The sequence below is a fragment of the Salvia splendens genome, chromosome 4, assembly GCF_004379255.2.
Source record: "Salvia splendens isolate huo1 chromosome 4, SspV2, whole genome shotgun sequence".
In the NCBI taxonomy this organism is placed as follows: Eukaryota; Viridiplantae; Streptophyta; class Magnoliopsida; order Lamiales; family Lamiaceae; genus Salvia; species Salvia splendens.
This window is the reverse complement of record NC_056035.1, coordinates 20,102,689-20,174,777: the sequence shown is the minus strand read 5'-3', so window position 1 is coordinate 20,174,777 and position 72,089 is coordinate 20,102,689. Positions and strand designations below refer to the sequence as shown.

At 38.2% G+C, this 72,089-nt stretch overlaps 2 protein-coding genes across 2 annotated transcripts; both read left to right on the top strand.

Moving 5' to 3' along the window:
• The first annotated feature begins 37,208 nt into the window (after window positions 1-37,208).
• Window positions 37,209-38,906, top strand: LOC121801423 (probable DNA double-strand break repair Rad50 ATPase). The gene is made up of 4 exons (XM_042200905.1): window positions 37,209-37,611; window positions 38,203-38,313; window positions 38,413-38,493; window positions 38,584-38,906. The coding sequence occupies exons 1-4, from the start codon at window positions 37,369-37,371 to the stop codon at window positions 38,662-38,664; spliced, it is 516 nt and encodes a 171-aa protein (XP_042056839.1). The 5' UTR covers window positions 37,209-37,368; the 3' UTR covers window positions 38,665-38,906.
• A 10,772-nt stretch (window positions 38,907-49,678) lies between these two features.
• Window positions 49,679-52,930, top strand: LOC121801641. The gene is made up of 3 exons (XM_042201175.1): window positions 49,679-50,487; window positions 51,560-51,734; window positions 52,358-52,930. The coding sequence occupies exons 1-3, from the start codon at window positions 50,098-50,100 to the stop codon at window positions 52,780-52,782; spliced, it is 990 nt and encodes a 329-aa protein (XP_042057109.1). The 5' UTR covers window positions 49,679-50,097; the 3' UTR covers window positions 52,783-52,930.
• The last annotated feature ends 19,159 nt before the right edge of the window (window positions 52,931-72,089 follow it).

The window sequence follows — 72,089 nt, the reverse complement described above, 5'->3', positions numbered from 1 at the left end:
TTAGATCCTACCGAGATCTAATGGATGCTTTCCACAAGAGGTTCTTTCAGAAAGCGGAAGCCCGGATCACTTCGGCTCAGCTGCTTTCTATACGTCAAGGTCGCGACGAAAAAATCAGCGACTTCATGACGAGATTCCACAAGGAATGCCTACAAGTAGATGATCTCAACGATCTACTTGTCATTTCGGCATTCCAAAATGGAATCCTGCCCGGAGCTCTCTACAGAAAGCTCGTGGAATGCAGTCCGCAAACAGCTCAAGAGATGTGGGACATTGCGGACCAGTTCTCCCGTGCCGATGAGGCAGACCGTCGCAAACGGTCTTTAGACAGCTCATCCCGAGGAGACAGGAGGGAGCCCGATCATAGCGATCAGGGACATCCTCGCCGAACTCCTTTTGGCGATCAGGGACATCCTCGCCGAACTCCTTTTGAAAGGATTCAAAGGGCACCGGTACAAGGCAGATTGGGGCCACGTCTCAATCCTGAGAAGCCGCCCGCTCAGTTCGTACCATTAAACAAGTCAAGAGCGGAAATTTTTGAACTACATTCCGATATGTTCGAAAAACCAAAGCGGATGACGAAATCAGCCGCGCGGCGACCTCAGGATCAATATTGCTCCTTCCATCAAGACTACGGTCACGATACCGAGGAGTGCCGACATTTGGCTGCAGGCATTGATGCCCTTGTAAAAGCAGGGACGTTAAAAAAATACCAAAGCAAGCAGCCGAAAAAGAACAAAAAGCAGGGAGGTGCGAACTGCGCTCCTCAGGATCCGAAAAGGCAACAGGATCCCGAAGACGATAACGAGCCGCAATATGATGGAGTAATCCTAACTATTGACGCTCTCCCTGCCGGGAAGACCAAATCGTCTCTGAAGTCATAGAGCAGAGGTTAAAAAGCTCGGTCTCCCACCCTCTCCAACAGATGCCGAAGTGATTTTCTTATACTTAGCGGCATCCGATCAAACCATTAGCGCGGTGCTTGTACGAGAAGAAGGCCTAAAGCAGTTTCCCATCTACTTTACAAGCCGAGCATTAAGAGGTCCAGAAACAAGGTATCAACCTCTGGAAAAAATTGCTCTGGCGTTAGTAAATGCAGCAAGGAGACTGCGGCCATACTTCTATGCTCACAAGGTATGCGTCTTAACCGATCTGCCTCTTCGGCAAGTTTTGACCAAGCCAGAAGCATCAGGCAGAATCGCCAAATGGGCCATAGAGCTGGGAGAACACTCAATCGAGTATCTACCTCGGAAAGCCATCAAGGGACAAGCCTTGGCAGATTTTCTTGCAGAAGCAAAGTTCGATCAAGCAATTCCTGTTATTGCCGAACAGAAGAATTCTGCCAATGCCGAACTAGCACAGCCCTTGGAATCCGAAGTAGAGCCGCCGGACTGCTGGAGCGAATTCGTAGATGGAGCTTCAAACAAGATGGGAAGTGGAGCTGGTATTTTACTTGTCGCTCCCGACGGACACGAGGTAACCTACTCACTTCGGTTCCTATTCCCCACTACTAATAATGAAGCCGAGTACGAAGCCCTCCTGGTCGGACTCCAGTTAGCGCAAAGTCTGCTCGTCAAATCTCTCAAAGTCCATTGTGATTCACAAATCATAGTAAATCACATGTTGGGTACAAGTGAAGCTCGTGACGAGAGAATGAAGAAGTATTTGGACAAAGCGCAAAGCATCAGCCGAAGTTTCTCCTATTTTCGGATAATCCGCATTCCCAGAGCGGAAAATAGCCGAGCAGATACCTTAAGTAAGTTGGCCTCAGATCCGAGCTCAAAGGCGGAAGAATTAATGCATCGAAGCATTGATGAAGCCGAGGTACATTCAGTATCCAGCTCGCCGAACTGGATGACGCCGATCTTGCAGTATCTGGATCAAGGACAATTGCCCGAGGATAAGAGAGAAGCTCGGAAGATCACGTGCCGAGCACTTCGGTACGAACTTCATGAAGGAGTCCTCTTTAGAAAGTCTTACCTCCAGCCGTTATTGCGGTGCGTAGGACCAGAAGAGACGGACTACATCCTCAGAGAAGTTCATGAAGGATCGTGCGGTAGCCACATCGGAGCCAGAGCTTTAGCTAAAAAAGTTCTGAGATGGGGATATTATTGGCCAACCATGGTACAAGAGGCAGTGCAGCTCGTCAAGACATGCCCGAAGTGCCAAATCCATGCAAATATCCCAAGGATGCCGCAGACCGATCTATCCACTATGCAAAGCCCTTGGCCTTTCATGCAATGGGGCATAGACATAGTGGGACCACTTCCTCAAGCTCCTCGGCAAATGAAATTCCTTATCGTTGCCGTGGACTACTTCACGAAGTGGGTGGAGGCTGAACCATTAGCTGCGATAACGAGCTCAAAGGCATTGGACTTCGTCTGGAAGAACATAGTGTGCCGATTTGGCATACCCCACATCCTCATCTCGGATAACGGGACTCAGTTCACCGACAAGACGTTCAAGAATTGGTGCCAAGAGCTGAATATTCAACAGCGGTTCACTTCGGTCTCTCATCCACAAGCAAACGGACAAACGGAGGTAACAAATCGTATCCTGGTGAAAGGGCTAAAAGCTCGGTTAGAACAAGCCAAAGGACAATGGGTAGAAAATCTCCCTCAAGTCCTATGGTCCTACCGAACTACACCCACAACCTCCAGCGGTGAAACTCCGTACAGTCTTGTGTACGGCACTGAAGCCGTGATTCCGGTGGAGATCGGCATACCCAGTCCCCGAACTCTAAACTTCTCAGCAGAAATGAATGACGACGGACTGAGAGCCGAGCTAGATCTTGCCGAAGAAAGAAGAGAATTGGCATGCATAAAAGCAGCCAAGTACAAGGAGCAAGTAGCCCGGTATTACAACCAAAGGGTGAAGAAGCTGCAATTTCAAGTGGGAGATCTCGTCTTGAGAAACAACGAAGTAAGCCGAGCAGAAAAGCTGGGCAAGCTCGAACCCACATGGGAAGGTCCGTATCGGGTGTCAGAAGTCCTCGGCAAAGGGTCTTACAAATTGGCTCACATGTCAGGAGAACAGGTACCCCGAACATGGCACATTTCCAACCTCAAGAAGTTCCATTTGTAAGAGACAGTCCGGTCAGTCAGTCTTGAGTCCTGTTCGGTCAATGTGCTTTCTTTGGTTTGCTTGGTCTTCGTTTGTCTCTGTGCGTTTTTGTCTCTAAGTGCTTTTTATTTGTCTAGGTGTGTTTTGTCTGTCTATGTGCGTGTCGTCTCTTACAAATGTTACTGAGGTATCTTGTTCTTCGAAGGCTGATCCCCTTCTTAGAACATATACAAGCCAACGATTGTGAGTCAAAGCTTCTAAAGAGGATACAAGACCACAATTCGGCTTAAAAATCAAGCACTTCGTCTGAAACGAACTGCAATAAGCCAACGATTGTGAGTCAAAGCTTCTAAAGAGGATACAAGACCACAATTCAGCTTAAACAAGCAGTTCGTCTAAAACGAGCTGCAATGAGCCAACGATTGTGAAGTCCAAGCTTCTAAAGAGGATACAAGACCACAATTCGGCTTAAAAATCAAGCACTTCGTCTGAAACGAACTGCAACAAAAGTCCGATTCACGCGATAAAACTTGCCTGAATTAGGACAAGGGAAAGTCCGATCCACGCGATAAAACTCGCCGAATTAGGACAAGGGAAAGTCCGATCCCCAAATTAGGACAACGGAAAGTCCGATCCGAGCGATAAAACTCGCCAAATTAGGACACAAACCAAGTCCGGTCAAAGAAGAGTTCACTTCATCAGACCGAGGACAAACATCAACTTACCCCGTACCTTTATCCAGAATGCCGAAGTGATTCACTTCGCTTTTCGGGGGGGGTAGTGATGGAGTACGTACTAAACAAGCCCAACAGCAGTAAAGCCCATCAGCCTAAAGCCCAAGAATGAGTATCAGTTCGGCATGACTAAAGAGTATCAGAGTTCAGTTCGGCACGACCAAAGAGTTCGGCCCCAGCCTACAGCTCGGTAAAAGCCAACCAATCAAACTCTGCTCTCAGGTCGGCATCAAGCTCTACTCTCAGATCGGCAAAAGCTGCTCGGCAATAATTCAGCAGTTCGGTCTCAGTATTCGACCGAACTAGGAGATAGTGGACTCATGCAGGATTTCCACCTCCACTACACCCACGATCTATTTAGTGGTGTCAAGCAGTCTTTAACTCATGCAGGATAGTGGACCCATGCAAGATCTCCACGATCTCCACGACATCCACTGCCTAGTAAATAGTGCTGCATGCCACGATCTTGGTTCAATGTATAAATAGAACCTAGATCAGATAGATAGGGTTAAGGTTCTAAGAAGCTCTCTAGAGATAAAAGATCAAATAGCAAGTCTGTATTGTAAGCTGTAAGAAAACAGATCAAGCAATACAACTCTGCCCTCTTTTCTTCCCGTGGACGTAGATTTACCTCAGTAAATCGAACCACGTAAAATCTCTGAGTCGTGATCTGCATTTTCCTGCATTCACAAACATCAAAAATTCGCGGATTCATCAAACTGCATATGATGCGAATCAAATATATGATCTTTACTACCTTGGCTTAGAGTAACTTTATAGATTACATTTTTGGGCTTAATAGAATGTAAAATGGGACGTAAAATAGAGTTAGGATGGAAATCAGGTCGGAATTGGTAGCTCGCAACCTAAGGGTTGTGGGCCCTAAGTTGTTCTGGATCCCAAATCCCCTTGCATAATCATTTTAAGACTTTATTATTCTAGTTTGAAATTAGATATTGTATATTCTCTCTATTCCTGAAAATTTGTCACATATTTTGATTTTAGTATGTCCATCAAAATTTGTCACATTTTAATTTTTACCATTTTTTATAGTGGGTGTGACATTCAACTAACTCTTTTCTCACTCACATTTTATTATAAATTAAATTTAAAAGTAAGATTTATAATTTTTTCAACCCATTTTCTATGACAGTAATTTGACAAAATTTAAGAGTAATTAGGTGTATCCCAATACATTCTCATATGAAACATAAGCGTATTTAATAGCTCACCAAAGTATAACGCGGAAATTCACAAATATAAGAATGTTTTTTAGTTTTTACTCCCTCCGTCCCACTTAACATGTCCACATTCTTGAGTTTCACAAGATTTTAGGAAGAGTTGTTAGATGTAGTAAAGAGAAAAAAATATGGTTCAATAAAAGAGAAAGAGATTTATTTCCAAATATAAAAAATGGACATCTTGAGTGAGACAAACTAAAAGTAAAAGGTAAACATATTAAATGAGACGGACAGAGTATATTTTTTTGCTTAAACTTGTGAAACAATATCTATTTGTTTTCAACTAACACTAATATAGCTAAAATTTGCACTAGTACGTTTCTTCTCCCTGTTTTTTGTTTTGCTTTGTTTTGTTTTATTTCTACTCACATGACTTATTTGTCTGTTTGTTTAAACACGAAAAATAAGGAGTCCAAAAAAATGGAGGAACATGTGTCTGTCGGAAAATATTTATGTTATAAATTAATAATAGCGTAGAAATGGAATCATAATTGTCGGATAATGCGTCGACTGCTGAATCTCTTGACTTGCTTTTCTACATAAATTAATTAAACAAAACTATTAAAAGTCGCTATCTTCCCGATAATTCCAAACGCATATTGATAAAAACTTTATTGTCAAGTTAAGGTCGTTTTATATAATCTCTTGATAAATATCTTGAGTAAGGATTACTCCATCTAACAAGGACTTTTTTTTCTTTTCTTTTATCAAAGTCGAATAAACTATAAAGACGTTAAATTAGCATTATTGGTCAATGTCGATTTTGTAGAAATTGTAAATTTGTGTAGAAAAACATTTAAATACGAAAGAGTGGATAACCCGATCTATTTGTCTAGGTACTATTCTTCCCTTTCACGTCAAAATCGAAATTTGAGATCGAATTGAATAAAAAAATACGATACCATATTAATCTATAAGTAAACTTTATAATTAGTCATTCGAAAATAAAGTTCACACACTTTTTAGGGAACTGGACTTGGAATATAAGCGTACGTAGTAAATAAGGGAATAAAAGGAAAATTTAACGCAATAACAATCATCGTATATGCGAAAAGGAAATAATTAATGCCATCCACAACGCTGTCTCTATACCGTCTCTTAAACCGTCTCTTAACTACTATTTGAGCACTATTTGAGGGCCCCACTGTCCTTTTTTCCTCCATCTCTTAACTAAGAGACGGAACCTGCAACGCTCCGTCTCTTAACCGTCTCTATACCGTCTCTTAATTACTATTCATTCAATTTAATTTATAATTTTTTTTAAAACCCAATTCAATTTAAACAAACACACTTTATTAAAATTAAAACAATATTACAACTTAACATTAAAAAAAACGAAGACATAATTAAAATTCTAAAAAAATAAAAATGACATAATTTAATCTTCTCCGCCAAAGTTTTCCCAAATGTGCTCAATTAGATCCTCTTGGAGTTGGGTGTGGGCGCTAGAGTCGCGTGTCCTTGCCCGAATAGCCAACCGTTCTTGTATAGATGGATGCGCTCCACTTCGCGGCGGACTACTTGCGGTTGAGCTTCCGGGGGATTCGGGGTCGAACCAATTTCCGGCATCGGGTCCTTCATCTCGGACAATCATGTTGTGCAAGATTATGCACGTATACATGATGTCGACCATGCTCTCCATGAACCACGAACGAGCCGGGGCTTTGATGATGTTGAAGCGCGCTTGGAGAACCCCGAACGCCCTCTCCACATCCTTGCGCGCAGCCTCCTGCTTCTGCGCAAAAAGAGTCTGCTTTGGGTTCGCTGGCCTGTCGCACGTCTTCACGAAGGTCGGCCACTTCGGGTAGATGCCGTCGGCGAGATAGTACCCCATTTTATACCGCCGGTTGTTGGCGACGAAGTTGATGGCCGGCGCTTTACCATCCAAAACTTCGGTAAAGAGGTCGGACTGTTGGAGCACGTTTACGTCGTTGTTCGAGCCAGGGACCCCGAAGTACGCGTGCCAGATCCAAAGTCGGTAGTCGGCAACGGCCTCGAGTACAACGGTTGGGTGGGTGCCTTTGTGGCCGCTCGTGTAGGAACCCCTCCAAGCCACCGGGCAATTCTTCCATTGCCAGTGCATGCAATCGACACTGCCAAGCATCCCGGGGAATCCGTGCACTTGTTCGTGCAGGTTGAGGAGGAACTGACAATCCTCCGTGGTTGGCCTCCGGAGAAATTCGTCACTGAAGGCTGCCCGGACGCCTCTGCAGAAGTTGAGCAAGCACAAGCGCCCAGTGCTGTCTCCGATGTGCAGGTATTCGTCGAATATGTCGGCCGTTTGTCCAGTCGCAAGCTGCCGGATGGCTGCAGTATATTTCTGCAGCGTCGTGTGGCTGGGACGACCGACCGCGTCGAACCCTTCTCGGAAGAACTCCTCCCTGGCCGCCAAAGTATTCGCTATGTGGAGAAATAGCGGTTTCCGCATGCGGAAACGGCGACGGAAATAGGTATCTCCCCAAATCGGGTTATCGCAGAAGTAGTCGCGTACTAACCGTGCGGCGGCTTCCTCCCGGTTCCGATTGATGTACTTCCGGGAGCGTCGTGGGGGTGGTGCGGCTTCCTCCGCCTCTCGTCGTCGATCTTCTTCGAGTGATTGTTCCATTAATTGGCGCATTTGCTCAAAAGGATCCATTTGTTTGAGTTGATTGAAGATGGAAATTGGAGTGATAGAGAGGATTTGAGAGGAATAGATGTGTGTTTGTGTTTGAAATGAGTATGGAATAGAATTATTTATAGAGTAAAAAAATTAAAATTTAAAAAATGAAAATAAATATTTAACGGTAATATTACCGTTTGAAAAAAAATTTTTTTTTTTATTAAAAATCGATTTTTTTAAAAAAAAATGAATTATTGCGTCATCAGTGACGACGCCCACTCGCGGGCCAGCGAGTGGGCGTCACGCACGCATGGGGACGTGCCACGTGTCCCTGGCGCGTGGCGAGACATCTCGTCTCGTGTCTCGCCGAGACGAGCTACGCGACGAGACGGGCGCGAGCTGGAGACGAGATGGGCGCTGCAATGCGTCTCGCGGGGGTCTCGTCTCTCCGAGACGAGACGCGAGCCCGGCGCGAGACGCGTTGTGGATGGTCTAAGGCTCTATTTGATATCATGAAATTGAATAGGCAAAATTAGAATTGGAATTAGAATTAGAATTGAAGTTTTTAATTTCAAATTTAATGTTTAACATCACAAAATATTTGGATTTAAAATGGAATTACAATTCCAATTTCTCCAAATTTCACAATTTGAATTTCATATCAAAAGTATATAATTAGATTTCCAAATATTTATAAAATTAGACATCTATACACACACTACACACTACGCACTACACACTACACACTACAAACACCATAGACACACACACACACACACACACATTTTACGCATCCACACTACACGCAAACCTACACACACTTCACACTCACTGCACACACGTACACACACTACACACAACGCACACCCACTACGCACATTCCACACACACTCCATACCAATTATATTAACTTTACCGAATAAAGAATTTGAAATTGAATTATAATACAATTGCGTTGAATTCATGTTTCAATTTTGTGTAACTAACGGATAGTTAAAAGATAGAGTGAACTGCCTCAAAAGTCCCTAACTCTTTGGGTTGTGACACCACAGACCTCTAATAAAAAAATAGCGCCGGAAGACCGTAATATTAAATATAATCACGAATGAAGTTATTTTAGCCACTTTTCGGACGCAAATGCCCAAATAGCTTGAAGGTCATTTTTAGCAATCCCTAAATTCGCTGACATATGAATTCTGGTACATTTCTGTCAGCAACTTCTTATGTGATATCCTAATAAGTTATGGTATTTCATACGTGATTAAAGTTTTGTCAATATTTGTATTGTTAAAAATTCTTATATCCCTCTATTTCTAGTTATATCATGTAGGAAATTCATTGAAAAAAAAAGAAAAGTGAATTTATTTATGCAATAAAATTCGAATCAATAATACACAGAATAAAAAAAATATTTTAGATTTAATTAAATGATACAGTAATTATTTTATTGAAAACAGTAACATTTAAAATACTATTTCGTTATATATCATCGAACTAATTTGTTACTCTAAGCCTAACTTTTAGACGATTTTTATGAATGATATTTTATTGAGAATTTTAATTTAGCTCAAATTGAATTTTTTAACATTGTATGAACATCCAATCTTTAGTTATAAATTTGCATAGTTTCTTGTCATTCATGATAAAATTGAAACATGAGTAATATTTTAAAAAATAAAGATACGGAAAAATACCAGAAAATGATTTTTTAAGGAACAAAGGGTCTCATTTTATTATTTTTTATATTAATTAATGCAGATAATGATAAATATATATACTATAACAAAAAGTTAGAAAGGGTAAATAATGACGGAATTTTAATTACGTTTGAAATACTAGAACTTATTAGAAAATCATATTAGAAGTTGCTAACAGAAATGTGACAGAAATCACATGTCAGCAATATAATGGAGTGACAAAAATGTCCTTTTAGGGCATGAGGGTGTTTTGATCCAAAAAACATGATTCGTGATTATATTTAACGTTAGAGTCTTCTCGTCCTATTTTTTAAATTCAAAATCTGCGATATCACAATCCAAAAAGTTAGGGACTTTTGAGGTAGTTAACTCTAAAAGATATAATTCAATTAGAATCGTAAGACCATCCACAACGCGTCTCGCGCCGGGCTCGCGTCTCGTCTCGGAGAGACGAGACCCCCGCGAGACGCATTGCAGCGCCCATCTCGTCTCTATCGCGCGTCCGTCTCGTCGCGTAGCTCGTCTCGGCGAGACACGAGACGAGATGGCTCGTCACGCGCCAGGGACACGTGGCACGTCCCCATGCGTGCGTGACGCCCACTCGCTGGCCCGCGAGTGGGCGTCGTCACTGACGCAATAATTCGTTTTTTTAAAAAAAATCGATTTTTAATTAAATTTTTTTTTTCAAACGGTAATATTACCGTTAAATTTTTATTTTCATTTTTTAAATTTTTTAATTTTTTTACTCTATAAATAATTCTATTTCATACTCATTTCAAACACAAACACACATCTATTCCTCTCAAATCCTCTCTATCACTCCAATTTTCATCTTCAATCAACTCAAACAAATGGATCCTTTTGAGCAAATGCGTCAATTAATGGAACAATCACTCGAAGAAGATCGACGACGAGAGGCGGAGGAAGCCGCACCACCCCCACGACGCTCCCGGAAGTAAATTATGTCATTTTTATTTTTTTAGAATTTTAATTATGTCTTCGTTTTTTTAATGTTAAGTTGTAATGTTGTTTTAATTTTAATAAAGTGTGTTTGTTTAAATTGAATTGGGTTTTAAAAAAAATTATAAATTAAATTGAATGAATAGTAATTAAGAGACGGTATAGAGACGGTTAAGAGACGGAGCGTTGCAGGTTCCGTGTCTTAGTTAAGAGATGGAGGAAAAAAGGACAGTGGGGCCCTCAAATAGTGCTCAAATAGTAGTTAAGAGACGGTTTAAGAGACGTTATAGAGACAGCGTTGTGGATGGACTAATACTCCTGGCCGTGAAGTGATGTGAGAGGCACAAAATGACTTTTATGCCCTTCAATTTTTTTTTGGGATTCCAATTTTTTTATCCTGATTTCCCCAATTCAAGTACCTAAAAAATACAGATCTATTTCCGAAGGACTAAGCTACTTGATCTATCAATTCACCTTTTCTCTTTGAATTTGATATTGTCGACTATTTATTATAAAATCGTAAAACCATCCTTATTTTTTTGCGTGTATTGTTGGCATTTTTTTCAAAATATGGAAAACACAATCTCCATCGCTATTTTTTTCCAACTGTGCTCCAACGAAAGCAGTAACAAAATACTACTACTATAATCTTATGATTTCAGATTTTATCGAACATACAATTCTATAAAATATTTTCATTGTCTAAAACGCTTGATCAACGTGCTAGAGATGAAATGGATCATTATTAGATAAAAGCACGAAAAATAGTTGGCCTAACTACCTCCAGGTTAATATATTCGACTGGGACTTAAAAAAATGCTTTGTCATGAATAAACTATTCTTACAACAATATACAAAATGATCAAAGTAATTTAAAAACATACTAATATGATTTTTATTTTTGAAATTAGAATATATATATATATATATATATATATATATATATATATATATATATATATATATATATATATATATATATATATATATATATATATATAGGGTTTTGATCTATGCAAAACTGGATTTAAATACAGAAACGCAGAACAATATCATAATTAGGGCACTTTTAGATCATAATTAGGTAATTTGTAGGTCATGCTAACAAAGCATGACCTAAAACGATCTTAGTATGACATTAAATCCAAATATTATAATATGACCTAAAATTGCTTAATTATGACCTTCCGTGTTTTTGGTTAATTATTGACCATTAGATCATCTAATCCTAGGGCTGAGATTTGGTCTGCATTTCTGGATTTAAACACATACTTATTTTGATCATCTCCCTATATATATATATATATATATATATATATATATATAGGGTCTTCATCTATCAAAAAACGCCCTTCAGTATAAAAATACAGACCAAATCTGGAACGGACGATCTGATTATGAATGGCCACGATTTAATCTTGTCAACCATTTTGTTAGGTCATAATAATGACGAATTGAGGAATAAAAGGGTAATTTGGGTACTAAAAATAATTTAAACTGACGTTCTGTTTTTAAACGCGGAAATCATGGGATCATTACTCTACACTCCATTAACCTGATTGTTCGGTTCCCGCTCATTGAATTCATCTCTCCCCCAACATATCTACTCCACCCCAAAAAACCCTAGTCCATAAATCAGCAACTACTTCTGGGCCAGAAAGCTCCAACCACTTCTCGTTTCGACCGAAGATTAATCGGATACTTCACATAAAGCGGCCGCCCACAAGAAGCGTTCCAGCCCAGAAAATCAATCCCGATTCCAGCAAGCGACGAACAAGAAGAGCCAACAGTCAACTACAACAATGGTTAATACTCGAGCATCTGGATCTTCAACTAATGACGGAAAAGGTTAGATGTTTGTAGTATCCCATGACCTACATCCCACAAACTAATTCAAAACTATAATGTCGTTTATTTTGTTCACCTAGTGTATCATAGGACAAACACTAAAAACAAGCCACCGCGGATCCCTAAAGCTCAGACGGGTAAATTGCTTTCTCCTTCTAGTTTTTTTTAAGGAGGTACTACTGTTTCGATTTTGGAAGCTAGTATGTAATTGTGAATTTTTTTTTATAAGCAAAAGGCCATTCTGCATCCAAACCAACAACTGAAGCAAGTGATGCTATGCATGACATAAATTCCACATGCGTCAGATGAAAAGGCAGCTGGAAACGATGACCCAAAACAAGGTTAATGTGTTATTTTTTAGGTTATTATTATGTAGTACTAGTTTATTATGGTTTTCTACACTGAAACAATGAATTTTGTCTACAAATTGAGTTCAACTTTGGATCACATACTCGGACTGTTGTAGTGGATGTTTCATAGGCTGTTAAAGGTTATTGTGCTAAGCTACACAAATAATGAATGAGGTCATGGCTTTGACTGTTTTGTGTCATAGTTCAGAAACATTGATTGTTGCAATTTTGTTTTTTAAAAATTGGAATGAACAGAGCTTAGTGTTATGGATTGTTTGAGGTTATTCCACAACATTTTACTTTTTTAAGTCATTGTTAGTTTATGTTTACATAATTTTAGGGTATGCTTAATATCATAACATAAAAAAACATATTAAGAATGACCTTTGTGTTGTCGAAACAGGCTGTATGTAATTTAAAAGTCTGGATTTGAAAAATACGGATGTCATATTAGATCATTTTAGGTCATGCTTTCTATTATGCCCTAAAAAGAATAAGAATGACTTCATTTATCTATACAGGTACTGTGGTAGAGAATGTTGATGCAGCTGAATTACAAGGACTCGAAGGTCGAGATTGAAAAAATGATAGCAAACTACATATCTTAAGCAATTGTTATGTCATAAATCAAAAGACTGAAACATTGTTTCATTTTTTATAGTTTACCACTGTTTTAAATTAAGGATGTTTGAACAGTTCAGCTTTATATATTTGGATGGTGTTTTAGAAATGGCATTTAATGTTATTGTTTCTTCAATTTATATATGAATACGGGTCATTTTTTTAGTGTCAAACAAGCTCCTTTTTATGTCATACTCCATGCGTGTTATGGTCATGTTAGTAAAAAAAAAGAGAAACGTAAAAATAGTCAAACATGCCATATTTGTGTGAATTACTCCATAATGTCATACTGTTGCCAGTTTGTGTCATACTAATTAAATTTTCGAGTCATTACAGAATACATAGGTATACCAGGAAAACGGTATTTGAATCTGTCAATATGAGTACCCCCAGAATCAATTTAAGTCATAGAAAACACAGCTTAGGGTCATCATGAGAATAACAAGACATTAAATATTAAAACAAATACCTAATCCGTACATGAAAATAGTAGCATAGAAAATGAGCTGAGGTGAGTTAAACTTGAAAAGACATAATATTTAGACTTTGTGTCATACTAAATATATATTTGGGTCATTTCAAAATATGCATGTTCATGTCATAATATATGCATGTAAGAGTCATTATGAGCATAATCAGGCAAAAAATTAATAGTATCTGAGAATTCATACATTGGGTCATAGTAAATGAATATTTGGGTCATAGCATTGTATGGTTAATTTGTGTCATAATAAACCAACATTTGGGTCATTATATAACGCTAAGGAGTACCAGAATGCGTCATACAAATCTGATCGGAATGTTCGTATCAAATAAACTGAAGTAAAATACACGATTATTCTCATGTTTTTGACATATTAAAAAAAACCCAATATTAATACGGCCAAAGAATACACAAACAATAACCCAAGCATCAACCATTCTTTGGGTCATACTAAACGAATATTTAGGTCATGTCAACTTATGGGTAAATTGGGTCATAATAATCCAATATTCGAGTCATTACATAAAACTACCGAGTACCAAGATGCCTCATACAAATCTGAACGAACTGAGTAATTTCAAACAACCTGGCGCAATTCCTTGAATCGCGGTGACCCCACTCCTGACATTTCTTGCATTGACGCAAGGGCTTGCTCTTAAGCTTCAAAGCCTTCTCCACTCTTGTGGGAACTCTACCCCACTCCTGACATTTCTTGCAACCATATACTGAGTGTAGAATGAAAATATGTCATAATAGGCTTATATCGTGGCACACATCTAATACAATTATCATATATGAAAATGTGTCATACTATACTCAAATCAAAGCATATTGGGAAAAACAGAAGAGTAATATATTTGAGAAAATTCACACAAACGAAGACGACAACATAAACATATCAAAAAATATGAATAAAAAATATGACCATAACTTGTATTCCCAAAAACGTCACCGGAATATGATTGATAATAACAAAAAATACCATATACTGGGTGTAGGATGATAATAATTCATAATAGGCTTACATAGTGGCATACAACTAACAAAATTATCATATATGAAAATGTGTCATACTATACACAAACATAAGCATAGCGGACAAAACGCTCAAATAATATATTTGCAAATATACACGCAAACGACGATGGAGAAATAAACAGATTGAAAATGGGAATCGAAGCATAGCAAACAAATGAAAATAAAAACAATGACCATAACCTGTATTCCCAATAACGTCATCGGAGTATGATTGATTAGCTACATGCGAAGTAGGAAGAGTTTCGGATTCCATTTTTAAAGTTTGGAAACTGCAAACTATGATTATATATAATCGAAAATTGAAAAGATTAAACTGCACCGCAGATGGAGTTGTGATCTTCAAAAGATGATGATATATATTTGACACGTGAAAATAATAATCTGGAAGAATTAGACTGCAAATCTTGGGTAACAATGGCTACAAAAGATGAATCACGAAGAAGATGCAGTTGATAAAGGTAAAACCACAATTGACGCGTATGCTTTGATAGAGATAAATTAAATTGCTAGATTATAGGAGATCAATTAACCAACAACAAATAGATAATTACTTCATTAACCTTTCCGTATTTTAAATGATTCAAATAATAATAAAAATCTAATTACATAAACCGTAAGATCTTATTAAATTAAGATGATCTCAGACAATCCAATGGCTGAAAAACGGCCTGCATTTCTTTGTTTAAGGCCATACTTGTTTTGATCAAAAGCCTATATATATATATATATATATATATATGAGAGCGTTATTCTCCTTTTCACATCTTAGATCCTTTTTCCTTCTTAATATTACGCGTTAGATCTAAGGCATCAACGGATCAGATTGATTCTATAAAACTGGTTCCGTGTTGCATTATAGAAGGTGGTTGTATGCATTACAGGGTTATTATTGACATTTGACGAAAAAGTAACTGCCACATGGTCACGAGTAATGCATATAATTGACTATATAATGCACAATATGTGAACTGCAATGCATACGAATAAGATGTACCATGTTATGATGTTTGGACACGCGTTTCTTGTTTCCCCTAAGGGTTTAATAAGCTTAGGGGCTAGGGTATAGTACGTAGACACGTATGTAATCTTCACATGGTAACGAGTAATGGATATAATTGACTATATAATGCACAATTTGTGAACTGCAATGCATACGAACAAGATGTGCTGTGTTATGATGTTTGACACACGTTTCTTGTTTCCCCTAAGGGTTTAATAAGCTTAGGGGCTAGGGTATAGTACGTACGCATTAATAACAAATTATAAAACGATACGAATAATTCACCAAATTGTCACGAGTAATGGATGTTATTAACTATATAATGCACAATATGTGAACTGAAATGCATATGAATAAGATGTACCATATTATGATGTTTGACACACGTTTCTTGTTTCCCTAAGGGTTTAATAAGCTTAGGGGCTAGGGTATAGTACGTAGACATTACTAACAAATTGTTGTTATTGGAATATACGTATGTGCATTATTTAGTTTAGGTAGTGCATTATGTAGCTGTTAATTGTCATTATCTCAGTATATTATGCATTATTAGAGGTATTGTGTATATGGGTTAATCAACGGATTGAAGATTACATACGTGCATTTAGTAATGTCTACGTACTATACCCTAGCCCCTAAGCTTATTAAACCCTTAGGGGAAACAAGAAACGTGTGTCAAACATCATAACATGGTACATCTTATTCGTATGCATTGCAGTTCACATATTGTGCATTATATAGTTAATAACATCCATTACTCGTGACAATTTTGTGAATTATTCGTATCGTTTTATAATTTGTTATTAATGCGTACGTACTATACCCTAGCCCCTAAGCTTATTAAACCCTTAGGGGAAACAAGAAACGTGTGTCAAACATAATAACACAGCACATCTTGTTCGTATGCATTGCAGTTCACAAATTGTGCATTATATAGTCAATTATATGCATTACTCGTTACCATGTGAAGATTACATACATGTCTACGTACTATACCCTAGCCCCTAAGCTTATTAAACCCTTAGGGGAAACAAGAAACGTGTGTCAAACATCATAACACAACACATCTTGTTCGTATGCATTGCAGTTCACATATTGTGCATTATATAGACAATTATATGCATTACTCGTGACCATGTGGTGCATTATTCGTAGCGGTTTCCAGCCATTATTAGATTACTATTGTACCATCATAATGCACAAAATAGGACAAATAATGCAACACGGGATTAATTACCCAATGTTGATCTGGACCGTCCATTTCTCTAATCTAATGGCTGATATTAAGAAGGAAAAATGAGGAAATATAGGAAAAGGAAATGAATACATCCCTATATATATATATATATATACAAAATTACAATTTTTTTTCAGTTGTCCAATAATGATCAAATTCAAAACTAATATGACAAAATCAATATGATATGACAAAAAATGGTATTGTTTTATATATATCAACATATCTTGACTAACACTCAAAATATAATGTCGCTGTTTTGTAAAAAACCAACGTCATTTGTTATTGTCATATGTTTAATTGTTATTGTCATATGTTTAATTTTGTCAATTTAGACTATTATACGAGATAATTTAGAAATTAAAAAATTAGAATTTTATATTTCAATTTTAATGGGATTGATTAGAAATTAAGTAAAATTATAATTTCAATGACAATCCATGCACTTAAGTTTATGTATACTACTTTGTAATTATAATTCAGTTAGGTGAGAACCAGCAACTTCCATAAAGTCAAATAAAAAACTATTCATAATGTATCACAGTTCACAACATATATACTATAGTATATAGATAATTAGATAATATATTCCACGGATTAAGCAGCACGCTAATTGACGTGTTATGCGTGCAATTCCTAGGTCAACCACCATTTTTGGACCCTTTATGTTCTCTATTATTTGAGACTTCTATACTTTATTTATAGACTATTTGATAGCCTAGATCAACTGCCAATAGAATATTTTAATCGTATTGCTTTTGCTTTATTTTGGTTTTATTCCAAGATTTAAATTATATATATCTTTGAATTTGAAACTTTTTTACATGTGGTTCAACTATTAATTTATTAATCTCCTAACTAATTTACCCTACAACTAAATCGGCAGCTAAAACAAGATTGGATACACTTTTACCATTATATGCAAAGCAAAAATCTCCACTAATATCAATCTTGTAAAATGATTGCATTACTGAAATTTAACTGAAAAAATGTGACCCCCCACAGTCAACATACTTACTGTATTTAATAAATTTTGTAAAATGTAGTTACAACAAATTACATTTTGGGTAGCTAAATTTATCGTAGTATCAAAAGGTTATTTTGAAAAAAAAAACTAAAATACGGGTTCAAGGATATTCTGGAGCAAAATATAGTCTTAAAAAGTGCAAAATTCCTTTAAGTGATAAAACATCAAGGTCCAAAGATGTGTGGAAATATTTTTGGGTAATGCAAGTCACGTTTGATACTATGACAAAGTTTAGATACTACTAAAAATGTATTTCACTCAATATTTTTATATGTATATACATATTCAATTATAAAAAAATAGTATCAATCAAGTTATATCTACATTTTTCCTGCATCCATCCTACTCAATAAAATGCATATACTTCTTCCTAAATACTCTCTTCGTCCATGGTTTAAAGTCTCACTTTGATTCAGTGCAGGTTTTAAGAATTGAAAAGGATAGTAGGTGGAAAAAGCTAGTAAAATTTGGTTCACACTTTTATTTATTACTACCCTCGTCCATGAAAAATAGTTTTAGACTTTATACTCCATGCAACGCCAACATTCTCATGATGCGCCTTCTCGATCAGTTTGGTGACTTTTCTGCATTTTAATATCCCTCTTCCTCAATCTGCCCCGCTCATGACAAAGTGACTTTCCTGCACAATAAACTGACTTGTTTGTGCATTATCTCCCCACAAAAAGATGAAATATAACTCAAAAAAAATGTACGAAACATGTCTTATCAACATATATTATCATGCACAACATCATAATTGAAGACGAATGACCAACACAACAATTGGTTTAACAAAGAGACTGCCAACATCTTGACCTCAAATAGTCCCACACATCAGGTGAGTTGGCACCATTTCGCGAGTACTTACGATGTCGGGAGTCAACTCCCGATTTCGTCACCCACACCCCACTCAAGGAAGATTTAATCGAACACATCTTGTGATATTTGGCAGCCATTAGCTTGTTCCACCGATTTTATGATTATGGAACAATTTTTTTGGTCAGTGAACTTTGTTAAAGGTATTAATTTTAGTCTGTAACATTTGAAAATATCTTCTGAGGTCCATGAACTTCGATTTTAGCTACTTTTTTAACTGTTTCAAACTTTTTTTGAGGAAAAATACCTCATTGTCATAAATGGTAGTTCTGTCCATTATTCTCTTCTTCATTAAATTATTAATAGAACATTTTTTTTGTTCATGAACATCGCTAAAATACCTTTTTGATATGAGCTTTAATTCCTTCTCTAGTGCGATCACAGTGAGCCTTTCTCTCTCATCATCTCTCGCTCCTCAACACACAATAATCTATTTCCTCTCTCCCTAATTCTTGGAGATCTGTTGCCAAGCTTAAACCCTGAACTCTTGAGCACAATTAAATCTCTGGAAAATTCTCCAATACATTAAAACGATTGGTTTTTTCGAGGAGTTGAATTTAAGACACAACAAATTTGAAGGAAGTATTGATGAAACTAACAATTTGTTGTCTTTAAGGAGGATGAATTTTGAGAAGAACAATCTTGATGGTTTGATTCTTGATTCAACTAGAAAATTTCTAAATCTCTCTATTTAAACCTAAACAATAATAGATTTTGCGGTGGAATCCCACAGATCATCGAAAACATCAACTCGTTAAGCTCCATTGATCTCTCCGAGAACAATCTCACCGAATAAATCCCACTTTTTCAAGGAATTAAAGTACAAACCAAAAATGATATTTTGGTAAAGTTAGTGGACCAAAAAAGATGTTTTCTCAATATTTTTATAAAGAAGAGAGAGTAAATAGACTGAAATACCCTTCATGGGCTTGAGGGTATTTTTGCCCAAAAAAAGTTTGAAACATCGAAAAAGGAACTCAAATGATTTTAAATCGAAGTTCATGGATCTAAGAAGATATTTTCAAATGCTACGGACCAAAATTGATACGTTGATAAAGTCCGCGGACCCAAAAAATGTTCCCTCTTTATTTTATCGCTGTAGTTTTAGAATTTCAATTATGTAAATTTCAATTTTTAATAAAATATCATTTTTAGGATTTTAATAGCATGTTTAATTTAAACTAAATTAATTGGAAAAAAGAGTGACAAAAAATTAATTATTGAGACGTATGGATAGTTAAGGAAATGGATGATGGATTGTAAGTGTTTTCTCTTGAGAAACAGATATGATAAAAAGTTTATGAATAACCTATCTTTGTAATGAAACGTAAATTTAATAGTGTAATATATTAAAAAACACTTATCCAGAGTAACAGATACGATAAAAACTTTATGAATAACCTAACTCTATAATGAAATGTAAATTTAATAGTTTAATATATACATAAAACACTTATCCAAATTAAAAGTACAGTAAATAAATGAGACTTTAAATGTAAAACTATGAAAAGGATAAAAATACTATATCGTATTTGAAAATATAAACATTTGAAACAACACAGGCTTAATGAACAACGGGTAAAATAAGAGAGGAGAATTGATAAAGTAAGAGAGATAAAGAGAAAAATGAGTAAAAATGAGAGAGAGGAATAGAAAAGGCACTGGGAATAGAATTAGTGGACTATGGAATCCAATTCCTAAAGTAGAAAGTTTAAAAAGTTTCTACTTTTAAGAGAAGACCCAAAATGAGAATAGTTTCTAATTTTAAAATTATACTAGTATTATTTCAATAAATGAAGTATATTCCCCGGTCCTATAGAAATATACTCCCTCCATTTTTTAAAAATAACAACTATTTCTATTTTGGGTTGTTTCTTAAAAATAGAAACTTTAGAATCTTTCTATTTTAGGACATTGATCCTACAATTCACTAACTCTACTTCCACTACTTTTTCTCTTCATCTCTCTTACTTTACTCATTTTTCTTTTCCTCTATTTTACTTTACCAATTTTTCTTACTTATTTTACCAATTGTGTATTAAAACTCGTGCCGTTTCAAATGTTTCCATTTTTCGAATACGGGGAGTATCACATTTTATTTAAAGTAATTCATATTTTATTTATAATAAATTAATCTTCCGTCTCATTCAAGATGACCACCTTTCCTTTTTATTTTTCCCAATCAAGATAAATACTTTCCAATTTTGAAAATAACCCTTTCTATCCTCTCCCCTCATTAAAATATTCAACTACATTTTTCCTCTCTACTTTATTCCACCTAACAACACTTCCTAAAATCTCGTGCCACTAAAAAATGTGGTCATCTTGAATGGGACGGAGGAAGTATTTTCTTTTATTTTCTTTTATTATTTATAAATCTGTTATTCTGATACGTTTATTATTCCACATATCTTGCATTATTATTTAATTACATTATTTAGTTAGATATTTAGGGATTGCATATCTTTTTTATATCTTTTGTCTTGCTCATAAAGTTAGTATCCCTATTATAAATAGGGCTATTATTATTCTCATTAATCAATCAATGAAATAATCATTTATCGCCTTTCTTGTTTTCTTTATCGTTTTTCTGTCTTTCTTGTTTTCTTTATCGTTTTTCTGCAAACCCTAGTTGTCGACGGGATTTCGCCTCCCGGGACTTCTAATCTATCTTCCGACATCGCGTTAAGGAGATTATCCTTAACAAATTGGTGCTTTCATCGTGATCTCTTCCTCCGAATCGCTGTCAACATGTCGTACACCTACACCGGATACCGACTCCGGTAGGCGGATTACCACCCATGGCAGCCCGTATATCAACCCCCACACCATCCGATCAGAGCGTTAGATCAACAACCACCACATCCACAGGATGGGAGACTCCACCAACAACACCATCCATACCAAGCCCGTCAGCACACTTCCTGGGACCCGCCATGGCTGCACTGGGAAACTGTGTATCAGCAACCATCGTCCTACGAGCCAGATCTGTACTCGCCACCACCGCCCTCGTGTTGGGACCCGCCGTGGTTGTGCACACAGCAGGGATACTCACCGTATGATCAGCCACTGCCCCTTGACCCTAATTCACGTTGGAATCAGCTCTGCATGACACGTGAAACAGCGGCGCAGCCGCACACCTTTGAGAGTGGGTATTCCACTACACAGCCCACCTCTTGGCAGCCTTGTCCAGCCACCACCACGGTAAATCCGATTCTCACACAGCTTCAACAATTATTGGAAGCGTGCTACAGGATGGAGTCTTGCCTTGATGGAGCCGACCGACGCATCGACAACATGCTTCCTCCCGAGCAGCCTAAACCTGCGCAGCCCAACGGCTCCCAAACTTTCGGGTCTGGGGAACTCGTTCAGCACCTTCCTCCATCTGGAAATAGCAAGGCTTCGCTGGGGCCGTCGGGTTTGGTCTCCTACGACTCATTGGCTCCGCTGCAGCAGTCGAGTACAACACCACTACCCTTTGCGCTGCTTCCCGATACCGCCCTCGAGTTGCCGCCGCCGCCGTACGCTACGTCGCAAAATACGCGATCATAACTTCTTCCTTGGCAAGTGGAATATCGCTCGTCGGCTTATGCTTTGACCAAGACATCAGATGGAGATGTTTTGGAGTGTAATAAGAAAGAGATTTTGATTCTTAACTGTGATCGAGTCGAGGAAGGATTTGATGATTCTTCGGAGAAGATTCTACATTCTTCTTCTCGCTTTGTGGTGTTGAAAAGGTTGATATTGATGGGAATTTGGAAGCACATGAAGATGATGTTGCGAGAGAATTGAACTCTGTAGAGGAAAAGAAGTCAACTTTTATTATAAAAGATAAATTTGTGCATATGTGTGTTGAAGAAGATGAAGCTACACCTGATCATGGAGTTTTGACTCCCCTGAAGAATTGGCTCAAGCTACTACCTGATGTGAGTTTGCCATGCATTAACGTCTGTGCTGCTATTCTGAGGATTTTCTTTGATCTTCCAATTAGTTTGGATCAGTTTGGTCAAAGAGAACAATTGAAGAAAAATGACCTTGGAAAGGACATTATGTTTTTGTCTAAGCCGGATGAGATGACCAGAAGCAACCAGAAAATTGCTCAAGATTTAGTTTTCAACAAGAGTCCTCCCTCGGTGTATTTTTATGGGAATAATGAAGGGAGACCTTCAACCATTCGGTATGCGTTTGATCCCGGAGGAGATAGCTTGCCAAAGTTTTGTTCACAACTTGTGCCATGGTTCCCACCTTGAGGACAAGGTGGATTTTAACCGCGGGGGCGTTGATACGTTTATTATTCCACATATCTTGCATTATTATTTAATTGCATTATTTAGTTAGATATTTAGGGATTGCATATCTTTTTCATATCTTTTGTCTTGCTCATTAAGTTAGTATCCCTATTATAAATAGAGCTATTATTATTCTCATTAATCAATCAATTAAATAATCGTTTATCGTCTTTCTTGTTTTCTTTATCGTTTTTCTGCCTTTCTTGTTTTCTTTATCATTTTTTTGCAAACCCTAGTTGTCGACGGGATTTCGCCTCCCGGGACTTCTAATCTATCTTCCGGCATCGCGTTAAGGAGATTATCCTTAACATATTCACTATATAATTTTAATTATTTTTTATTTTAATTTATTAATTATGCCGTATCAATTTTAAATGTTATCTTTTTATAGTATAGAGGGAGTTGTAATTGAAATTGCACGTCCACGCCTTCTTTAACTCTAGTCTCTAGGAGCTGTCTTTGTAGTTGCACGACAAACGAAGTTGAAGGATTCCAATCCCGATGCTGACCATTTCAGATTAACGTTGCAGCGTTATAAAAATATTTTCCTTTTTCTAAATATTTTATTTTTTGGCAGTTGACATTCATATTTTACTACTTCCGATTCCAATATACACTTTGAATTCGACCTAAATTTGATGCAAAATTTATAAAGTAAAAGAGGGGTAAAGAGAAAATGTAATTAAATTATTATTAGTGAAGAATTGGTGCCATCATATTAGAGAGAAACAAGTTTACAAAATTAAAAAATATATATTTTTGTGAGATGGATTAAAAGAAAATAATGCATATTTTTATGGAATAGATGGAGTAATACTGAAACTAATCGTAAGCGAAATTGGACGTGTGGCGTTTGAATGTTGACAGAGTCAAGTGATAGGACTGATTCTCCCCAAGAAAATCAAACACAACAAAAATGGTTTCTCATTGAAAATTTGTAACGGTTAATTATTATCCACACCTATTTTATCCTGCAATCGGAACTTACGTATCACCCCCTCTAAATTGATAATAAGGGAATGTGGGATTTTGACTATGGAACTAATTCCCCTCTAAATTGATAATAAGGGAATGTGGGATTTTGACTATGGAACTAATTCGGTTGATTAACTTCTTAGTAATATATTTAATAAATGAGATTACATTATAACATGCTCCGCAATTACTTACCAGCCAAATTAACACTACAACTAAATCTCACTAGTATTTATTAAAATAAATACTACCCTGTCAAAAAAAAAATAGACAAAGTTAGAAACGACACGAGTTTTAATACGCAATTGGTAAAATAAGAAAAATGAGAGAAAAATGTGGTGATAGTAGTGTTAGTGGATTGTTGGGTCTATATTTAAAATGACATGTATGGTTAATAGGCGGGCGCGCCTCTTGCTCCCTACTCGTTGTCTGAAGTTTTCTCAAGTACACTTGGGTCTTACTTAGCTTCCTGTTGTTTGCCTTCTCTTTGTTAGATCATGGTGTGTCATGCTTTCTGTCACGACCGCGCCTTGCCAAGGATAGCAATGCTCGGGGGAACGTGACTAGGGGAGGGGAATAAGAAGAGGGGATAGAAAGGGGATAAGGATAATGGAGCATCAAACACTTCTTGATAAGACAGAAAAGGTTCTAAGACAATATGAAGGATTATACAATCCAAAAGAGAGTTTGCGGAGCGTCATCTCAAACAAAGTATTGTCCTTGTGACCTATTTAGTACAAATTATTACAACGAGGCACAACGGAAGAAGTTGCAAAACACGGCGATATGTGTGAAGACATATGTCACAGAAAATCCTACAAAAGATGTGAGACAACCACCAACTCCACTCAGCCACCATTTCATCATCAGCTCAACCTGCACATTTATAAATACATACAGGGCTGAGTACGGGGTACTCAGTGAACACATTGCCGAAAGTTACACATATAATAAAAAGTCATTGTCATCATGCCATAGCAGTAACACACGGGGTTTTTCTTAAAGGCCCGAGCTTACTAAGTTCATTTTCATAAAGTTCGTCTGATCAGACTAAGTTCATTCTTGTAATCCGCCATATCTGATAATTCATAGTGTGTCGGGAAGGTGGCCACCTTCCACGATCACATTGACCGGCCAACCCTTACGATGACACACGGTCCATTCCTTTGTGTACACTAACTCGAATAGGATCTTGGTCCTATTGGAGTCCGAATTCGATTTGTTCATTCATTTGGCATAGCCAAATAGATAGGCGTAATAAAACAAATCATTTATGGCACGATAACATTTGAAAAGAAGTAAGTGCGATTTTATCAAACAAAAATCATTTCATATATTTGATAATTTTACCCACACTTAATGTGTTGGATATAAAGCCCACCTCGATGCTTCCAAAAATACCCTTCTCAAGCTCGGTTTCGAAAATCAACTCCTTGAACACGCCCTTGTGGAGAGGAGAAGAAGGATAGTGAGTAGGAAATTGAACTCCTCTTCTTCAAACACTTATATGCATCCTCATTTTTGATAAAAAATTTGGTTAGAGAGTTTTGTGAAGGAACAAAAGTAGAGGATGATATGGCGTGGTATTTATAGGGAAGAAAGGTGCATGGTTTACATGGTTAAAATTTGATTCATGTGGAGGTCTAATGTCCAAAAGTTATGGACTTTTTTTGAATTTTTTTTTTACTAAAAACAAAAATTCACGTTTTTTCATTTTGATTTGACGGCTAATTAATGCGGTTCACGTCATTGGAAAACGTGTCTGATGTGACGCGGTTCTTATCTAACTTTTCGTCTTGATCCGTTGTCGAAAGTGTATTTGATACGTGATCTATCCTTTCGTGTAGGTATCGGGAGTGCAAAAGTGGTGATCGAGCAAGACCCGGAGGACGGAAGACGGCTGTTCCGGGGCTGCCCGGTTACTCGGCACGGCTATCCGACGCGAGTCCCTCCCGGCACGACTCTTGTGATGTCCGAAATTGTTTTTCTTATTCTATTCTAGCGTCGAACTCGTTGTAAAAACGCTTTTGGACTTCTATTTGTAAATTGAACCTCTCAAACTAGCTATTAGTTCTTCAATGCTAAAAGAACTTCATTCATTTGATGACATGAAGCTTACTTTAAACATAACACTCGATCACAACGCGAGGTAAAAAAAAAAAATTTAGATACGAGTAAAAAACACTAAGGATTCGATTTCCCACAAGTTAGGACCATTAGAGAGAAAAAAAAAAAAGCGGGTGTTACATTCTATCCCCCTTAAAAGAAATTTCGTCCCGAAATTTGTGATGGTCTATTCAAACAGTTCCGGGTATTTTTCTTTTATCTTGTCCTCCAATTCCCACGTGGCCTCCTCGTATCCATGGTGCCTCCACAATACCTTCACGGAAGTGATAGATTTGTTCCTTAGTTGTTGGACTTTTCGGTCTAAGATTGCTTCGGGATTTTCTTCGTAACTCAAGTCCGGATTTAACATCACTTCTTCATGGTGGATCACGTGCTTCGGGTCGAACACGTACTTCCGTAGCTGTGAAACGTGGAAAACATTGTGCACTGTTCCAAAACTTGGTGGCAGCGCCAAACGATACGCCACTGGTCCAACTTCTTCTAGGATTTCGTAGGGTCCAATGAAACGGGGACTAAGCTTTCCTTTGACACCAAAACGCATGATCCCCTTAGAAGGAGATACCTTCAAGAAGACCTTGTCTCCTATGCTGAACTGCAGGTCGGTCCGACGAGCATCTGCGTACGACTTCTGCCGATCTTGTGCTTCCTTGATCCTTTCTTTGATTTGTCGCACGATTTCGACCATTTCATTGACAACTTCGGGGCCCAACATCTTTCTTTCACCGACTTCGTCCCAGTACAATGGCGATCTGCACTTTCTCCCGTATAATGCTTCGTAAGGTGCCATACCTATGGTCGCCTGATAGCTGTTGTTGTAGGCAAATTCTATTAGGGGTAGTATTGCCTCCCAACTTCCTCCTCGGTCGAGCACGACTGCTCGGAGCATATCTTCAAGAGTTTGTATTGTTCGTTCCGACTGTCCATCAGACTGTGGATGAAAAGCGGTGCTGAAGTTTAGTTTCGTGCCTAATTCTGCTTGTAAGCTCCTCCAAAATTTTGAAGTGAATTTAGCATCGCGATCGGACGTGATTGAGGCCGAAGTACCATGTAGACGTACAATTTCCCGTACATAAAGTTGCGATAACTTCTCGGATCCAAGAGTGATTGAAATCGGCAGGAAATGGGCACTCTTCGTAAGGCGGTCCACGATCACCCAGATGGCGGTGTTCCCTCGCTTAGTCTTTGGCAGACCTGTCACAAAATCCATAGTTATGTGCTCCCATTTCCATTCGGGAATGTCTAAGGGTTGTAGCTTCCCATACGGTCGCTGATGCAGTGCTTTAACTTGTTGACAAACCAAACATCTCTCCACAAATGATGCTATACATCTTTTCATGCCGTCCCACCAGAACTTTCGTTTCAGGTCTTGATACATCTTGGTACTCCCAGGGTGTGCGGTGTAAGGCGTGTCATGTGCCTCACTCATGATCTCATTCCTCAGCTTCTCATCCTTGGGCACACACAGTCTTCCTCCAAAAGTGAGGGCGTTGTCTGCCTCCTCGTGGTAGTTCTCATGTCCGTCGGTTCTCACCTTTGCTCGTATCCTTTCCAGGTTCTCGTCTTGCCTCTGTGCTGTGATGATGCGCTCTCTTAAATCTGGTTCCACCACTAGAGTGGCTATCCTTGCTTCTACCGTTTCTGGGGCACTCACCATCTCCATGTTAAGTTTGCTGAATTCCTGCAGAAGTTTCTCTTCGTGGGTGAAGATGGCTGCAAAGTTATGCGTCTTTCGGCTTAGGGCATCAGCCACCACGTTGGCCTTGCCGGGATGGTAGTTGATGCCACAATCGTAGTCCTTCACTAATTCCAACCATCTCCTCTGTCTCATGTTTAAGTCCTTCTGCTCGAAGAAATACTTGAGGCTTTTGTGGTCCGTGAAAATTTCACACCGAATTCCGTAAAGGTAGTGCCTCCAAATCTTTAGGGCGTGTACTACCGCGGCTAACTCCAAATCGTGGGTGGGATACTTTAGTTCGTGCGGTCTGAGCTGTCGTGATGCATATGCTATCACTTTCCCATTCTGCATGAGGACGCAACCAAGTCCATTTCTTGACGCATCGGTGTAAACTACATAACCTATCCCCGGCTCTGGGATAGCTAGAACTGGCGCGGTGGTCAACTTTTTCTTCAGTAACTTAAAGCTTTCTTCACATTCGGGGGTCCACGAAATTTTGATGCCCTTCTTGAGTTGTTGTGTCATCGGTCTTGCAATCTTAGAGAAACCCTCAATGAATCTTCTATAGTAACCTGCCAGTCCCAAGAAGCTTCGTATTTCGTTGGGTGTGGTAGGAGGTTTCCAATTCTGCACCGCCTCTACTTTTGCTGGATCCACCCGGATTCCTTCAGCCGTCACCACATGACCGAGAAAGTTCACCTCATTGAGCCAAAACTCACACTTGCTGAATTTGGCATACAACCTCTCAGCCCTCAGTGTTTCCAAGGTGGTCCGCAAGTGTTCTTCGTGTTCCTTCTTGTTCTTTGAGTAGATGAGCACGTCGTCTATAAAGACTAATACAAACTTGTCAAGGTAGGGGTGGAATACCCTGTTCATGAGATCCATGAATACTGCAGGTGCATTGGTCAAGCCGAAGGGCATCACCACAAACTCGTAGTGGCCATACCGTGTTCGGAAAGCCGTCTTTGGTATGTCATCTTCTCGAATCTTCAGTTGGTGGTAGCCGGATTTTAAATCCATCTTTGAAAATACACTCGCCCCTTGAAGTTGGTCGAACAAGTCATCAATTCTTGGCAACGGATATTTGTTCTTGAGGGTCAACTTGTTCAACTCTCGATAATCGATGCACATTCTCAGCGTCCCATCTTTCTTTTTCACAAAAAGTACTGGTGCTCCCCACGGCGAGACACTAGGTCTGATGAAACCTAGGTCCATAAGTTCTTGAAGTTGGAGCTTGAGTTCTTCTAATTCTTTTGGAGCCATTCGATACGGGGCTTTTGACACTGGAGCGGATCCGGGTTCAAGATCAATGGTGAATTCCAGTTGCCTATTTGGGGGTAAGCCAGGTAGATTGTCGGGAAACACATCTGGAAACTCACGCGCCACTGCTACATCTTCAATTTTCTTTTCTACTTTCTTTTCCTCGTTCAGGTAAACAAGGTAGGCTGGGTAGCCTTTTCGTACAAGCGTTGCAGCTTGTAGTGCAGAGATTATGGATTTCCGCTTACCCATTGTGATCCCGTGAAAGTTTGTGGGTTCATTCCCTGGAGGGTGGAAAGAAATTTGTCGTTGTTTGCATAGGATGGTGGCGAAATTCTCAGCTAGCCAATCCATTCCAAGGATTATGTCGATGTCCCACATCGACATAATGTTCAAGTTGTTGGCTAACAACTTATGTCCTCCAAAAAAAATCTCTATGTTTGAGCAAAAACGGTCAATTTCGACCATTCCCCCGACTGGCGAAGACACCCTAATTTTATGTTCAGTTTGTTCCGTGGGGAGGCCTAAGGAATCTACGCAGAGTGCTGATATGAAGGAGTGCGACGCACCAGTATCAAATAAGAGAATAATAGGCACATCGAGGAGCATGGCCATACCTGCTAGATTTCCTTGGTCCCTTTCTGGCTTCTTCTGTCTCAGAGCATAGGCGCGGGCCTGTGAGGGGAGTCCCGGTCGTAAAGCTTGTTGTTGCTGCGGTGGAGGAGGTAGCTGCAGGGGCTGCCAAGGTTGCATTTGTATTGCTCGCAGCTGTGGGCGCTGTGCTGATTGATTCGACCTTGCCCCTATTCCGGGAAATTTGTTAGGGCAGTTTCTAGCAAAGTGACCACTCTTGCCACACACGAAGCAAATGTCTGTCCCTGCTCTGCAGATCCCCGTGTGTACTTTGTTGCATTTGAAACACGGTCTTAGATTTGACTGATATCCTCCTGTTGGGGCATTTGGTCTTCCAAAGTCCTGGGGGCGAGATTGTGGTTGCCATGGCCGTTTCTGTTCCTGAGGGCCTCGGTTACCATCCCATTTACGCTTTTCTTTGAATCTTTGGGGATGTAACTGCGGGGGTCCCTGGGCTGCAGTCTGGGTGTTCCTCTCATTGGGCATTGCTGCCTCTATGTCCAAAGCTCTGCTGAGGGATTCTGAGTAGGACAATCCCCCGTGGCTAGCTAGCGTCATCCTAATCTCATGTCTTAAACCGGCACAAAATTTCTCCGCCATCTTCTCATCAGTATCGACTTGTTCCGGGGCATATCGAGACATGTCGCAGAAAACTCTATCATACTCAGTAACTGACATCCTTGCTTGTTTAAGGTGATAAAATTCCATTTCTTTCTTCTTTCTGTAACTCTTGGGAATATATTTATCGTATATTCCTGCCTTGAACTGTTCCCAGGTCAAATCCGCCAGTTGGTCCGAGGTCATGGTCTTCCTACGTGCCTCCCACCAGAAGTCGGCCGATCCGGCCAACTGGAAAGACACGCATGTCATGCGCTCTGTGTCTGTGCAGTGCAGGAAGTTGAATATGCGTTCTATAGCGCGAATCCAGGTCTCAGCCTCGACCGGGCCGCCCAATCCGTTAAAGACTGATGGGTTCTGCCGGAGAAAAACTTCTTCAATCCTTCGCTCAGGTATCTGAACCTGTACCAGTGGTGGCGGAGGTGGGGGTGGTGGTGAAGGTGGAGGTGGTGTGATGTCGCGCCACTCCTCTTGATTTCCTTCGTCAATTGGGAGCACTCTTTCCCCGCGCCCCCTCCCTCGTCCTCTAGGACGTCCAGCCCTTCTAGGTGGCATTCTTCTTGGAAAAGAACGAAAAAGAAAAAAATAAAAATAAAAATAAAAATAAGGTACTTGTATTCGAAAAACTCATACAATCAAGACCACACTGTGGGTTCCCAGATATGATTATATTTGAGGATGAACAATAAGGGAGCATAAGGAAACTTCACAAGTAAACATAACTTGTAAGCATAAAGCATTATAGATAGATATATACATATATATACACATCAAACCAAAATTGCCTCTAGGGAGGTCTTTCCGTACAGAGCTGACTCCTTATGCAACCAAAAGTCCCAAATTCTACACGGTCAAAAGATGAAAAGATCGTGAAACTGAAGAGTGAAACAGTTTTCACGTCACCATAAGGGGACTGCAAGAAAAGGAAAAAGGAAGCAAGAAAAAACTAGCATCAGGACTGTCTCATAAAGGGTCAGTTGCTGATGACACACAAACTATCACTACTCTACAGATCTTCATCGGAATCTAGTGAGCTCAACCCAGAGCTTCCCTCAAAATCATCTTCGTGATCCGAGTCACTACTGATCTCGACCGGTTGATCCTCGGCCGCTCCTGGCAACTGTTCGGGTACAGGAGGAGGCATCGCCACATCAGGGACAACAAAATCCTCCAGCTCTGCCCTGAGGGCGTTGAGACGGACTCGTAGCTCTGCTGACATCTGATATATGTCGTCACGAATCTCCTCAGCAAGAGGTAGAAGGGGTACTCGATCAGGCACCTCCGGAAACTGTCGGTACTCGTAGGAGCTCCTCATCTGGGGTGTTGCCTCGTCATCAGCAGGATACTCTGTCGGATCCTCATCGTCGTCCGGGGCGGCTGCCATGGGGGCCTTGCCTCGCCATGTGGGGTCATGCTCTTGGCCAGGGAACTGACGTACTTCTTGGGGTCGATCAAAACCTGGGGGCAGGTCCACCTCTTGTCTGTGTGAAGGTCCAGCCTCATGCTGATACTGGCCATAAGACTCGACAGTGAAGTGAGCAGGAGTGTCCCATTGGGGTGGGTGTGACGCCTGAATGTCGGGGGAGGCTGGCGGGACATTCTGATACTCCGCGTACTGTTGGAAAATGGCAGATATGAAACCTGGGAAGTCTCCCACATCTTCTAAAGTGTCGGCCCTACGATAGATGTAATCTTCTGATAACCTGGTCGTCCATATCTCCCAATCATCTGGTAGTAAGGGAATCAGATGTCGTATGCCATCAAGTCCGGAGATACCGTATTTGTTGGCTTCCTCCCACAACTCGAAGAACTTATATAAGATCCTCATTATGCTTGACTCGGGACGAGGCCTGTAGGATCGGTAGGCAAGTATCGCATTGTCTGCGATAGCCTGGGGCGTGACTTGCTTACGAGTAGTCCGGCGCCAATTCATCTACACAAGAAGTTTTATTGGAGCGCTAAATAAGAGAGAAAGTATAACAAGTATGTACAAAATACTTCTTCTGTGAAATAAAGGGTTACACTCGGCCGAAGCCGCACGCCTCGGGTGGCGTCTACTATGTTACAAAGCATTGCGTCTCGACTCGAGATATCACTTCTTTTATTACCTCCACTATTGTACTTTTGAAAGGAACGTCCCACTAGAAAGAATAAATTTACCTTTCTTCAGGTTGAGTGCGATGAAACTGGTGCTGAGTTTTGGTTGGTCTGTTAGTTTAATCTAGAGAAATAAGTCTAGACTTTTCGTTGCGAAGGAAGACTCACGATTTCAGAGCGGAAAATCTTAGCTCTGATACCACTCTGTCACGACCGCGCCTTGCCAAGGATAGCAATGCTCGGGGGAACGTGACTAGGGGAGGGGAATAAGAAGAGGGGATAGAAAGGGGATAAGGATAATGGAGCATCAAACACTTCTTGATAAGACAGAAAAGGTTCTAAGACAATATGAAGGATTATACAATCCAAAAGAGAGTTTGCGGAGCGTCATCTCAAACAAAGTATTGTCCTTGTGACCTATTTAGTACAAATTATTACAACGAGGCACAACGGAAGAAGTTGCAAAACACGGCGATATGTGTGAAGACATATGTCACAGAAAATCCTACAAAAGATGTGAGACAACCACCAACTCCACTCAGCCACCATTTCATCATCAGCTCAACCTGCACATTTATAAATACATACAGGGCTGAGTACGGGGTACTCAGTGAACACATTGCCGAAAGTTACACATATAATAAAAAGTCATTGTCATCTTGCCATAGCAGTAACACACGGGGTTTTTCTTAAAGGCCCGAGCTTACTAAGTTCATTTTCATAAAGTTCGTCTGATCAGACTAAGTTCATTCTTGTAATCCGCCATATCTGATAATTCATAGTGTGTCGGGAAGGTGGCCACCTTCCACGATCACATTGACCGGCCAACCCTTACGATGACACACGGTCCATTCCTTTGTGTACACTAACTCGAATAGGATCTTGGTCCTATTGGAGTCCGAATTCGATTTGTTCATTCATTTGGCATAGCCAAATAGATAGGCGTAATAAAACAAATCATTTATGGCACGATAACATTTGAAAAGAAGTAAGTGCGATTTTATCAAACAAAAATCATTTCATATATTTGATAATTTTACCCACACTTAATGTGTTGGATATAAAGCCCACCTCGATGCTTCCAAAAATACCCTTCTCAAGCTCGGTTTCGAAAATCAACTCCTTGAACACGCCCTTGTGGAGAGGAGAAGAAGGATAGTGAGTAGGAAATTGAACTCCTCTTCTTCAAACACTTATATGCATCCTCATTTTTGATAAAAATTTGGTTAGAGAGTTTTGTGAAGGAACAAAAGTAGAGGATGATATGGCGTGGTATTTATAGGGAAGAAAGGTGCATGGTTTACATGGTTAAAATTTGATTCATGTGGAGGTCTAATGTCCAAAAGTTATGGACTTTTTTTGAATTTTTTTTTTTACTAAAAACAAAAATTCACGTTTTTTCGTTTTGATTTGACGGCTAATTAATGCGGTTCACGTCATTGGAAAACGTGTCTGATGTGACGCGGTTCTTATCTAACTTTTCGTCTTGATCCGTTGTCGAAAGTGTATTTGATACGTGATCTATCCTTTCGTGTAGGTATCGGGAGTGCAAAAGTGGTGATCGAGCAAGACCCGGAGGACGGAAGACGGCTGTTCCGGGGCTGCCCGGTTACTCGGCACGGCTATCCGACGCGAGTCCCTCCCGGCACGACTCTTGTGATGTCCGAAATTGTTTTTCTTATTCTATTCTAGCGTCGAACTCGTTGTAAAAACGCTTTTGGACTTCTATTTGTAAATTGAACCTCTCAAACTAGCTATTAGTTCTTCAATGCTAAAAGAACTTCATTCATTTGATGACATGAAGCTTACTTTAAACATAACACTCGATCACAACGCGAGGTAAAAAAAAAAAATTTAGATACGAGTAAAAAACACTAAGGATTCGATTTCCCACAAGTTAGGACCATTAGAGAGAAAAAAAAAAAGCGGGTGTTACACTTTCGACTGCTGCTCTTTCTTTCTAGCTCTGTTGTTTTTGCACTTATTGTGCTATTAGTTCTGTTGAGTTTTTTTCTTCCGTTTTTTAATCAGTGTACTTTTATTGGTGTTGTACTCTATCTCGCCATTTTTGGGTGGTTTGAGATTTTTGATTTATCCAGAAAAATGTGTATAGTTAGTATTTATTTAAAAAATTTCATATTTAAAATTGGTCTAGTTTGATGGACCTTCAAAAATTGTAAAATTAGTCTATTTTTATGTGATTGAAGTAATATAAAAATATCTGAAAGGGAGAAACACGGTGTAAATGTGGTGATTATATTAAGATAAAAGGAGAATCTTCCACTAAAATCAAATTATAAAGATAGCATCAAAATTAAATCAAGAATTCTTTGATTAGCCACTGAAATTGAGCTGCTTCTTCTGCCAGATTTTGCACACAGCTTTTCAGATTAAAAACTCCCTCTTTATGAAAGTGAGGCCACCCTTTCTTTCCACTCCATACCAAACTTTTTCCTTAAGCACCTTACCTTCAACCTCAAGGAATCAATTTAATGGAGTATGATTTTAATATATAAAATAGTAGTGCTGCTATACAAATAAATTATTTTACATAGATACACATTCTCTTTTGACAAAATTTTCTGTATTTAGTTACAAAAGATTCTAGCCACACGAATTAATCTATACATATAAATATAATACAATATTAATCAATTAAGCTAATAAAAAGAAACACTTTACAATGAAAGACAGAGCAGGTGTGGAGCTGTCCTAACTTTGAAGTAGCCAAAAAGGATTGCGTTACGATATGTTTTGCTTCATATTTTTTAATTTATAGTAACTACTAAAAACAGTTATAAACAAACAACAATTTTATTTTATGTATCTCCCACTTTGTGTCTGTAAATTATAGGATGTATGCTGTCAGCCTCTCCATGTGGAAGAACTAGAAAAGGTTAGGTGAAGCAGCGGTGATATATACCATTACCAGCTCAAAAAAAAAATAATACTACAAAGACCGGTTCACAATTCACATGCAAATCAAGAATTACAGCTAAAGAAATACCACCTTTTGTAAATAAAATATTAAATACTACTCTATCTTTTGTAAATAAAATATTAAATACTACTCTATCTGTCCCATTTATAAATAAAATATTAAATATTACTCATTTTGGCCCATTAGAAATGAAACCGTTTTCTTTTTAAGTTATTCTATTAAAAATGAAACATTTCCTAAATAGAAACAACACCATTTCTATTTTTATCTCTCTTACTTTACCCACTCTTCATTAACTCATAAAACAACACTATATAAAATCACGTGCTCAAAACTAAATATTTTATCTTTATTGAAACCGAGGGAATACTAGTAATGAAGAGGGTTCTAGAAGGATAATCAATTTACGAAATATGGAATCTTGGAACAAACAATATGCAGGTTTTTAAGAAGCAATAATTGAAAAACCAAATTCATGTGAATCTTGAAATATTTGAGGTAGTACTATTAATTTTGGGTGGATAGAAAAAGAAGAAGAAGGGCATATTTGACACACAACACAAAAGCAAGAGTCAATTTATTAGAAAAGAATTATCCAATAGGAATAGAGGGTTCTGCTATTGTGGATGAGGTGTCTGTTAGAAAACAAGGTCTTGAAATTCCAATTGGCATGGGTCACATTTTTTTTTACTATTTCCCATTGAATAAAATTTTGCAGTTTATTTTTGCAAGTGGTTGGTAGTTGGGTCATTCCACTCTTATGCTTATAATAATTTTTAATACTGCAAAATATTAATACCATCAAAGATCATATAACATTCATGAGTGAATGCTAATAATATTCTCAACAAGATTGTTAATATCCATTAAAGAAGGAAAATAAATAAAGAAGAAAAATGCCTGATTCTCGATATATGGCATACTACTAAACAAAAATAAAAATTACTCCATATACTAGGAGTAGGATTTTCGAATCTTTTATTTGCCAATTAAATGAATAAAAAATGCTCCCAACCGAATCTGGCTAATTCCCTGAGAAATTCACACGATATTTATACATTAAAATTGCAGAAACATTTATACTCCATCGTCATCTATTAATTGTCCACTTTTGCTATTTTGATCAGTCACTTAATAATTTTATCATAAATGGTAAGTAAGCCCACATTCTAATAACTCATTCCACTCACATTTTATTATAAAATTAATATATAAAAGTGAAACATATATTTTATTAAGTTTTTCAACTCACTTTCTTTCATACTCCCTCCGTCGCTCAAGAATATTCACTCTTTCATTTTTAGTCCATCCCACAAGAATATGCACTTTCTAATTTTGGAAAGTCTTTTCTCTCTGATGAGGTGTGACTCATTCTCCACTAACAATATTTTATTTACTTTTTTTCTCTATCTCTCTCTTACCAATTATATATTAAAATTCGTGTCGACTTCAAAGTGCATATTCTTTGGGGACGGAGGAATTATTTCTTAAAATTCATGACGGAACTAAAATGGACAGGTATTGAATGACATGCGATTTGAGGAGAGGTTGTTAGGTGAAAAAAATAGAGAAAAAAGTTAATTAACTATATTAATAAGAAGAAAAATATGGAGTGAGATAAAGTAAAAGGGGAGAATAGAATATCAGTGTTAAAAACAGTAATTTTAATCTATATGAGTGAAGTAGAGAAATAATTAGAGAAAATGAAAGGATGATTAAAGAAATGAAAATGCGGTTGAATAATTTGAATAGTGGGTGAAAAAGGGGTGAGCTGAGCTGAGCTGGCTTTCCTCACTTTAAACATAGAAAGAGAGGGCACCCTGTTCATAAAAATCAAAGACATAAAATCTTCTCTCTCTCCTTCATCATTCCTAAAGCAAAAGCAAAAGTGCGAGTTAAAGCAGGCCGCTGCATCCGCAACAGATAATACTCCACTGATAAAGAGGAGAAATTTAGAGTGAAGAAGGTTTTCTCAGCAATGATGCAGACGCAGAGGACCCTTGAAAACCAGCAATCTATGCAGTCCGGCCAGATTTCCGGGAGCCTCAGCTTCAACGGCGCTCTCACCAAGGAAGACGAGGAGATGTCCAAATCCGCCCTCTCCACTTTCCGGGCCAAGGAGGAGGAAATCGAGAAGAAGAAGATGGAGGTTAAGGAGAAGGTTCAAGCTCAGCTCGGCCGAATTGAAGAAGAAACCAAGCGTTTGGCCGTCATCCGTGAGGTTTCTCTCTCTCCCTCTCTCCAATTTTACGACTTAATTGAACTTTCCCTCTTTTGGCTAGGGTTTGTTTTTTTTCCCTAAATTTGTTAGGGTTTCTGAAAATTGTGCTTGTTTTTTTTGGCTTCATGCTGTTTCGCTTCATCAATTTCGTTAAAATGTTACTTTAATTTAGGTTTTCCGTTGGATTTGCCTTCCTTTTTCCATTTCCGCAAAATAGTGGTTTTAACGGTCGGATGATGTTATGGATGGTTTCTTTTTTCTTATCCCTTTTTAAAATAAATTCAAATCCAGATCTTTGAAGATTTTTTTAAGATGGTCTCAAAAGGTTTGGTCTTAGTTGGAGCATATGCATATCTCAGGAGATTCACCCAGAAAAAAATTCTTGAAAACTGATGTTGTGCAATTCTCTGCATATGTTAATTCACAAATTAGTTATTTTCATATGCAAAAAATGTTCATCAGTTGCAATCATATATCTGCATGTTTTCTGAAAAAAAAATTAAAACTTCCTATATGTAATTGGCAAGTGTTGTACTAGTTCATGTATCACCATAATTACTTACTTATGCCAAATTGGAATGGTTTTTTCAGGAATTAGATGCCCTTTCAGATCCAATGAAGAAGGAAGTCTCCTTTGTTCGCAAGAAAATTGATTCCGTGAACAAAGAATTAAAGCCGTTGGGGCAGACTTGCCAGAAGAAGGTGAATCTACTTGATCAACATACTTCTTCCTTTAATTAGCTGAAAATTAGATTGATTAATCTCTAATTTTGGATTCTGGGATGGAATTGGTTATCGCAGGAAAGGGAATACAAAGAAGCTCTAGAAGCATTCAACGATAAGAACAAAGAGAAAGTACAACTAATCACGAAATTAATGGAGGTGAGGGGAAATCTAATCTTGATTATCCGTTCTAATCGCGCACGAATTTCCTGTGAGCTTGTGTTAATATCGAGTGGTTTATCTACGCAGCTGGTGAGTGAAAGCGAGCGGATGAGGCTGAAGAAGCTGGAGGAGCTGAGCAAGAACATAGAAACGATACGCATCGCCTAATGCTGGTTGACCCCTCTCATCTCTGATTTGGATCCTGTGTGATGTATTTAAGATAAAAGTCATTTCCTATTTAATATATTTTGGTGTTTCTTGGGTTTGGTTGTATTCTAAAGTTTTTTAAAATATTGTTTGTTGAGTTAGCTGTTGATGGAAGGTGTTCTAATTTTAGGAAGGGTAACTCCTTAAACAGGTTTGTAACTAAAACAGGTCTGAAAAACTATGTATTCTTCTAAGTTCTTTTCTCTCTCTCTCTCTCTCTTTTGTTTCTGTATGTTTCTAATTGTTGTCTTTTTCTGAGTTATCTATGTAAGTAATTTCACTGCAAGAAAGTTTTACCTAGGATTCTCCAGGAACATGTCTTTGTTCATTAATCTGGGAATCCTATGTTTTCCTGTTCACATGAATCTTGACTTCAATTATTTCTTTACCTTTGGAATGACGGCTGTTTGCTTTCTTATTACTTGCTTGAGCCTAAATAATGGCTTTGTTAGTTAAGAGTCTCGTTCAAGGAATCGTGTGATGACATCTCAGCATGCTTGAAAGTGTTAGTTAAGAGTCAAATTGAAGCAAACTGAAAGCATCACATGATTCTTATCAGCAGGGCTATGATATATCACTATTTTTGGTGTTTGTTTACTTTTTTTAGAGTCACTATTTTTGGTGTGAAACTGAAATGTAACCGCTAGTTAATATGGTTACTTTGTCGTTGCAAATGACATTATTAGGTGCTTTCAAATGTCAATTTTGGTGTATTTCAATGTATTTGAAACGAAATAGCTTATTCGTCTAGGAAATTTGACTACTATAATTTTTTATAATCATATACACAAAATGACCATTTTCGTTTTCAGTTTTTGTAGTTACACGAATCCACACACCCACCGCATATTTTAAGTAGATACTCTTTCTGTTCTACTAAAAAAGAATTATTTTCCTTGTTGAGTTGTTTCACATATTTAAAGTAGATACTCTTTTTGTTCTATTAAAAAAGAATTATTTTCATTGTTGAGTTGTTTCATTAAAAATAAAATGTTTGCTAACGTCATCTCTATTTGTTCTTTTCTCTTACTTTAATTTTTTTTATTAATTCATAAAATAACATTATATAAAAATCTGTGCTAAAAATTAAATATTTCATATTTATTTAAATGGAGGGAGTATTAGTTATATAGTGCTAATCATTTTATTAAAGTTTTGGGGGAGTAATATAAAATTACATGAGTGGGAGTGGATTCTAGAGATTTCTCATTTCTGGAATAAATTGAAGAGCATTAATTGAATTAAAAATAACAATAGCAGGAAGAAGTGTCACTCATCCTTACAAGCGGCTAAAATTCCTGCAGCAGTTAGGTAGTTAATTGTATGGGTTGACTTCAGCAATGTTGACTGTACAGTTTCAACACCATTACTAATTCATTAGTCGTTATTTTTATATTATGCCCATCTCATTTAAATAAAAACATACTACTAGTAATTGTTTTGTCATTTAATTTTGAATTCATATTCTTAGCTTCTAAATATCTCAGTATTCCCTTCCTCATTCATATTCTTAGCACTTGCATAAAGTGGGAATTTAACTCAGAATTTTGAAATTAGTCTTCCATTATTATATGGTGGGCTAATAAAAACGCAATTTCTGCCCTAATTAGTACTACCTTCGTCCCACATTAACTTTTCAACACTCATTTTGTAAAAATGATAATAAATAGTTAGAGTGGAAAAATAGTAAATTAAGAGAGAATAATGTAAAGAAGACTCTTCTCTACCTTATTCTCCCTCTTTTTTATTATTATTTCTCGACTTTAACTATTTAGTACTCCCTCCGTCCTAAGATATTAGACTCGTATACCACTTTGGGGTGTCCCAACATGCTTGAGCAATTTCTATTTATGGTAAAAATCTACTTTATTACCAATCCCACTTACACCACTAAACAACGTCTCCTAAATTCTTGTGCCAAAAGAAATGAGTCTAATATCTTGGGATGGAGGGAGTATCATTTTTATAAAACGGGAGCCAAAAAGCAAATGTGACACTTAATGCGGGGCGAAGGTAGTAGCATGTAGGAGTATAATTTGTGGACCTGACCTTTTATTAAGATTTCATTTAGCACCTAGATGAACAAATAGACAATAATAGTACTCCATCCGTCTCATGCTACTCGCACTTTTCATTTTAGGCCGTAAATTTGGGATTGATTTTTTGTGTAATTAAAAAAGAATTTTAGGTGTAATGAGACATCACTTAATAAAAGAGCTCTTAACTTAAACTAACATATTAATTAAATGCATTAATTCTAACTTAAATTATAAATAGTGTAAGGACTTTGTGACGAGCCGAAAAGTAAACGTGCGAGTAGCACGGGACGGAGGGAGTAATTATTATTGATCAGAGAAAGCTCTGGTTTATGAACACCCACCCCACTGACATACACATACTGGGGTTCACGTTTCTTTTTACCATAATGATTAGTGAAATCAGAGATAAATTTGAATATTTTCGAGCTTGTACAGAATTTCAGAATTAATAGTTAAAGAATGTGGAATTTGAAGGAAAGTTTAGTTATACTTCCCCGTCCCACAAGAATATACTTTTTCTCTCTATCTCTCTCTTATTTTTCCAATTTTGCATTAAAACTCGTCCCGAACTCAAAGTGCATATTCTTTGGGGACGGAGGGAGTAAGTGATAATGCTGGGATATACTTTTATTGCAATACCCATTGATGCATGTTTTATACTAAATTTGTGATCCAAATTGAGCCCATGTGGGCTACTTCGGCCCACATACTGATGGACAATTTGAACAGACAATTCTCACATGTAGAAATATCTGTATGCTGCTAAAAAAAATAAGTACTCCTTTCATCTCTAATAAATTGTCTATTTTTGCCATCTTTGTCGGTCCCCCAATATTAATCCACTTTCTTTTAGAAATTTTTTCACGACCTTACACTACTAATTTGGGTACTTTTTTGATTTCTATGAAAAAGAGAGCCTTCTTGATTTCATCTCTCTTTTACATGTGATGTTTAGGGTGCAATCTTGCTGTCTTATTTCATCGAAAAAAAATGTCAATTTGGATTTGTTCAGTGAAGATTTAAGCTAAGGCTGATTTTCTTTTACCTAGTAGAAGAGACAGAGTGAAAAGGCTATACAAAACGCCTAATTGTTTGGCTTTGGCAGCCACCTAATTGATGTTTATCTCGCTTGCAATTTGACTAACTATATCAGTATGATTTTGAATAAATTGGGTATATAGCATTCTTCGTAAGTAATGTGAGCAGTATGTAGGTATATTTTATTCTTTTTTATGCTAATGAATATAAATTTAAAGACTATATGACAATGCCCAAACTCGTTGAATTCCGAAGTTATTACACTATTACTAAGCCAACTCACACATTAGTATATTTTGTTTTACTACTAGAATTGTAGGAGTTCTAGTCTATGGATTAGTTAGATATTTCAGTGACTTGATTAATGTGGCATTTTATGTGAGATTGATTTATGAGTGTAGATCCAATCCAAACCGGTTATCAATATTTTGGTTTGGAGCTAAGGTATTTTATATACTCCTATGCCTATATAGACAGATTTGTCTAGTGCAACTATGAGTCTCTGAGGGGTTGCTAATTGGTTATAGACCCAATAAATTCATTTTAATGTCATAAGAATTGAAAAATTAACTACAAGATTCCATATATAGGTCCATTAGAATCTAGCATGTGGGATTAACCAGCAGTAGGTGAAAAACTGCACACCTATATATGCCATTTTAAGTACAATAATATATGGCCTTTTAAGTGCAATAATGTATGCTGCCAGCAGCCCAACAACAAAGAATTAACTTAATTAGAAGTACAACTCCAAAAATTATTTATTAAGTGTCCGTTCGGTTTGAAAGATTATACTTATCTCATAATTGAATACGGATTATGTTTGGTTCATGAAAATCTCATAGCTAAATTCTATTTGAATAATCATATAAGAATGAGTCATAGCCACCCATTCAATTAAAATACCTCACAACTTAATCTTAGATGGATAATCATATATAATGAATCATATATATCAATCAAACGACAACTACGGAGTTGTTCGGTTCAGAAGATTATATTTCATGATTGAATATTTGTTATGTTGATTCATAAGATTGAATCTCATGACAAAATTTTAGATGGGTAGTCATAAGATAATCATACTCATCCATCACCGACTACAATAATCTTAGCTACAAATTAAGATTAATGAAAGAAACAAAGAGTATTTAGGTAAATTAGTAGATATAGGCTTAAATGTATCAACGTTATATTTTCAAAGACACATATTCTTTCTATAATATTTACAAAACAATTGAACGAGATCAAAGAGGTGTATAAATAATTGGAGAAAGGTGGAAGAACACATTTAATTTGTGCACTAAAAAATCATGCCGCCATTAGCTCCCTCCCTATATTTCAAAATTATCTTTTGTATTAACAGAAGGAATTTTTGTCTTGTTGGTTTCTTCTTCCAGTCCCTAGTTCTTGGCAGATTATTGCACGCACTATATGCTGTATGCATAAGACAAAAAGTTAAAAGGGAATTTTGTGTTATGTTTTGTTCTTCCATTCCTTACGTTTGGCATATTACTCATCCGTCCACAAAAAATAGGGCACACAACCATTTTTAACTGTCCATGTAAAATAGGACACATTCAAAAAAGAAAAGTTTTCAACAACTTCTCTCTTATTTTTTTCTCTTCTCTCTTACTAATAATATGGACCCCACATTCTACTAATACTATTTATCTCTTACTTTTTCCCCTTCTCTCTTATTTTTTCCCTTCTCTCCTACTAATAATATGGGTCCCACATTCCACTAACACTATTTCTCTCTTACTTTTTTCCCTCCACTCTTACTATATCAATTCTATATTAAAATCCGTGTCATTCACAAAGTGCCATATTTTTTGTGGACGGAGGGAGTATTAGACCATCCACAATAGGAATAGCCCAGCAATAGCCCAGCCATAGCCCAGCCACTGCCACATCATCAGCACTAAAAATCCTCCTGCCACATCATAAATAGCCCAGCCATAGCCTAGCCACATCATAAATAGCCCAGCCACATCACTAATAACAATTATATAAAATGACATAATTAACAATCACACAATATACGGAATTTAATTTACGAGACATATACGGGAAGAAAGATAGAGAGAGTACTCGTTAAAACAAGTGGTGCGAATGAAAATGACGAGCAAATGGCGTATATATAGTGTTTCGGAAAAAATAAAATTAATTTTCGCGCTGGGCGGTGCGCTGGGCGATCCGGGAGCTGCAATAGCGCCGAAAGGACCGCCCAGCCGACCGCCCAGCGCCACGCCACCGCCCAGCGCTGCGCGGTTTCTCTCTCCAGTCAGCGGCTGGGCGGCTGCAATAGACCGCCCAGCGAACCGCCCAGCGCCGGCGCTCGGCTGGGCGGTCGCTGGGCGGTTATTGTGGATGGTCTTACACACATGATAGGCGAGAACAATATGTGGGAGATAGGTAATAGATTCAAAGGTCGATTCCTAGTGTGTACAATTGATATAACCTTACTTACAATATTTTAACCTCATGTACTTAGCTTATCGAGTCATTATAACTTACTTACAATATTTTAACAATTAAAAAAAATAAAGAATGACTTAAAATAAAAGTCATGAAGTATTCATTTTGCAAGATTATATCCCACAATTAAATTTGTAGTATTATGTTCGATTCATGAGATTGAATCTCATGACTTAATTCTAATGGATAGTCATACCCAAACTCCTCATATTAAATAATTTCACTAACTTAATCCTAAATTATATCTTACTACTGTATTATTTTATCTAGTAAACCTAATACCAGGAGAAAATATTAGACCAATTAGAGAAACGCGTGCAAAATAAAAAACGCAGCAGCACCACCATTTAAATGGCATGCATGCACCCCATCACGACGGTGCGGATTTTAGTGACTTTTCCAAAATTTTCATTTTAATTGTCTTGATTTTATTCTGTGTTAATTTATTCATTTTGTCCTCAATCAAAATTATGCGCTGTAATTATGCGTATATGATTTTGTCGAAGGCTCCGTAGCAAAACGTGGGCATTTGTTGTTCGCACATATACAAACTCGATTCAGCTATCGCTTGGGACAGAAATCCTAAAACATTATTGGCCTTTTTTATGAATAGATTTAGTGGGGTTATTGCTACTATATACACAGGCACTGCCGCAGATTTTGCATGTTCTTAAGGCCAAGATTTGATTCTTTTTCAATGTCAATTATATAAATTATATTCTTAAATTGCATGTAATATATATTTTGGTATTTTGACGTGTTTATTGAAGATAATAGAAAAGGATAAAAAAATGTGAAAAAAGGCTATGCAAGAGGGGTTCACTGCTTTGATCAAAACCCACACTTAAAAAAAGGATAATCAAAACACTTCTCCTAGTAAGCATGCTATTGATTGTAAATGGGTCTACAAGGTCAAGTTTCATGTTGATGTTACTATTGAACTCTATAAAGCAAGATTAGAAGCGAAGGGCTTCACACAACAATCCGGTGTGAACTTTCTTGATACTTTCTCCGCGCTAGTGAAGCTTACTACAGTGAGGATCATATCGCTCTTGCGGTAACTTTGGCTGACATTTATCTCACTTAGATGTGAATAATTCTTTCCTATACAGTGACATTGAAGAAGAAATTTATGCAAAAGTACCTCCAAGATTAATTGTTGAGGGGGGTGTGTTACTTATCTGGTCTTGTTTTTTAATTGAAATGTCACTCTATAGCTTAAAATAAGTCTTAAGACGTTGGTACTTGAAGCTATCTAAAGTATTATTCGGATTCGATTTACAACAATTATCCTCAGACCATTCATTCTTCGTTCTTCTTTAAGAGAGATGGTGATAGTTTCTTTGGCATAGTTGTCTATGTAGATGACATATTGGCGCACTGTCTCGCCAACTTCCCCAACGCGAAACACTTCGCCAGACATGACACCCGCAACGCGAGCTCGCCCGTGCTCGTCCTGCCAAGACGAGACAAGACTGAGCTAGGCAAGGGCTATGGGCACTTGACTCAACTTATTTTAACACAAGTTATACCCGCAAGTGTACGGGGCTAGTGTAGCAATCAGTAAGCAAGAGTATCGTATCCCACAGAGACAATTTTGTATCAACTTAACTACCACGAACAAAGATCAACTACTATCTAGACAATCAAGTGCAGTTTGGTTTGTTCTAACAACTAATAAAAGCATATAATAAGCAAGTATCAATTAAGGACTAGAAAACACGGTGTGATAATGAAAGATAATATGGAGAAATTGTAGAACTCAAGGATCCGATGCACAATTCCAAGCTCTTATCCAATTGACTCGCCCTACCTTTTGGTGTCTCTAGAGTTACTAAGTCAACCACGATTATAGATTAAACCCCCTCCCGAGGTGAGAAACCGGTAGATTAGATGCTAGAATTGAAGTCCCCTTCTAATCCTAAAACCTCTAACTCCCAAAAGTTTGATTAGGTTAATGACCTCACTCAAAACCTCAACTCTCCCGAGTTCTATTGTATTAAGGTGTGAATTATTCTTCTTTCCGGATTAACTATTTCATCTCCCGATTAATCTAATTAATCCTACACAATCAAGTGGTGATCAAGCAATTGAAAGGAATAAACCCAAGAATAATCAAATAACTACAAGAGCAAGGCAAGAACAAAATCAATCGGATAAAAACTATGAAATTAGTGCATCATCACCAAGAATTCTACAAGAGATGTTTAGCTACTCATGTTTATGAAGAAAATCATATTCAACACAAAGAAATTCAACAAATACATGAAATATAGATACTAAGTACTCCTGTGAGATCAATCTATGGAATGAAGCTTCAATCTTCCGATATAGAGTCTCCAAACTTCAAATCTTTCTCTCAAAGGTGTTCTTGAGGGTGTGTGTGCGTGTGGTAGGCGGTAGGTAGAATGTAGAATGAACCCTAGGCTTCTTCTCCTCTTATTTCCCTTCAAAAATCGCGTTTTCAGCTTTCAGACGCGTCAGACAATCCGACCCGGCCGGGTTGTATTTTTGAACTGGAAATTCAACCCGGCCGGGTCACCATTTTAGGACAGTTGCTGGATTCTGGCTCAACCCGGCCGGGTTGTATTTTTGCACTGTAAATTAACCCGGCCGGGTTACCTGTGCGCGGCTTTCGTAGATCGGCCATATCTCTCTCATCCGAACTCCGATTAGGGCGTTTGAGATACCCACGCGAAGCTCTTTCGAAGACGAAGAGAATGATATGCAGTGGGTGTTGATTGGACTTCAAAATCTCTAGAAGAATTGTCTCAAACCAAGGCTGCTGCATATCCACCTATTTTACACCTTTTTCTACACATTCTTAACAAAAAGGTCAACATACCAACATAATAGAGAAGTAGATATAAACACGCCTAATAATAGACGAAATATGATCACATTCATACAAAACCACCCTCTAAAATCATGTAAAATCCAAGTATGTCAGCACTCATGTGGATTGACGTTAAATATGTAAAGTGAAAAGTGTTATTTGCCTATAAATACATAGACTTTCAACAATTTCTGATTTTCGTCTAAATTTTTATTTTTGAATGTAAATACATTAACTTCGGATTTTTTGGATCTTTCTCCCAACAACTAATTCAGGCCAAATCAAAGCTGATGTAGAGTACACTTGACACAATATCACCTATGACGAAAGATGTCAAATCAATATGACATGTTATTAGCTTGTAAATACATGAACTTTCGATATTTTTTTATTTTTCTACGAAACTTTACTTTTTTCTAATTTAAATACATAAACTAGGATTTATTTTTGCCTAATAAAAAGTTTCAATCGTAGTGAAATTATTTTATGAATTTCTCTAGATCTATTATTTTCTAAACTGTAATTTTTAGTTATTTTAGACAATAAATATTTTTAAATTATACTGAACTATGTCTAATACTATCTTGAAAAATTAACAAATTTTAAAAGATGTTGTGAATTGAGATATATGTAATTTTTTTCTTTCAAATTACGTTTTTTATTTGTATATATCAATATTTTATCTTTGCAATTTAATATGAATATGTACAAATTCACAAAAATTTTATTTTAATTATATAATTTCTTTATTTAAATGATACGTACATTTTAAAAATATTAATCAATTATTAGTATTTAAAAAATTCGCTCTTCATATATTGTAATAAATTTACACTAATACTCATGGCTAGTTTTGAATATATAATTTCTTTATTTAAATGATACATTTTGAAAATTTTAACAAATTATTAGTACTTGAAAAAGTTCACTTCATATATTTTAATAAATACTCTATCCGTCCCAATAATTGACAAAGTTGTATATGACACAGATTTTAATATGGACTTCGTAAAGTAAAAGAGAGATAAGAAAAAGTAAGAGAGATGGAGAAGCAGTAGTGGAAGTAGTGTTAGTGTATTGTGGGGTCTACATTATTAGTGGTGTGTGTTTGTTCAAAACTGTCCTTATTTAGACTTTGACTAATTTTTGGGGATGACCAAAAATGGAAAAACTAGTCTATTTTTTGGGGACGGGGAAGTATATAAATTAATACTCCAGACTAAATTAAAAATATTGGACATTGAATGATTTAGAGAAAATATATCATTAGGGAAAAAAAATCTTAAAGTTAACGAGAAATTCTACAAAATCTTGAAAGTTCATGTAATTTAAGACAAATTACCATTTTGTATCCAAACGACGCCGTTTTAATACTCGTCGCTTTTTGCCACGTTGTCGCTTCCCGCCAACATGTCATCTTCAATTTAAACAAAATTTTAATTTTGGTGAAAAACCAGAAAACTCAAAATTCATGTATTTAGATTCAAAAGTAAAAATTTAAGATAAAAATCAGAAAATATTGAAAGTTCATCAATTAACAGAAAAATAACCTAAATTAAAATGGTGTACATAATCTTTCTTATGACATTTATTTTGCATGTAGCATTAGTACATGGTATAAATGTTGCAACAGACTGGTGTAAACATTTATGATGACATCTTTAATAGTAATTGTCATATTCTATTTTTGTAGTAGTGGATGACAAAAAGAAAGAAAGAAAAGAATAATGTCGCTTTTATTGAAGAAATCGGTAAGAGCATCCACATCCGTGCTCTTGCCAACGAGCACGGATGTGGGCCCGGACCCACTTTTACTCTCTGCTCTTAGGCAAGAGTACAACATCCACATCCGTGCTCTTCCGCAAGGACAAGCTCAAGGGTCCCACCATTCTATTATTCAATTTAAATAAAAACATTTTCGCAATATTAAAATGCATTAAAATTACCGAGAATAATATTACAAATTATAAAAAAATTAAAAAATTACATAATTAAAATCCTAAAAATTAAAAATTACATAATTAAAACCCTAAAAATTGAGATTGAGAGAGTTGTTTGGTATAGTGTCATTTTTTGTGTTTGAAATGAGAATATTTATAGACGAGAGTATGAATTTTGGGGTAAAAATAATGAAAAAATAAATTAAAAGTGTGGAAAAAATGGATATATTTTATTAGGAAGTGGGAAAATATTTTTTTTATTAAATTTGAATTTTTCAGATTTTTTTGATTTTTTAAAAAGTAATAATAAAAAATGATAAACTAAGGGTCAATCAGAGCATGCCATGTCGACGCCTCGTGCTCTTGCCGTTGGCACGGACGTGCTCTATGCATAGAGCAGCGCCCTGCCGTCGGCAAGAGCACAGCGGCGGACAGGGCTTGTCCTTGCCAACGGCAAGAGCACGTCCGTCGGCAAGGAAACCGCTGTGGATGCTCTATGCGTTGTAAAGTGAGGCTCGTGTGTGCCTGGGGACCCCTCTCTCTCTCTCTACCTTTTAATGTAAAGAAAGCCTGTGGGGTGGGGCTGCTGAGTCCAATTCCATCCATAAAGGTAATAAAATCGTACTCTATCAAATAAATTTAAAACACAAGAAAAAACTTAAATTTCTCCCAGTTATACTGTTTTAGCAGATGCAGACAATATTTTAGAGCATGATGTACATTGGGGTTCCACCCAATTCCACAATTCTCTTTCACCCCATGAATCGAATCGAATCGAATCATACTCCTCTTTTAATTATTACTATTATTTATTAGTATTCGATTATCACCACGCACATTTCCTCGATCTTCCCAACACTAAACCAATCTCTTCACCTATTTCTTGCTTGATTTGAATCTCATCACAACATATCCAACTTCCCCACTTGTGAAATTCTCCTTTCAAAACCCCACCAGCCTGCACTCCAACTCTTTTCCCCACCAAAACAAACATCCTATAGTAATAATAATCATCGCTTCATTTTTATTTTTTATTATTTGTCATTTGAATTGGCAAATCATGGAGGAGAGGCGGCTTCTTCTGCATGAGCTTCTGAAAGAGGATCAAGAGCCCTTCCTCTCCTTTCAAAAACAGAACAAGCCCAAGCCCAAGGCCCAAAACCGGGCAGAGTTAGGCTTGCTCGGCTCGTTGCTCAAGAGGCTCAGGGATCGGAGTAAGAAGCGGAAGCGGGCCATCGAGGAGGTGATTGAAAATGGAAAACAGAATAATAAGGAAGAAGATAAATGGCTGGATTTGGAGGCGTCGACAAGCAGCCGTGTTTCCGAGTTTTGTGGCGGTGATGAGTCGTATTTCAGCGTAAGTCCTTTTGTATTCTCTTTCCAGCAGAGTCCCTCGTCGACTGGCCGCCGCACGCCGGAGTTGGACTCCCCCTGCCGCCGCGTAAAACAGGTTTTGTCGTTTTCCCATCTCGTTTACCGAGATTTTATATTTTGTGGGAAAAACTATCTTTTTAAAGTAATTGAGTTTATTTGATTTCATGCGAGATTCTGCTTTTTATGGAAATTTCTAAACCAATAAAAATAGTAGTACTCCCACTAAAAATAAAATATTTGGGAATCGGCACTAGATGTTGTGTATTGTTATTTTGTTAGTTAATGAAGAGAGAGTAAAGTAAGAGAGATAAAAAAGTAGACATAAAGTTGTTTCAATTTTAAGAACCGTTTCATTTTTAATGAAACAATAAAAAAAGAAAAACGTTTCATTTTTAATGGGATAGAGAAAGTATTTACTAATTACTCTATAAAATATTAGTATGATAAAAATGTCATTGTAAATTTTGTGAAGACTCATTAGTGACTAATTATGCTAGTGAACTCATGACTTGGGCCGAAACCTGTAGCTTGTATGGTTTTGGGTCCCATAAAAAAATTATTTTTTTTATCCGTCTTCTCAAAATAAAAATACTATTTGATTTAAATTTTTTTTAATAAGATGTGGCTCATTTTTAGTTAAATATTTTTTTTCCTTATATCTCTTATTTTATTTATATTTTATTAAAATTTGTGACGTTTAAAAAAAATTATCAACGGAGGGAGTATTAAGTAGCTTTGACCTCCTGCACCTGTCGGTAAACAATCTTCTTGGTCTGGTTCGTTGGTCGGAAATTTTCTCGATAATCCACGAAATTTGAATTTAATTATTAGCAGTACTATTTAACCAGTATAAAATATTTGAATGGTTGTTTAAATTGTGTACTATCGATCACGCCTCTGCCACCAAAATCATTTTTTTTAATACGACATGTTTCCACCCCATATAGAGTCCCTCTAAAGGACAATCTTGATAATTGCACCATGAACCTAATCATAATTAATAATATAGTCTTAATTGCTATGTTCATAATTACGGTTATTTTAACTTTTTCGCAAGAAATACCTTAGCAAACTCTCCTTTCATTAATGCAAATAGTATAAATCTTTTTTTTTCTATAATTAGAAATGTCTCCTTCAAATTTTGATAGGAGAAGGAAAATTCGGACAATAATCAAGGAGATGAGGAGGAAGAGAAGGAGCAATGCAGTCCGGTTTCGGTATTGGATCCTCCGTTTGACGAGGACAACGAGCGCGAAAACAGTAGTGCCAACGAAGAAGATGAAGAAGACTACGATATGGAATGCAGCTACACGAATGTAGAGAGTATGTTGCCTTCTCTCGTCATAAAAAGTGCTTGATCCATTTTGTACATAGATCGGTCGATAGTTCCATGGTTTGATTAAATATTTCCTTCGTCCCATAAAAACATGGACAATTGAGATGACACGAGAATTATTAGTCAAGTAAGAGAGAAAAGAAATTAAAGTATTATTAGTGGATAGTGGAACCCACATTATTATTAGTATTTAATAAGTTGTGAGTTGGGGGTATTTTTCTATAAATAAAAATGCTCATATTTTTATGCGACAGTGAAAATAAAGAATGCGCATATTTTTAAGGGGCAGGAGATTACGTGTAATGGATATAGTTAAATTATGTCAGGTTTGCATTACTAAATATACATGGCATTGTTGCATGCGAGATTACATTATTGTCCTTGAAATCACACAATAAGGGTTCTGCAACCTGAAATTTCAGGGTGTGGGGTTTTCCTCCCTTAATTATTTTTCAATAATTTAGTACAAATAAATTCTATTTAAAATTATGTTGGTAATAATGAAATCTCTGCATACGCCTGCAATTTTTGTGGGGTCCATTATAGTTTCTTAAATTTATTTTTTGTCATATTGTGATTTGGTTTGGTGCACTAAATTTATTCAATGCAGGAGCCAAACAACAGCTCATGCAAAGGCTAAGGAGATTTGAAAAACTTGCAAAATTGGACCCTATTGAGCTCGAGAAGAAGCTGCAGCTGGAAGGATCAGACGACGAGGTCCATGTGGAACGAGAAGGAGACGAGCCATTGTCGGCCGACATGAAGAGGCTCGTGTATGATCTCATAGACGAAGAGAAGGAGCAGATGGTTCAATCGGGGGGCAGTGAAGTTGTGATGGGACGAATCTGCAACCGGTTGGATTCGTGGAAGGAGGTCGAGTTCGACACCGTAGATATGATGATAGGATTGGATTTCAAGAAAGAGTTTGATGGATGGAGTAAGCATGGGCAGCAAGTGAAGGAGACAAAAGTAGAAATTGAGGTTGCAATCTATTTGCATCTAATTCAAGAAATAATAGAAGAATTGTTGATTTAAATTTCGATTATTATAGGACTAGTTATCTAAATCTTGGAGTTAGTTATTTAATTGTAGTAATCTGATGTATGTAATGTGTATGCTAATTAAATTCTTGAGTATTGGGATACATTAATTGATAAACTAATTCAACATATATATATCTAAATTTTTTGTGAAGTAGTAGTAAAAAGATAGAGAGAGTGGTCACATGTATGTTGGAATGATAACACACTGAACACTGCAATCTACGTGATAGGACATGACAGCTCTTCGTGTGTTGAATGTTTTTGTTTTGCTTTCCAAATATGTTTGAACTTGCTCTACTATTAAGAGCTCCAGGGACCATTTCCAAACTTTGTACTATAGTATTTCATTGGTTACAGATGCTAGGGGTTATCTCTTCATCTAATTATACACGACGACGAAAATTACAGACAAGAAAATAGATCTAGATATATAATCAATATTACGAGCTGAGCATTTAAGCAAAGGAGAACTTACTTGTTGCGTAGTTTGTTTCCACGTTTTGATCGAATCCTGCTGCAAGGTGAATTCACTACTTTTGATATTCACGTTCATTGTCCAATCCTAACATTCTTAGACTATCACAGCATTTAGGATTTCCAATCTATGTTTTGCTCCTAATCTGAGTTAAAAGAGACATCATATATTAGGCAACTACTGTAATAAGGAGTGTACATTGCCACAACAATAGATTAACATAAGAACAACAGAAAGTTAAATCTTTTAATTTAATTATAGCGAGAAGCTAAACGCTTGAAGGAAGACGAGGCAAAATATATACTCTCTTCGCCTGCCATTAATAGGAGTCCCGGTCACTTTTGCGCACTTGTTTTATAAAAATGATACTCCCTCCGTCTCGCTTTAGGAGTCCCGGTTGAGTCGGACATATGTGTTAGGAAAGTATTTGAGTGTGTAATAAATAAATATTGTAGTGGATGTTGAGACTCACTTTTAATTGAGTGTGTAATAAACAAATGTTGTAGTGGATGTTGGGACCCACTTTTAACACTTTTTTACTTACTTTGTAGGCATTTTTTATTAGTTTATCATAACCGGGACTCCTAAAGCGGGACACCCGAAATTGATCAATCGGGACTCCTAAAGCAGGACGGAGGGAGTAATAAATAGTTAAAGTGGAGAAATGATAAGTAAGAGAGAGAATAATGTTAAGAAGACTCTTCTCAACATTATTCTCTATCTTACTTTATAATTTCTCCACTTCAACTATTTATTACTACCTCCGTCCCCCAAATATTGTCCCACTTTGACCCGGCACGAGTTTTATGAAATGTAATGGAAAGTGAGTTGAAAAAGTTAGTGGAATGTGGGTTCTACTTTTATATATTAGTTTTATAATAAAATATGGGTAGGAATGAGTTAGTGGGATATGAGGTCCACTACAAAAAAGGTAAAAAATGAAATGGGACAAACTTTGGGAGACGGACGAAAATAGAAAAATGGGACAAACTTTCAGGGACGAAGGTAGTATCATTTTTTAAAAATGAGTGCGCAAAAGTGACCGGGACTCCTAATGGCGGACGGAGGGAGTACTGCATATCCCCAATGAGATAAGTGCGTAATAACTTACTCCGTCCATCCCACAATAGGAGTCACATTAGGAGTGAGCACAAGTTTTAAGAAACGTAAATAATAGTGGGTTGGAAAAGTTAGTGGAATATGATACATTTTTTCATGGTAAAAGTGAAACATGACTCTTTGTTTGTTTGTGGGACGAACTGAAATGACAAAATGTAACTCTTATTGTGAAACGAAGGAAGTAAAATTTATTTTCAAAAAGGGAAATTGTGAAGAAATTAACGTTGAGGGCGAAGAATTATTATCGAAGATTTTCGGAAAGCATACAAGTTAGGCATACGAGGTGGGCTTTTCTATGCAACATATTGGTGTTGATAAATCAAAGCAATATATTTTTCAAAAGAATATTTCAATGGGATTTTTCGAACACCCGAAATTATGTTCATTGTTTAATATTCAAAAGATATTGACTTTTTATAAAGATTGAACTACATAAATGGTCTCTAGACTATTGGTTTATCTCGTCCATAGTTCCTGGACTTTAAAAATATTGCCAGACATCTCTGGACTAAGGGTTTATTTTGAAATTGGTCATTTTGCCTATTTTTGATCCGAAAATGCTCTTTTGAGTATTTGGGCAATTTCGTCTTTTCACATTTTAACTGTTTCAATATGATATTATTTCAATGATGTACTAAATCCGTTATTATTTCAAAATAGTGTAGAGAACCAATCTATTTCTAGAGGGGGAGATCTGTAATTAAGCATCTGTAATTAAAGTTAAAATGTAACATAATGCACAGAACTGATTTCAACCTAATTCTTATTCTCAATATTCAATATTTTATGCTTAATATTTTAGCTATTTGTTTCTTTTTTCCTTCATACTAGTATTAGTACAAATAAAGTGATGGAAAATCATGTTTATATTCGAAACATGTAGGAACCCATTTAATTAATTTGGAGATTAAAAGCACAGATTTCTTTAAAAAAATCCAGCTATTTTACTTTAAAAGGACTGATTTTTTTAAAAGCACTTAGCAATCTTGCTAAAGCAATGGGACCATTTTGTCCTGTCCAGCATAAAATGAAGCTTTATTTCAAGTATTCCTAAGATGAATTATTGGTTTAAGACTTTAAGTTGGTGGATTTTTTACGTGTTTATACATTATTGGCTTTACCATTTAAAAATAGCAGTAATAAGGCGACCTTCATTATTGTCTGCATCTTTATTTGGAAGATCTGTGATTAAAGTTACCCTAATTAGGTTTTACCTGGTCAAGTTCGAATAGATTCAAAATTTAGTTGTTACCATTAGTGTAATCAAGTTTTAAATTTGTACTATATTATTATTTCATAAATGAGTAAAGATATATTGATACGGATTGTATATAAAATACTCCATCTGTCTATTATTTAAAAAATTCTTTTAACTCCGCACGTTTTATAACAAGTTGTAGAAATCAGACCAACATAGTTCACTTATTACCGGGATCTCTTTTGTATTACACCGCTTACTAAGATGGCTAGTCTCAGATGTAAAAAGCCAGATACAAAAGATGAACAAGACTACAAGATAACTAAGTACAAGATACAACTCCAGGGTCCTAGCTATAGTTTAGGTCCTTAGCCGGTGGAATTTCCAAAGCCACATAAAGTGTAATACCTTCACACTAAGGAAACCGAAGCAGTAACCTAACTCGAGAGAAAACCGACTATATCTCACAAAACATAGATTAATCGGTGTAGAACGATGATCGGAGGAAGGAACCGGTGAAATCACCTTGGAGTGAGAGAGAGTGTAGAGAGAAGGGAGAGCGTATCATCTCCAAGAGAGAGAGAGAGAATGAACAGAATGAGAGTGAGAGAGAGGAGGCAGAGTGACTTATCTCACTCAACTAACACAACCCTCCATTCAATGGTCATCAGGCAGATTTCGCGTGGAGTGCACATGTGGCGACCATCGTGAGGTATCAGGTAAGTGAATGGGAAACGGGACTCACCAACACTTTGGGCCATCGCTTAATTCGTCGTGGGCCTGAATAAATTCAGCCCAGTGCCAGTAAACCAACGGGGCAATCACAAATGTGGTCCAATGTTCAATATTTTCCACTGGTGAGCTCGAGATCGACGGATTGGAATTGGATCAAGTTATATGGAAGATAACCGAACCGGTCAGATCAGTTAGCAAATTGCCGTTGCCACTTAATCAAATCAATCCTCAAACCGACTTACGCAAGAAAATATTTATAACTCCCAATTTTGCACAACTTTAACAGTAAAGCGGCAAGTTCGGGGTCGATCCCACAGAGAAGTTGGTGTGTCGAGTGTGTGAGTAGTGAACAGGGGGGTTGGCTGCTGCCACGCTTTAACTTGGGAGTTTTTAACTATTGTCTTTACTCTAGGCAGAATTTAACTAGCTAGCTTGATCAATGGAACTTTAACTACTGGGTCAAGTGAATTGCAGTTAACAACAGAAAAGTAAATGCGAGAATTTAAACGAAAATAACTTTGATTAAACTAAAAACTGAGTACAGCGTGAAATTTAAACTAAGCTAACACTTCGGAAGCTAAGAAAGCGGTAAGAACTGAGAAGAATCTCAGCGGGAAACTTAAGATAACGCTAACAGAAATGAGTATTCTGCACCGCTCCCTTCGATCGCCCTTTTAACTAAGCTAAGCTAGAGAACTGAACTAAACTAAGCTAGAGAGCTGAACTAAACTAAGCCAGAGAGCTGAACTAAGCTAAGCTAAGCTAGACGGAAAGTAAAGTGTCCGATCCTTCTTGTGGTGGCACATCATCTATTTATAAGCTCGATTCGACCCCCAACTGGATAACGATCTTGTCAGGGAATATTCGCTCATTCTGAGAGTGAGCGACTCATTGATTGCTACGTGCTGTTCTTCTAGAATGACGATGCTTTTGGTAACAAATTCGTATAACAGCTTCATCCTTGCGTTCTCATATTCCGGCACGTGTTCCCTTCTAGAACGTCGTCCTTGATAACAGAATGGTGCGCCATATCCAGCTCATTTCCTCACGTGTTCTTCTTCTAGAAGCCATCGGTCCCCACCTAACTGCTTGATCGCCCCCCCTTGATCAACTCCCCCGATTCTTGGCCCTTTTTCGCCTTTTGTACTTGCTTGATCAGTTCGGCCTTGCTGCCTTGGTCAAGTAGCATTTCTGCACATTTTAACACTTGTTTTGCACGATAAACCGATCAAGTAGTATACATTTTACCCTTAAACCGATGCATGAAATGAGCCTTATCAAACTGCTCACACTTAAAACATACTTGTCCCCTAGTATAAAGAAAAAGAAAAGAAAAAGATAAGGCAAATTTCAGGCATGGTTTACTTATTTCACAAGTAAAAGAAAAAAAACGAAAAGAAAAAACAAGACCTCAAGATAAAAACACGTATTCACATATATATACATTAGACCGAATAATTTTCCAACAATTATACCCGAGGTCGAGGTCAATCCATTTGTCAGTAGCTTGTGTTCCTTCTCTTTCGCCTTTTCTTGATCAAGGTGTCAGCTTGTCAAGATTGCTCAATTTAAAAACCACTGTTGGATTCACTCAGTCACTCATTTCTCACAGAGATGTTAGGACTGTTCACTTGGTGTTGCCATAAATTTAATACCTTGAATCGGACTGCACAAGATAGTTCCTTAAGGTCTTTGTTTTGGGTTATAACGGGGCTCAAGGGTAGTAACGTATTAGGGTAGGGTCCTAGGGGTTCTAAGTTCAAATATAAAATTTTAAAGAAAAATCACATGAGTCGAAAAGCTAAAGATTTGACTAAACTCGCTGGATCAGAATTGAGATATTTATTTCTTTCTCTTCTTGATTCTCCTTCTCGATCAAATTTCGACCTTTAGCCTTATAACTTTCGGCTTATTTGTTTACTTTTGATTTTTTTGGGTCAGGTTACAACTATTTCCTGCCTTTTCTTTTTCTCAAACCTTTTCATCATTTTTTATATGATCAACCCGATTGTCTAACTTGATCAACCCGGCTACCCTTTATTTCGATCAATATATTGTTATCCCCTTTTGTTTCCCTTGACAAACTTAATCTCTTCGACCCTCTTTTCTCATGTGATATGAAACTTGTATTTGGTCTTAAGGCTTCAAAGAATGGGTAAGGGTGTTTGGGCTCAAAGTGGTTAACTAAGGGGTGCCTTGATTAATGAGGCGGGGTTGTGGAATCGAAGGAAGAAAATGGCTCAAAAGACTAAGTCCTAGTGCCTTTAGCCCTTACTTCTTGTGCAATTTTCATCTCAATATTAAAAGTCAGCCCCTCGTAAATTTTTTCTTTTGTAAAAATAGTAGAAAGTGTTCTACTTTTGGCTTATAACTCACATATAGAGAGGCTTCATAGTTGGTTTTAGAAATTGAGCGTTTCCATCATACTTGCGTCGTTCAAACTGATCAAGTTTTTGCAATCAAGTTTTTACATGCGAGCATACTGAATCCTTTTTCTAACTCTTCCAAAAGGTAATCAGGTCTTCCACTTATCCAATTTCATGCATACTGCCTATTTTATCTAAAATTTTGTATTTTTCTCAAAAAACATTAACATGTATGATTCTTCTATAACTAACCCGTCCCCCCTCCCCACTGCATATGAACTCGTCCTCGAGGGACTGGATGCAGTGGAAAGAAGGGTTAGGCACATGCAATGGCAACAAATAAGGAACATGCATAACTTCTCACACTTAGACCCATCACAGGTCTAAGTGTGAGGTGGAGCAGAATATCAGTTATACATACCAAAAATAAAATGAAATTGTTTCAACTGAAATGAGTAGAGATCGGGGGGGAGGGGTACTTCAACTATTTTTTCGGTCCCTCAGGGACTTGACTTCCTTGGTAACGCCTTCGGGCGCTTAGAAAGTGGGAGTGGGGGATCATCAGACATGGTCGTCTGTGCAGTTTCGGTAGGGGAGATGGCAGAGATAGAGATGGCAGAGATAGAGATGGCGGAATGTATGGGTAGTCAGCGAATGGCAGGCTTGGGCCAGCCAGTACCCCAAGTGGACCTTCACCCCCTTGAACATGCCCCAGCCGAAATAGAGTTCAGCTGTGGTGAGAGTGGCAGTTACCTGCCCCAGTAAGTTGTAGGCAATGAAGGTTTGGGCAAAGCGAAGGAGTCGGTCGGCAATGTGGACTCCCTTTGAGACGCTGGGTTTGAAACGTCCACCATGCCCCTCAGTAAGCAAGTCCCAAGCCGCTTGCGGGGTGAATCTCGGCATGTCCCCGGGAGGCCCAATCTGTGTTTTGTCCCAAAGGCCGTGGATATCCTCATCCATTGTGATTAGCCCCATCCTCATAGACCATTCTCGAATGCTCATTGATACCTCTTCGTTGAATAACCGGAAAGAGATAGACTCAACAGATACGTCTATCGTTTGTTCGAACGTGAAAGAAGTGAAGAACTCTTTCACCAGGGCAACCAGGACCTTTGTTGTGCTGTGATTGAGCAACCAGTTGAACCCGATTGTGCTTATGTAGGACAGGAAATCGTCCTCTGATTCTATCTCCTGAAGAGATTCCGGGCGGTAGCGCTTTCCTGACTTAGTCTGTTTCCCTTTTGCCCCGCGTTCCGCATAAATCTTTGTCTTCTGCGAGTCGGGAAAACGAGCCATTTCTTTCAAGAGTTTTTCCGTGACCAACACCTCCGTCCTCTCGTAGGTAGGTTCTCCTGACCTGTCAACCTCTGCTTCTTCTCCACCGTCTTCTCCAGCTATTTCTTCTCCTTCGGTGAACGACACCCTAATAGGTTTTCTGATCTCCGCAGTAGGAGAGGCTGTCCTTGGTTTTTTTGTAGGAGTTTTGGCCACCTGCTTTCCCTTTCGTCTGCGCTCAGAATGATAGCGCAAGTACTGCACCTCATCTGATTCGCTACCTTCCACCGATGTGTATACCGGAATACTACGGCGGGCCGTTCTCCTTAGCGTTCTCTCGTCTTGTCCGGTTGAAGGAGAGTCCATTTGAAAAACGTTTGAGGTAGTTGGTAGGTGATTTCCGTGGAGTGAATGGTGATTTGAGAAAGGTTTTGACAAATAAGCGGGAGCAAACAAAGGAGTACTGTAGGTAGTTGGACAAAAGTAAGGTACGGATCATAAAGCGTCCTTTTATACTGATGCTACGACTATTGGGATCTCTGACTGTCGAGATCTCTGCGACTGTTCACGTACTAGTGCGCCTTTTCAGAGTGCCAGCTGGCTTAGCTTCTCTGATACTCTTTCTCCCTCTCCCTAGTACGTCTCTTCGTGGCGACAGTTGGCGCAGCCTGATACCACTCAAATGACTACATGTGTCCTATCTCCACCTGTCCTTGATCAATTCACTCACTGCGACCATTGGTTATCTCACATTGTACTGGTCAATCGGACAATTAAACTCAGATGTAAACATAACCCAACTTGACCAGTTTCTTGCTTTCATCCCGTCTTTTTAATTATCTGAAATGAAAACTAAAATATTTACACTACGCTATCTAGGGAGTGACTGGTGTCCTTAGGATGTCACTTGATCAGACCGAAGATCAGATTTATGTTACTTGATCAAGCAGACTACCCAAGAATACGCAGTAGCTCCCTATACCTGTTTACTGGATAAGATTGGGCAGGGTCAGTGGAATTTCTTCCACTATACCTGCTTCGGCCTTGTCTCTATAGGGATCGACCCTATTACCTTTTATCACAAAAGAGAACAAATTGGAAGGATCTCCCTTGTGCATGTTTGCCTCTAGTGTGTGTGTCGCCATGGTGATATGGGGGTCTGCCCATTCAGAATCCCGCTCCCTGGATATCAGTTTGATTTGACTTTGGAATGGTAGCTCTTTCTGTTCACCGATGGGTTCTTCCTTTCTCGAGGAGAAGTTGGTCACTCTTTTTTTTGTGGCTGGGTGCATGCATAGATTTGGATTTATTTCCATCGGGTTTGCTGTTTTCCACTTGACGCCTTCTTCACCCAGCCTCAGTTTTTTTCCTGATTGTCTCTCCTGTCCATGCAAACTTGGTTCAACTGGATTGTGATACGCCTGGTCAGGCATGTCCTTGAGGGTACTTGGCGATTCAGGTAGTTGCTTTGTTGGCGTGGGATTCTCCTCTCGCACCCTTCTCAGTAGGGCAGCTTGGTCAGGTGGTTTTTTATTCCGATCCGGTTGAGTGATCTCTCTTGACTTGGCTGGTTGTGATGGCTGGCAGAATTCCATAATTGCCTTTTCAGTGGCTTCATCATCCATTTCCCTAGTCATTGTTGCCTTGAACCAGTCAGCTGCTTCCCTTTTAAGCTTCTCATCATTAGTGAGGTCAGAGGGTGGTTTAACGAATAGTTCCTTTTCCAGATACTTTTGCTCCAGAGGTCTGACATCATCTACCGATTGAATGTTTTCGCTGTCCTGTGGCTTCCTTGCAGCTTCATTAATGTCGACTGTAAATCGCTCTCCATTAAATTCCAGATTTATTGTCCCATGGCGGACATCAATGATTGTGCTGGCGGTGGATAAGAAAGGTCTTACCAAGAGGATTCCAATGGACTCTTCTGCTTCTGGCTCCGTCATCTTTATAACAAAGAAGTCGGCGAGGTACGTAAATTTGTTCACCCTGACGATTTCATTCTCCAGAATTCTCTCGGGGTAAATGGAAGACACATTTGCCAGCTGTATCACCATATCAGTTTCGACTAGTTCTGCTTCCCCCAGCTTTTTATACATAGAATATGGCATAACATTGATGAACGCCCCTAGGTCGCACATTGCTTGCTCCGTTAGAACGCTCCTGATGGAAATTGGGAGTGTAAATACCCCTTGGATCAGTCTTCTTTGGTGGGAGATCACTAGGTTGGATTACACTGGTCTCTTCGACCATCCTCCCCTTCTCAGTAACCTGTTCACTCGTCTCTTCTTTTTTTTTGACTTGATTGAAGGTGACGGGCTCAAAGCTTCCGTTATGATCGAGTTTAGGTGCTGGAAAACTCACAGATGAACTTTGACAAACTGTTTACGATTTCAGAGAGACTGTATTGACAAGCTCTCGTCCTGTAGGTTGCTGCACTGTGGCTGGAAGCTTCCCTTCATTCCCTCTCAGTTCGCCCAAAGACATGGCTACCTGAGATAACTGCTTTGTAAGCATCTCGAGTGCAACCCTCTGTTCTTTCTGAGTCTCTTGTATTTCTCGCATTACATCTTGTGGTTGATGCGGGATCATCGCATCTCCTGGGCCCTCATTTTGCTGCCTGTTATACCTCTGATTAAATCGGCCTCCTCCATGGCCTTGCTGGTAGTAGCCGGAAGATCCATACTGTTCTGGTTGGTCTTGGGAAAGATGATTTTGTTGGTTTCCTTGGAAATACTGTGGGTTCCCTTGATTTTGCTGGTTTCCTCTGTGGTACTGCGGAACATAACTCACCATTTGATTACTTGGTTGCCTTCCTTGGTTGCTATACTGAGGGGCTTGGTGTTGGTACCCCCATTCTCCTTCCTGTTGTCGGCTTGACCAGCTACGATGTCCTCAACTTGACCAGTTCCCTTGAGGTCCACTTGACCAACCTGCCTGACCTCCCTGCATTCTATTCCCTCCAGTGTTTGGTCTATCCAGGATTCGAGTTGGCCAGTTGGACTGCCCGTCAGAGGGTTGTACCTGTTGTGTCGCGGTTAGCTGTGGTTGGCTTTGATTCTGATCAGTCCATCTGAAGTTGGGGTGGTCCCTCCATGGAGCATCTCTCTGCTTCCCCTGGATCCAGTTGCCATTTGTGTTCCAATGGCCTACGACGTTTACTTGCTCTACCTCAGGGGGAAACTCGCAGTAATAGTAGTGATGCTCTTTTGGCGGTGGCGGCTGCGGCACATACTGTGTCTCCTTCACTGCAGGCGGTGGATGTGGTCTGGCCTTTTCTACTGCCTCCAACAGCTTCTTCGCCATCTGCTCAAATCAAGCCTCCAATTTTTCATCGTTACGTGCCTCCGCCACGTGCACTGGCCCTCTTTTGTACTGGCCTCGAGATGTCTCATACGACCACTTAGCCTCTATCAGCCTCTCCAGTATATTTTTAGCTTGGCTAAACGAGGTTCTCGAGAAATCCCCTTGAGCTGCGAGGTTAAGGTATTTTTTGCTGTCCATCGTAAGTCCGCTATAGAATATCGAGTAGATCTCCCGCTCCCCCAGCTTGTGGTTAGAATCTGTCCCAGTATTGACCGAGGGGCTCATCGTACTCCTGTCTGGCTTCGGTAATCTCCCATTTGAGGGCACTCGTCCTTGATACTAGAAAGAAGCGGTCGAGGAATATCATGCGGAATTCAGCCCAGGTTCTGATGGATCCTTCTGGCAGCCTTGACAGTCAGACACCCGCATCGCCCTGCAAAACAAAGGGAATAGCTTAGAGCCTATAATCTTCAGATGTGGATCCAGCCGGCACGGGCCGAATATCACAGTATCGGCAGAATTCCTCCAGAAAAGCGTACGGTCATTCCTTCGAAAGACCGTAGAAGTGGGACAAAACTGCTAGCACACCCGATTTAATCGCGATGGTCCGCATCCCAGGAGTAGCGGCAATGGCATGTGTGGGCTCCTTTTCATCATGAGCGTGCAGAGATCCGATACCGGAGTCGTCAGCGACAAGGGCCATCGCTGCTTCTGTTCGTTCTGATGGTGGTGGTGGTGCGTTCTGTTCAGCGGCTACTGCGGCTTCTAATGCTGCTCTGTAACGAGTGGTGACAACGCCGGCTTCCTGGATTCTCCAATGAGCGTAGTCTCTCTGTATAGAAAGGGGTGATTCCAGTGTCCACCGCGTTGGTGCATTCTCATCAACAGTGAAAAAAAAAACGTGAAAACAAAGAAATAAGACTATATACACCTACGCACTACGCACAAACATAAAGTAACACCATGCTTCCCCAGCAACGGCGCCATTTTGGTGAGCTCGAGATCGACGGATTGGAATTGAATCAAGTTATATGGAAGATAACCGAACCGGTCGGATCAGTTAATAAATTGTCGTTGCCACTTAATCAAATCAATCCTCAAACCGACTCATGCAATAAAATATTTATAACTCCCAATTTTGGACAACTTTAACAGTAAAACGGCAAGTTCGGGGTCGATCTCATAGAGAAGTTGGTGTGTCGAGTGTGTGAGTAGTGAACAGGGGGGTTGGCTGCTGCCACGCTTTAACTTGGGAGTTTTTAACTATTGTCTTTACTCTTGGCAGAATTTAACTAGATAGCTTGATCAATGGAACTTTTACTACTGGGTCAAGTGAATTGCAGTTAACAGCAGAAAAGTAAATGCGAGAATGTAAACGAAAATAATTTTGATTAAACTAAAAACTGAGTACAACGTGAAATTTAAACTAAGCTAACACTTCGGAAGCTAAGAAAGTGGCAAGAACTGAGAAGAATCTAAGTGGGAAACTTAAGATAATGCTAACAGAAATGAGTATTCTGCACCGCTCCCTTCGATCGCCCTTTTAACTAAGCTATCTAAGCTAAGCTAGAGAACTGAACTAAACTAAGCTAGAGAGCTGAACTAAACTAAGCTAGAGAGCTGAACTACGCTAGATAACTAAGCTAAGCTAAACTAGACGGAAAGTAAAGTGTCCAATCCTTCTTGTGGTAGCACATCATCTATTTATAAGCTCGATTCGACCCCCAGCTGGATAACGTTCTTGTTAGGGAATATTCGCTCATTCTGAGAGTGAGCGACTCATTGATTGCTACGTGCTGTTCTTCTAGAATGGCGATGTTTTTTGGTAACTGATTCGTATAACAGCTTCGTCCTTGCATTCTCATATTCCGGCACGTGTTTCCTTCTAGAACATCGTCCTTGATAATAGAATGGTGCGCCATAACCAGCTCATTTCCTCACGTGTTCTTCTTCTAGAAGCCAGCGGTCCCAACCTAACTGTTTGATCGCTCCCCTTTGATCAACTCCCCCGATTCTTGGCCCTTTTTCGCCTTTTGTACTTGATTGATCAGTTCGGCCTTGCTGCCTTGGTCAAGTAGCATTTCTGCACATTTTAACACTTGTTTTGCGCGATAAACCGATCAAATAGTATACATTTTACCCTTAAACCGATGCATGAAATGAGCCTTATCATCCACCTTTGAACTACATCAGGAAACACAGGGGAGAGCCTTGGTCCACTGCTGCTTCATCACAACCTACAAGGTATTCCTAATCACGGAAGAATACAATGTTCATTAGATAAGGAACACCAGTTTGTCTCAAGACATCAAATGGCTTGCACCACTTAGTCAAGTAGGACTTTATTTGCCTTTAGATACCAGATGGCCAAAGCCAATTAGTCTACAAGGTCTTTTAACCCCAGGACATGCACATGCTCAACCAAAACCAAAGTGTAACCTTTTGATGCAAGCAAGTAATTTTTCCACAGAAAAACATTTTGTACCCATGTCTGCAGGGTTATGATTAGTTTGCACTTTTTGCAATAAAACTTTACATTTTCCCACAACATCTCTAATGAAATAGAACCTAGTATCAATATGATTAGTTTTATCATGGAAGACATGATTTTTACACAGTGGTATAGCAGATTGACTATCAGAATAAAGCAGAGAAACAATTTTGAGAAATTAGAGTTAAGAGAGAACTCCCTTTAACAATATTGCCTCATTTATAGCTTCTGTAATAGCTATGTATTATGATTATGTAGTAGAAACAGCTACAATTTTTTGGAGTTGAGATTTCCAACTAATGCAAGACCTGCACATAGTAACCATATAGGAAATGGTGGACTTTCTCTTATCTTTGTCATTAGCATAGTTAGAATCAACAAAACCACACAGCTCAACATTTGGTTCAAACTTAGAAAAACAGAGACTATACTTAGAAGTATTCTTCAAATATCTAATCAACCATTACTTCATAATGCACATGATCTGGATTATACATGTATATACTCAAACAAGAAATAACATAGGCGATATTTGACCTATAACTGACCATTAGAGATGCCCATCGTTCCGGAACAAGTGGTTATGGTTTGTAACCACCGGTTCCGATTTTGGAAATTGTCGAACCGGAATTGAACTGCGAGGGTGTTTCGTGGTTCCAGTTCCAAAACCACCGGTTTTGATTTCGGTTCTGAACCGACTGTTTTTTAAGGTTCTCAACCATCGGTTTTGGAGGTTTTTTATAGTTCCAACACAGTTTCACGGTTTTCCGGTGGTTTTTTGCGGTTCCGGTTTGGAACCGCCTGGAACCGACGGTTTCGACATAGTTTCGGTTCAAATTTTTTTGAACCTGAACCGAACTACGATTTTAAAATCGATGGTTATAGTTCGGGTAAATTCTCACGGTTCCGGTAACCACCGATTACGGGTTCATGGTTTACCGCCAGAACCGTAAAACATGGACACCTCTACTAACCATGAGATATATCACATAACCAATAGTATTAGAATAAGGAATCTTGCTCATAGCTTTGATTTCAAACTCAGTTTTAGGACAAAGGTCCTTACTTAACATGTAATGTGCAGCCAGAGGAACTTAAGTAGGTTTAGAATCAATCATATTAAACTTCTCAAGAATATTTTTCACATAAGGTTCTTGGTGAAGGACTAGGGTAGAAGACTTCCTATTTCTATAGATGTTGATACCCAAAATCTTCTTAGCATCACCATGATCATTCATGTCAAAGTTATCATATAGAGCAGATTGAACATGTTTAATAGACTTAATGCAGGGACCCATGATAAGCATATCAAAGTTTTTAACATATAAGCATGCATCAAAAGTACTTCTCACAAAACTAACTTCTACATGCAATTATTAAACTTGATATTCCACTGGCTATGAGACTATTTAGGACCTTACAAAGCTTTCCTAAGTAAACACACATGATTGGGAAACTTAGGATCAACAAAACCCCCAGAATGCTTCATGTAAATAGGCTTATCTAAGTCATCATGAAGGAGACAGTTTTGACATCCATCTGTTTCAACTGCAGTTAAAGGGAACACTTAAAGGGATGCATGACTATCACAATAATAAACTTAACAACATGAAAAAAAATTTCTGTATAATCTATCTTATTTTGCTGAGTAAAACCTTTCTCAATCAACCTAGCCTTGTCCCTAAGCCCCTCAATTTCAATTCTTAACTTAAACAACCATCTGCAGTCAACCACAGAAGCACCAAGAGACAAAGACACAAGGATCCAAGTCTTATTGAAAAACAAGGAATGCATTTCATCTTTCATAGCCTTTAGCCACAACTCCCAAAACTTAGATTTTAAGTCTGTTAGTAAGATTGAGGTTCATCATCATCAGATTCAAACACATTAAACAAAAACATTAAATGCTAAAGCAATCAAGTTCACATAATCACCATATCTGTTGGGTTTATTCACAACCCTTTTGGTCCTATGCCTAGTTAGTTGATAGTTGTGTACATCTGGATTATTATTAAAGGTGACTCATTGTCAATAGCATTGTTTGGGACTTTGGCATGTGGAGGGTCAAGGGGATCCGAGTTAGGGCTCACAGGGTAAGTATTCCATACCTACTCCACCTCAGTGGAAGCATCACTGCTCTGGGACTCCACCTCAATGGAGGGAGCCTCATTAGATAGCTCCACCTCACTAAGAGGTTCACTATCTGAGGATGGAGAAGCAGGGGCACTAGGGAACTTATGAAATCTCCTTCACTGAAGAGACATCCCTACTAATAACTACCTTGAAACCAGGCTCATCCCTAACCTAGACTCTATATCCTTTGACTCCATTTGCATACCCAAGAAAGATACCTTTCTTGGACCTATGATCAAGCTTATTATTTTTGCAATGGATGAAGGCACTACACCCAAACACCCTTAGGTGTGCCAGATAATATTTTGTACTAGAAAAGACAAACTCAGGACACTTCCCTTTTAAGGGAACAAAAGGGGACTTGTTAATCATGTAACAAGAAGTACAAAGAGCTTCACCCCAAAATTTTCTTTGAAAGACCACTTTTGGATAAGAGACATCTCACTTTTTCAAGCAATGTCTTATTCATCCTCTCAGCATCTCCTTTTTACTGTGGGGTATTAGGAGTGGTTTTATCCCTCTTAATCTCATGTTTTTGACACAAAAAATCCATTTGAACATTGCAAAACTCAAGGCCATTATCTGTCCTACCAGCCTTGATTCTTTTTCCAGTTTGTTTTTCACTTAAAATTTTCTAGTTTGAAAAGGTTTGAAAGATATCAGACTTATGCTTTAAAAGAAAACACCAAACTTTCCTAGAAAAATCACCCACCCATAATGGACATAAAATACATTGTCCGAGAGTGGGTAATAACAAAGGCAAGACCCCAAACATCCATATGAAGGTACTCTAAGACTGAATGACTGATCTTTTCAGCCAAAGTGGTGGGGAAATAAACCCTGTATTGCTTTCCCAAAACACAAGATTCATAAAAGGAAGCTCATTTTTGAAATCTAACTCACTAAGAATTTCAACACATTTTAAAAGGTTTAAACCAGATTTACACCATGATCATAACTAGTGAAGAACTTAGCAGTACACACATACATATTACACTTTTTCACACCCTTAAACAAGCACAACACACCCTTACAGATCTTCATAACACCCTGCCACCACTTACCCTCAAAACCTTCAGATTCAAGGCATGTACAAGAAATTAAGGTGTAACTCAGATCAGACAAATATCTCACATTATACACAGTCTGTACATATCCATTCTGAAACTTCAAACACACAGTACCAATTCCAAGAATTTTACACTTCTTGGCATTTACCATTGACACAAAAGCATTTTCCACGGGATTGAGATTAGAGAAAGCATTTTTGAAAGGAGATATGCGAAAGGTGCATCAAGAATCTATTAGCTAATCATTTTTAGTAAATAAGCACTCAGAGCGAGAATTAACAGAATACAAATCATGTTTATGAAACAAACACCATCAGAACCATTATCTTTGACAAATTAGCAACAGACTCAAACTAATTGTTATTATTGTGGCTTTTACCTTTTTTGGGCATGATACATTCAATTTTATAGTGACCAACTTCACCATAGTTAAAACATTTCCTTTTAGCATTAGGGTCTTTGCTTTTAGATTTGGATCTACCTCTGCCTTGCTTTTTACCATTTCCATCTGAGTTCTTGCCATCTCCTCCGGATTTTGACCTTCCTCTAACATTTAACGCCTTAGTTTGGGAAGATTTGGAGTAAGAGTTTTCCTAGGTTTTAATTTCCTTTGATTTCAACTAATTATAATGTCTAAACGGACACCATCCCTGCCATACTTAATAGCAGCCTTCACATCACTATAAGTATCAGGGATAGCATTCATGAGGGCAATATTATCATCTATATCTTTAGAAATACCCAATATAAACTTAAACAATTTTTCAAGCAAATACATTCTGGAAGACATAGAGGTTCAGTAAAGAGAGTATCTAGTTTTGTCCATATTTAGAGGCTGACTCATAGACCCAACCTTTCTAATCACAAAGTCAGAAAGATTTAAGATTATAGTAGATCTAGCTAATTCATTCATTACATCAATTTTCTCAAGAGACTCAGTATTAGGGATAGTCCCTTCTATAGCTTTGAAAACCGTTTACTGAATCAAAACACATTTTATTTTCTGTTTTCAGATAACAAAATCATTTTTCCCATTAAAGGGAATAATGCCAACGGGCTGAGACATTTTTGAAAAGATTTTAACACGTACAAAAGAACTCAACACACACAAGGCACAACAAGTAACCATGCTTACAAAAAGAGTGGATTTAAAGACAGAACAGTCAAAGAGTCCATCAAGAACATATTTACAAGGATTGTCAGAAAGGAAGAACTGCTGAACGGACTGGACCGTCTGAGATCTGTGATCGAAATGGTATTAGACTAGATGCGTGTGTGTGTGTGCTTCAACTGGCCAGAAGGGTACCTAAACCTAGTCGTGTCGTTGGGTCTGCGATTATCTTCCATATCAAAAACCTCAACCCACTTCTACTGGCTAGTATAGCGGAGTAAATGATCGATCACACAGAGATGGATGCAGGCGAGATACACTTGTAGTGACATTCTGGAAATGTTGGTTAGCTACCACGCTTTGGGGTTGAGTTTTACCTACGCGATGAAATAAAACTGGGACTCTACCTATCCTGACCACTAAGTAACTAAATGCTGCATGCTGCGGGATGTGTACGTGAGAGTGAAGGCTGAACAACTAGTATGCATGTGAAAAGTGAAAGTTTCCCCTAAGTGGATTGACAAAAACAAAAAGGAATAACAAACTCACTGGCTGACTGCTACCTGAGAAAGCAGAAAAAGCTAAAAAAACAAAGGACACAACAGAAAAAAAGCTAAAGTAAAAAGGTGGTCCCTAGGCTAGATTGCGACGTTCTATTCTTCACCAAGCAACGAAAAATGACCAGTAACTAAACTTCCATGGATGAATGCTTGAGGTCGGAATCAAACAACTCAGATCTAACACCAAACCAACACACAAACTCTAGATCTAGGCGAGAATTCAAACTAATGCAATTGGGCAAGCAGAAATTAACACACGTGCAACAAGTCAACATGCAAGGTGGCGTAAAACTCAGATCTGTGCATTTTCAAAGGAAACAACCGACTAAAACTTAGGGAAGCTTGAAGAAACACTAGATCTAACTAAACTAGGCAGATTCAAATGCTTGACCAACAGAAATGCACGTAAAACTACCAGATCTATCTAACTAGGTAGATTGAAGCTCAAAGGCAACATAAACAAAAATCAAACTACAAAAACTTCATTTCATTCAAGATCTTCAAACCAAAAGATGTCTTCAACAAGGTTTAACTAAGAACAAACTGAATACAAACCAAACTAGTGCTGAAACTTAAGAAAGCATGAAAAGAAAACAAGTAAATGGTGTTGTTGTGCTCCTCTTCTGGATTCTCCATGGTTTGTTGTTTCACCCGATCGGGTGTATTTATTCAGAGAATATTCACCCGGCCAGGTGGAGCTCCTCTTTACTCCATTTTTCACCTATTTTGCCTAAAACACTAAACAAACACGTGAACTCCAAAATATATAGTAATTGATTGGAAATAACTACTTTGAGCACAAAAACTCAACAATTATGCACATCAACATACCAATCACAACACTAAAAATATGAGTTTGTCAACTCCCCCAAACTTACTTCATACTCATAGGCGACTTCATCATCATCTTCATCCATGTCCGCCGGAGCATTTTGGATCCGCAGATGCTCCTCGGGGATAATGGGGCTGCGGGATATAATTTGAGTTTACATACACCGGTTTAGCATCTGAAGGGCCTTCCCCTTGAGGATAACTGGAAAATGAACACCCGAGCTCATAAGGAAAAAATCGAGAGTGACCCTCCTCAAGGGGAAGGCCCGCCCTTCAGATGCTAAGCCGGTGTATGTAGACCCAAATTATATCCCGCAGCCCCATTATCCCCGAGGAGCCTCTGCAGATCCAAAATGCTCCGGCGGACATGGATGAAGATGATGATGAAGTCGCCTCTGAGTATGAAGTAAGTTTGGGGAGTCGACAAACTCATATTTTTAGTGTTGTGATTGGTATGTTGATGTGCATAATTGTTGAGTTTTTGTGCTCAAAGTAGTTATTTCCAGCCAATTACTATATGTTTCGGAGTTCATGTGTTTGTTTAGTGTTTTAGGCAAAATAGGTGAAAAATGGAGTAAAAAGGAGCTCCACCCGGCCGAGTGAATATTCTCTGAATAAATACACCCGACCGG

Excerpts from the sequence above, each read along its gene's own strand:
- LOC121801641 (XM_042201175.1), top strand. The coding sequence starts at position 50,098 with ATGGAGGAGAGGCGGCTTCTTCTGCATGAGCTTCTGAAAGAGGATCAA. Across the intron at positions 50,488-51,559 it reads CCTGCCGCCGCGTAAAACAG|GAGAAGGAAAATTCGGACAA; the intron begins GTTTTGTCGTTT and ends AAATTTTGATAG. Across the intron at positions 51,735-52,357 it reads CAGCTACACGAATGTAGAGA|GAGCCAAACAACAGCTCATG; the intron begins GTATGTTGCCTT and ends TATTCAATGCAG.
- LOC121801423 (XM_042200905.1), top strand. The coding sequence starts at position 37,369 with ATGATGCAGACGCAGAGGACCCTTGAAAACCAGCAATCTATGCAGTCC. Across the intron at positions 37,612-38,202 it reads GTTTGGCCGTCATCCGTGAG|GAATTAGATGCCCTTTCAGA; the intron begins GTTTCTCTCTCT and ends TGGTTTTTTCAG. Across the intron at positions 38,494-38,583 it reads TAATCACGAAATTAATGGAG|CTGGTGAGTGAAAGCGAGCG; the intron begins GTGAGGGGAAAT and ends TTATCTACGCAG.